The sequence below is a fragment of the Diceros bicornis genome, chromosome 19, assembly GCF_020826845.1.
Source record: "Diceros bicornis minor isolate mBicDic1 chromosome 19, mDicBic1.mat.cur, whole genome shotgun sequence".
Lineage (NCBI taxonomy): Eukaryota > Metazoa > Chordata > Mammalia > Perissodactyla > Rhinocerotidae > Diceros > Diceros bicornis.
Genome location: NC_080758.1, coordinates 20,609,572 through 20,681,660, shown reverse-complemented (window position 1 = coordinate 20,681,660; position 72,089 = coordinate 20,609,572). Strand labels below are relative to the sequence as shown.

The 72,089-nt window shown below is 41.8% G+C and overlaps 1 long non-coding RNA gene across 2 annotated transcripts; it reads right to left on the bottom strand.

Moving 5' to 3' along the window:
• Nucleotides 1-17,231: 17,231 nt before the first annotated feature.
• On the bottom strand, nt 17,232-69,916 carry LOC131418443 (uncharacterized). Of its 2 annotated transcripts, XR_009222902.1 has the most exons (4): nt 69,673-69,916; nt 30,828-31,005; nt 19,239-19,335; nt 17,232-17,945 (listed from the first exon to the last, which is right to left on the bottom strand). It is a non-coding gene; the product is annotated as an uncharacterized LOC131418443 (long non-coding RNA). The 2 variants fall into 2 exon arrangements; XR_009222901.1 differs by lacking the exons at nt 17,232-17,945; nt 19,239-19,335 and adding an exon at nt 28,528-29,057.
• Nucleotides 69,917-72,089: the final 2,173 nt, after the last annotated feature.

Here is a 72,089-nt window from a genome sequence, read left to right as displayed (position 1 = left end):
AGTGCTTCAGTGGACTTCCAGCTCCAGGGAGGTAGAAACTGCCTTAGGGGGTGTACCAGTCCCTTAGCTTTGAAGAACTTCAGAATTAAACATCATTAAATCATTAAACAGGACGAAGAGGGGAGTTAATATGCGGAGAAGCAAAGCTAATTTGGGCTCTCAGGTGACTAACTCAGAATTGCCCATTTAAACTCTGACCCTTTAATTCATATAAATACTTCTGGATTCCAGAGAAGACTTTTTTCCCCCTTCAAAGTCTGGTGCTCTCTGATGGCCAGGGTAAAGTGTTGGTGTAGCCTCTGCAAAGTGGATCTCGCCACCCAGGAATGATCCAGTAATAATATGCAGAGCAGACGGCACTTTTGGTGAGAGTACAAATTATCAGCTACCTCTGGGAACTCCTCACTAGCCTCTGATTTTAATGGATTTCAAAGACAGCTCTCTCTTGCCAGGACATCCTGGAATAAGATTAGGTTAGTGATTCTCAACACGGGGGTGGCGGGGGGGTTGGGGGGGTCGGGGGTGTGGGGGGGGTGGAGTTTCTCCCCTACACTGCCCAAGGGGACATTTGGAAAAGTTTAGAGATAGTTTCAAGTTGGGGAGTATGTTGTCTCAACTTGAGGGGCTACTGGCACCTAGTGGGTAAAGGTCAGCCCCCCAACAGAGAACTATTCAGCCCCAAACGTCAATAGTGCTAAGATTGAGAAACCCTGGATTAGATTGACAGAAGGTGACCTCTCATCAATCCACTCTTCTTGAATGCAGAGGGACACTGAATGTCCCCCCTCCCTGTGCTTCCAATCTCTGCCCCTGACAAAATGTGGAAAAATGGTATCTGGGTTCTGGAGTCAGGATGCCTTGCCTTGAAACTCTGCTCTGTAACTCAGTAGTTACAGGACTCTGGGGAGTCACATCACATTTTTAAGCCTCAGTTTTCTCATCTGTAAAATGGGGATAACAATAGTCATCATGGGGATGCTGTGTGGAATGTAATCCTTATGTGGTGATAAGCACTCAGTAAAAGTCTGCTGTTATGTCTGTCCCAGGATTGAAGTATCCTTATTTTGAAAAAGTTTGGGTTTAGTTTATACAGTCAACCTGAACTGACTTCCCAAGTTGACGCAGACATTTTGTAATGTCATGGACTTTCAAACCCCAGGCTCCTTACTCTGTCACAGATCCCGCTGCCCTTCCTCAGGCTTCATTTTCTTCCACCACGAGCGTTACAATAGACTAGATCTCCAGCCTTCCTGTTTTAATCAGAATCTCTGCCAGAGTGAGGTATTGGAAGTGACAATTTGAACAGATTACTCTCATGCTGAATCTTGCCACAGGGCCCCAGTGCCTGCCTATAGAATAAAATTCATATTTCTTATCTTGCCCTCAAGGCCTTGCATTCTAAATTCTTGCTATTTGCTTTGCCCCACCTTGAGCTATACTCCCTTTATACTATTTGCCTAATACATTGGTCCATGTCTTCCCTCTAAGCTTTTATGACATTTCTTCTGCCTGGAGTCTCTGATCCTTTCTTTAATTATCTCATCAAATGTTTATTTCCCAAAATTCAGGCCAGGGGTCACTCAGCTAGGGATCCATGCCCAAAGCCCAAGGTGGTCCAGGCTTCTTCCCTTGCACGCCCATGGCACCCAGGGTGTGCTGTTAGTTCACCAAATTTCCTTATTGTGTTGGATTTGGGGGAAAATATCTGTTTCATCCACTGATCTTTTCAGGAAAAAACATTCTCCTAGAAGGAAACTATTGAAACCAGACTCTTTTATCCCTCTAATCTTATCAAGGACTTATTACAGCTACAAGACTTCCCAAATCTCTAGCCTTATTGTCCTGGGGTTAAGAAACCAAGCCTGGCTCTGCTCATTTCCAGCTTTGTGACCCTAAATGAATTACTTAACCTCTCTGAGCTTTGGTTTCTTTTTCTGTAGAAGTAGAGTGATAATATCAGCTCCTTGGGTTTCTTTGTGCAGATTAAATGAGACAGTTTACATAAGGAACTCAGCGTGGTTCTAGTGCTCATTGGTAGCTATTGCTGATGTTACTATTCTCAGCCTTGAAGGGAGCAGGCGTAACCATAGTGTTCACACACTCACCTGGGTGGCAAGGTGAACCAGTAGATCTGGAGGTGAGATCTTAAAAAATAATTTTACGAGGGTTGAGCCATGCCAGGCTGGAGCACCTGGGCCCAGGAGTACGTGTGTGTGTGTGTATGTATGTATGTGCATGTGTGCATGCACATATGTGTGTATATGTACATGTGTGCATGTGTGTGTATGGTGGGTGATGAGGAGTCAGTATTGGGTAACACAGTTCAGATTCAGAACCAGGATTCAGGCGTTAGCTTCCACTCTGACAAGTGAGTAAAGCTATGAAAAGCCAGGACAGGGGTCTCTAAGTAAGGAGTGACAGTGGGGTGCAGTTCCCCCTCTGAGACTGGGTCATGCAGCGAGGCAGCACAGGAAGACCCTGGAAGGCCTGTAAGTAACTGAGTAGCATTAAAGCCCTTTTAGGACAAACCTCAGGAAGCAAAGGAAAAACTTCACCCCGGAGCCATGGAAATTTGCCTCAGTGGAGGGTTGGGGTGAAGGAAGGTTTTCTGTGTCAAGCTCTCCCCTAAAGACTTATCCTGACCTACAAGCTCAGTCCTTCTGGACCTAAAGTACACTAAGGCAGGGGATGGGGTAGCCATTCGGCTCTGCGCTGAGCTCAGCCACTGCTCAGCCTGTGTCCCTGGGGAGGCTTCCATTCCCCTCTCTGGTCTCAGTGTCTCCATCTCCACAGTGAGGCCCTGGCTCTGTCCATCTGTGGATCTAATTCCGGATGTTTCCATGTCTGCCGCTTGGGGTCTGGGGCAGGACTTGCATCACCTTAGCTATGTGGCCATGGAAGGGCCTCTCTTCTCTGGGCCTGTGGCTCTGCCCCAGCTTCCTGTACCCCCTGTCCTTTGAGGGACTCACACAAGGCCCGGTGACATCCAGCATCTGCCGCCACAATCTGCTTTCCTCCTGTGAACATGCTCCTGGTTTGCTTCAGGAACGCATCAATTTAATGTAGTCGTTAGATGTACAAGGATTGGGGTCAGGCGTGCAGAGTTCCTAGCGGAGTGTCCTTGGGCAAAGAATTTAACTTCTGGGCAAAGAATTTAACTTCTGTAAAGTTGAGTACCTTTAGCCTCGGGTGGAGGTGACAACAACCTTTCCTTCGTAAGTTAGATGCAACAATGAAAGGTGAGAACGCAGGCAGAGCGCTTAACTCAGTACCTGGCCCGCGTAGCTGCTCAGGAACAGGCTGTTTAAATGACTGTGTCTAGGGTTAGCCCTTTTCAGAATGCCATCACTATGCACTTGAAAGCCAGTTCAATTTCTTTCTTCTCCACTAGCCTGTAAGATCTTTGGGGAATACGCTAGTGTCTTATTCCTACGTCTCAGTGCTTGACACATAATAGCTGCTCCAGGCTTAGCAATGTCCCTCTTCCTTTCACACAGTGACATGAACCTTTACCAGTGGTCCCTGGGGCTATGGACTAAGATGCAAGTAGTCCTGGAGGGCAGGAAGGCCATGGTGGGGTCCTTTCAACTCCATGGAGCAGGGTCTTCCACATCCTCTCCACATCCATCTGTGGGGGACCTATCTGGTCATTCCACCAGCTTCCAGAGCACATTCATGTGAATCCCCTCGAAGTCCCAGGGGGCGTGTCATGTGGCAGGACATGGAGACTGTGACTGAGGACCTGGGGCAAACCCAGTTCCCAACCTCATGGCAGTGTCCATATCCCAGTGAGTCTATTGGGGATGCCTGGCACAGCAAGTGGGGAGGAGGGGAGTAATGGGAGCACCAAACACTCATGGCGCTAGAATGGGAGGAGGGATGCTCCCACACCTAGGCTTAGGGAGCACAGTGGCCTGTAAGTCTCAGAGAATCAAGTAACAGGTAGACCAGGATGGAGACACAGTCGTCAAGAATGCTAATACCTCTGGGCCAAATTGGATGCTTGGAGAAACAGACACCACCAGGGGACTAGACATGTAAGAGATTTGTTAGGGGAACGTGTGTGCACGGTAAAGGGGAGGAAGTAAAATTAGGCAGAGAGGGTCTTCATACCGTGATGCAGGCCTGACACCTAAGGAAGGAGAAAGAGAGGAAAGGATCGGGCAGACGGAGCCTCAGACTACAGCACAATTCTGACAGACTTCCAGCCAGGCCAATGGGGAGTGTCAGCGCTGAAGTCACCCATGAGAGGTGTCCTGGGTAGGGTTGGACTGGCCCCTGATACTCCCTGCTGTGTGTCATTGGCTGGTAGCAGCCTGGGAAGCTTGGCCTGACATCAACGACCTGATGGACTCAAAGGTGTGGCAGCTGAAGCCTGTCAATCACCCATGGTCCCTGCAGCAGGTCCCCATGAAGGGAGATCCGAGCAGGGCAACACCACAGCTGCCACAACACCTGAGATGATTTCTTCCCAGAAGCCTCAGTCATGGAAGTGTCTGTGACAAAGCCAGTGGTCTCACTTTCCAACAGACACAGACACACACACACACACACACACACATTTATTCACTATGTATAAGCATAAACAATGCACATACAAATTCATATCATATACAGTCGTGAACCGCATGACAAAGTTTTGGTCAATGACGGACCGCATATACGACTGCGGTCCCATAAGATTAGTACCAATTAGCCTAGGTGTGTAGTAGGCTATGCCATCTAGATTTGTGTAAGTACACTCTGTGATGTTCGCACAACCCGGAAATCGCAAAACAACGCATTTCTCAGACCACATCCTCAGGTTTAAGCGACACATGACTGGAGTGTATCATGGAATAAGCACTAAACTAGATTCCGAAGTCTGCTATGGACGAGATACATGACCTGGAAAAATATTCCCTCTCCATGAACTTAATTCTTTTCAACTGTAAAATTTGAGGCACGGCTCAGATCTGTTTTGATGCTAACGTTTTATAGTTTATTAACCGCCTCTACGACCAAGAGCAGGAGAGACAGACAACATCAGTGAATAGTCCCAGTAAGGAGGACCATGGGCACGCTCATTCATTCAGCTCACATTTATTGAGTATCCAGAGACTGCTGGTGCACTGGTAGGTTGGTGGACAAACGATATGGTTCTCGCCCTTGAGCAATATTCAAGTGGAGATACAGGGGGAAAAAGGAGTAAGGAAATAAACGATGGCAGACACTTGTAGGGGGTAAACAAGATTCAGTGTCAGAGAACAGTTTAGAATGCGGATTGCTGAGAGATTCCACACACTGTTCATTTGTCTGAAGTGAAGTGTAATTTATCCATTGCACACATATTTATAGGTCATTTGCCGTGTGCCAAGCATGGTGCTATGCTATCTGTTAGGTTAAGTGAGTTCTTAGTCAACACCATGGACAAAGGCCTTCCTTCTGGACGTTTTCCCAGAGCTGCTTGACTCTTTGTTAAAACACGCTCGTCACAAACTGGTTGGTGTGTCTCTTGTTAGCTAAGGCATTCCACAGCCCAAGTTCTTTGTGTTTTATTTTTTTCTGTGAGAAGAGGCATTGTGACGTGGTCAAATGAAGAGTCTTCAGCAGAGAATCAGGGGACCATTGCTTTCTTCCAGCTCTGCTGTGAACTAGCTCTGCCTCCTTGGGCAATTCAGTCCATCTATCTGGTTCACTTCTGTGAGGTGGGGATGGAATGACGGCTGAGATCTCTTCCAGCTCCCAGGTAACTGCACAGAAATGTTAACTTGTCTGTGGAATTCAAACAAGTCTGTTGGTTTTATTAATTCATGAGTTTATATTTTACTAAAAATTTGATATTTTCTTTAATGCAGCAACAACAACAATTATACTGAGCCCCAACCTATTCTGCCCAAGAAGTTCTTGTTTTCAAATCTTTTTCTTTTTTTTTTGCAGGGCAAGATTCATCCTAAGCTAACATCCGTTGCCAGTCTTCCTCCATCTTTCTTCCTTTTCCCCCCTAAAGCCCCCAGTACATAGTTGTGTGTAGTTGTAAATTCTTCTGTTTCTTCTATGTGGGCTGCCGCCACGGCATGGCCACTGACAGACAAGTGGTGTGGTTCCACGACTGGGAACCGAACCCCAGGCCGCTGAAGTGGGGCACACGGAACTCTAACCACTAGGTCATCAGGGCTGGCTCACATGAAGTTATTTTTAAACAAAATTTACATTTGATTCCTTACTCTACCACATTTCAGCTATGTGGCCTTGGCCTCTTCACCTATTTCTGAGTCTCGGTTTTCTCATTGGGAAAATAGATCCCAGGCATTTCCTTCCTTCTCTGCTTTATCTCCTAGAAGGTGTTTGGTCTTGTTTTGGAAAACCAAGGAGATGCTCTGACAAGAGCCAGCAAGCCCAGCCGTTTTGGGGTTCTGATAGAATGGGGTTGCCTCGCTGGGCATCTTTCTCTTGCTTTGGCACTTTAAGACCCCGAGGTTGCAGGAAAATAGGGTGACTTTTGTTAAACAGCTGCAACTCAGCAGTTGTATTGGAGGCCACGGTGCTCCGTCAGAGGCGGCGGTAATGCATTTATTTATCACTGCCGCTGGTCCACGCTCCGCCTTCCCTCCAGTTTGTTCTGCCCAAGGCCATTGGGGTCCGACAGAGATCAACAGTGTTTCTACAGAGATGAAGCAGCTCGTCAAAACCTGAATTAGATGTTAAATCTTTTTGAAGTGGGGAGGAGGTAAGGGGAGGGAGGAATCATATTGTGCTAAGAATTTATCCTGTGTTGTTTCCTGTGAGATAATGTCCCCAGCAAGATTTGTTACCGGGCAAGTTGCAAACTGCTGTTTCAGGCTGATAGGTGTTGCCAATTCATTTTGATGAATTCTGCCAGTCAGAAAAGTATTTTTCCCTCCTTTCATTTGCTGGGGCTGGTTGAAAATGGACGAGGGTTTAAGAGCTGGGATGGCAGACACTGGCCTGTCCGGGATATGTGCAATCAAGGATGCTTTAACATGTACTTGGTGCTGCAAAGAAAAGCCAGCCAAAGAAGATCAGGCCAGAAATGGTCTGCCCTCAGCCCCCAGCCCCCAGCCTCTAGCCCATGTTCTCAGCTGCCACTTTTCCCAGTTCTTACTCTTCCTCCATTGACCCCCATTCAGATTCCACTCCTCTCCCCTGCTCAGCTTCCGAACAGACTTCATGTCCCATCCCTGCTAGGCTGGAAGGAAGCACAACAAACCAGACTCCAGTGTCAGATAGATCTGGGCACACATTCTTGTTCCATCCCTAACAGGCTGACCTGGACAAATTACATTATCCCTGTGACCTCCATCTGTAAAATGGAGCGAAACATAGTACAGGTCTACCTCGCTATGTGTACTCTCGCTATCCAAACTCTTGCTATCCAAATATGGGGACTGAACAGATTCAGATACATTTTTGAGCAAATTCCTTGCTATCTGAGCTCTCAATGCTCATTCCCTGAAAGTCAGGAACAAGATAGGAATGTTCCTCATTATCCTCACTCACTATCTGCACACAGGATCCAAATACATTTGGATTTTGAAGTGTACTTGTATTTCTTTCTTAAGTTTAGTGTGAAAGAGTATCATTAAAGTAGTTAGTACAATTTTATACTCACAGTGAGTTCTCCTTAAATGCTCACGAGGATGGTGAGGACAATGAGATGACCTTGAAGCAGAGACCAATGCTGCTTTGTCAGTCGCCTTGTTCCTGAATTCATTGGAACTATAGCCCCTAGGCAACCTGATCACCACCTTACTCACTGATTCCTTCAGCTCAGCCCCTGCCCAGGTCCCTGCTCATTTCTGAGGCCTTTTGTGGATCCAGTGCCCTCTCTTCCCCTTGCCAGTCACCAGACAAGTTGCAACCACCACCCACCCACACACCCTTGGGGCTATAACATGGACCCACACTGACCATTCCCAGGCCTGCAATGCATCTTTGGCTTCATCCTCTTGCTTCTAGAAGGGCCTCATCTTTCACCTGTTGCAGCTGGGACATGTCCTCCCACCTCTGGCCCAGGACCTGCCCAGCTCATTCTTCCTATTGTGAATCAAGTCCCACAAGTCCAAATATGATTGTTGAATCCAAGCTGGGCATTTCAGGGTTAGCCACAGCCACTGTGGGTTTTATTATACTCCTTTTGTTTCTTACTCTCAGCCAAATATCTCCTCCTTGTCTTGTCTTTGCCTCAGCTTTTCCCTGTTACCCATAGAAGTCTTTTTATCTCTCTGAGGTTGGCATCCTTGATACCTCCCGCTAACCAAACCCAAGGCCTTGGATCCTGTAGAAAGCTGGAAAGCTGGAGCTGCCTTCATTGGTTCAGGGAGTCAATCCTGGTCAGACTTACCATCTGCTTCAACCCTGCTTCCCTTCTGGACACCTCCATGTCTCTCTTGCTGGTACCCAGCTTTCTCCTCTCAACCCTGCAGCTTTGGATCAACAACTTCTGGCGTTTGCTCCATTTCTCCCCAAGGAAGCCTCTCTCAGATTGCCTCCCTTGGCTATACCACAAGGTGCTGGCCTTTGACCCAAGCTGGCCTTTGGTCACCACCAGCAGATACTACTGCAGTCTGGTCCTGCTGTGTGCGGTGTGTGGCCTAGCTTTTTGTTCTCCGGTTTATGACGCTCTTGAGGAAATATTCAGAGGGATACATCCTTCTTTCTCCTGCTGCCTCCACCTATCTCCATCACAATCTGGGGTACCTTCCATTTGTGGAACCCATGGACTCTTGAAAATGTCCTCTAGATAGAAGGACACGTGGAAAGAGCTCTGGGATCTTTCCTGACTTTGGCTGCAAGTTTCAAGCAAGTTTCTCTCTTATATCCAAGGAGGGTGAGGCATCCTCAAGTTATCTTTGCATTTTTCCAGGGTCTCTGTCATCTTCTGGGATTCCTTTTTGGGGATCTCTTCTGGAGAAGGTGGGAAAGGATGAGAGGAAGACTGTAGACAGGGCCTCCTGCTTTAGTAGGTTATGGGGTGAATGAGGGACTCCAGATGCCTCTACCCTCATCAGGCAATGCCGCCCCTAATCCACTCCCTTGGTCTTCTGTACTCAGCAAAGGCTGAGGCAGGATGGCCCAAGCACCCATACCACCATCTGGGTTCCCAGTCTTCTCTCCTCCCCAAACCACGCCACTCTCAGAAGCCACCTTCTGAGGAGATGCTTAAGCCAAGCTGGAAAGATTCACTGAACAAACTGTCAGTGAGGCACTGACCGGTAATAAACATCTTCAGAAGCCACTCTGGGGAACCCCAAGGGGAATACAGACAGAGATCTTTGCTTGTACAGCCCCAGGGTCCAGAGAGCTGAGCAGAAATATGGACCTGGAGTCCAGTGGTGTGTGAATGTGACACCCAACGATGCTGCTCATCACCTGGGCAGGGCAGGCACCTCCTTGGGGCTCTTGTGAACATCCCTACATAGTTAGGAATTCTCCAGGGATCCTGCCCCCCTAAGACTAAGCCACATCTATGTCAACTGTAGGACACTCACTGGAACAAATGAATATTCTTTGTGGACAGACACTTATCTGGGATTAAAGTATCTGTCCCCATCTTCAGGGTTCTGCTTGCTTATAGAGTAGCTTAGGGACGGGGCTTAAGGCTTAGGTGCATGGCATTAACCACGTAGTTTATATTTAGTGAGGAGAAAGAGAAAGAAGGGGGGATATTTGAGGGAGACTTACTCAAAATGTGTTACTTGGAGCATTCACATCAGAATCACCTGCCCCAATTCTGATTCAGTCTCTCTGGAAGAGTCCCAGGGATATGAATTTTAATAAGCTACCTGAGCAATTCTTAATACAGAGTGAAAGTCAAAAATCAAAGGTATAGATGACTTTAGTATTTGGCATACTTGTAATTCATGAGCAGCTCCTATGAAGGCGAGACAACATAGCTTAATGGTCAAGTTCATGGACTCTTGTGTTTGAATCCCAGGTCTGCCTCTTGCCCACGTGTGACCTTGGGCAAACCGGTTTATGCCCCCACTTCTCCCCATGCTTGACTCTCCATCAGTAAAATGGGGATATTGGTATCAGTGCCCAACTCATGGGATTGTTGAGGATTAAATAGTTTATATGTATACAACACTTAGGAGACTGCCACATCTTAAGTGTTTCTAAAAGAAACTATGAACAGATCTAGCACAGCAATAGGAACTTTGCCAGTAGCTTGTTGGAGTGATGGACAGAGGGGTCCCTAGTGGGTGGTGTGAGGGCTGTAGGTGGGCTTCTTGGGCTGGGAAGTGAATGAAAACTACTGTCTACCTCAGTGGGTTCTACCTCAGTGGGTCTGCAACACCAGGGAGATGAGGATGGGGCTGTGCCAGCAGGAAGGACCCCTGTGTATCCCTCTGACTAGACCTTACTGATAGACTCTCAGCTACTTTTCACCTCCTGGACTATGCAGAAACATCTGGAATTCTGTCACACAACAAGAGAGCTAAGGTGGTCTGGAGTACCAACAGAAGCTCTCTCTGTGCTCATCCATGCTTTTCTGTTATATTACTTCTGAATCAGCCACCTTCCTGTAGTCATGGGGGCAGCCTGTGAGGTCCTCTCCTGCAAGTGTCCCACATGGGGAGCAGTGTCAAAGCTCCTCCTCAGCTTCCCAACTTCCCCACGTGGACCGTGATGCAGAGAGGAAAAGGAAGCATCCCCATCTCCCGCTGCCCACTAACCTTCTTCCTTCCTCAATCCTCCGAGGTCTAAGGAGCAGCTCTCCTCCTTCTTTCTCTCTGATTCCTAAGAGGAGAAAGAGCTGGCTTCCCCTTCCTTTCTATTCTAGAGGAAGACTTTCCTCCCTCTTCCTAAGGAGACGTCCTTTACCCTTTTTCCTGGAGCCCTGGAGCTACAGCAGTAGACAGAGAGAGAGAGAAACCAGATCATTTACAAGGTAGCACACACTCAAGTATTTCAGAAATATCATACTTATGCACACGTACGTGATAAATCTTTGCTGAATTGCACAGTATGGTTGAAAGGGCATGGACTCGGAATTCAAGCTGGTCTGTTTCCAGTCTTGGCTTTGTCACTTACTAACAAGTCAACTGGCATCATGGCCAGGGGCAGAAAAGAAATCGCTCATGCCACATCAGTGCAGGGATTTGAGCAGAGCCTGCTCACTGTGCTCTATATAGGCACGAACTTAGGATTTTGTTTTACAAGCTGGTGATTATATTGGCTGTCAACGGAGCTTAAATCCTGGCATCTAGGAACCCAGTTAAATACTTGTTCAAAGAATATCTGAGTCAGAAATACTCCCCTCTTCCTTCTTGAAATGTTAAAATTCAATAGGATAGTGACCTGTTCAAAGATGAACTCTATTTTATAAAGATGTTTTCAGTGGGCCCTGGGTAAAAAATATTTCATAAACCAGAGGAAGCCACTAAATCAAGGAAGGGAGAATGAAATAGACTTGCTAAAGCAGTACCATTTTGGTGCAGGGAGGTGATATATTCAACATTTTTTGCTATATTTGGCTGCAAACTCCAGATAGTTTTGCCTTGATCTATGACTGAGATTCCGTGGCAGGGCACCATTTGAACTAACCCCGCTCAGGGCTTCTTGCTGCACCAGGAAGCCATAAATGATGATGATTGGGTGAATATTTTGAAAAGGAGAGAAAGAGACAGTTTCAACTGGAAAGTTCTGGTGGATTCATGAAGCTACTGGATATGCTGATTGGGCTCAGGGAAGTCTGCAGGTGGAACATGGACTGTCTGTCACTGGTAGTGGACACGGCTGTGCGTAAAGTAGCTTCAGACAGGGGGTGTCTCTGTTGTCTGTTGGGCTCTGGGGATGCAGACTGAGACAGAGTTTAGCGAGCAGGATGTTTACTAGCAACACTCTTGGGACCCACACCTGTGGACAGGAGGGGAGGGAAGCGGATGTGGGAGAGGGAAAAGCCTAGCTGCGTTGCAATTCCAAGAACAATCTTAGTTGACCACATGGGGAAATCTGGAGCCAGAGTGGCCTTTCAGAATTGTCCCCTAAGGGACTGGGCTTTTACATTATAGCATCCATGAGTCATTGCATTCAGGGTGACCTTGGGTGAGATAGGTCAACTGGGAAACTGAAGAACTGTTGAAGGGGCTGACAGGTGAAGGGCATGAGCAATGGCACCCCCCGTCGCTGGGGCAACAAGGCCTTCATTGAAACACGATTTGGGTGGCGCATCATGGTATCCATTGCAATCCTGTGGGGGGACAGGGAATGCCAGGTCTGTGCACGGTTGGTTGGAGGTTTAACTGGGGTTTATCTGGTAGGTGTCTCTAAATAAGATTCAGTTGCTAATTGATTTATAGCTCCTTGCTGTGCCAGAGATTTGGGTCAGAAAGCACACAGCAGTCCCTCTCAGCCATCCAGATTGCTATGGAATCTTTCCCCTTCCCGCAAGTGTGAGGAGTCTGTATAGAGCAGTGTCATTGTGGTTGATGCGGGCTCTGAAGCTGGACTAACTGACTTTCGAGCCTAGCTAAGCCACTTCCCAGCTGGCCAACCTTAGAATAACGGTTTGACCACTCTGAACCTCAATTTTCTCCTCTGTAAAATGGGAATAATTATTTTACATACTCATGTGTTGTTATAAAGTTCTTTCCTGGAGCATGTAGCAGTCAATCAAAGTTAGCAATTATTGTTGTTGTTTGTATTATCAGTAGCATGTCAGAAAAGGGAGAGGATCCACCCATTTACCTTTGCCAATCCTGATGATTAGCATGATGATAGTAGAAGTCTTAGCCTGGGCTCTATGGACAGAGGGCCCATTACGGTCACATGTGCACCTCAGCAGAGTCTGTGGGGTCAGCTCCTTTCAAAATCCTAGAGATGACTAAAGCCACAAAATTAACTTCCAGGTTGTCTTGGCATTGGGTGTTCTACTTGATCGAAACTGAATGGACCACCCCATTGTCAGGAATTGTCAGTGGCAGGCCCTGGAGTTTCAACTGTGCATGTACACAGAGATGCATATGGAATCATACATGTGTGTTTGAATATGAAAGACCAGTGGTTCTCAAAGTGGGTCCCTGAACCAGCAAAGGCAACATAACTTGGGAATTTGTTAGAAATACAAATTTCTGGGCCTCACCCTAGATCTGCAGAAGCTCTGGGGGTGGAGCCCAGCTATCTGTATTTTAATAAGACCTCCAGGTGATTCTGATGCATGTTCATGTTTAAGAACCAGTAGTATAGACAAAGGGTCAACAAAGCTTTCTGTAAATGGCCAGATAGTAAATATTTTAGGCTTTGCAGTCCATGCATTCAGTCTCTGTCACAGTACTCAAGTCTGCTATTGGAGTGCAAAAGCAGCCATAGACAATATGTAAGTGAATGGGCGTGGCTGTGTTCCAATAAAGCTTTACTTTATAACAATGGGCATGCTATAGTTTGTCAGTCTCTGGTATGACACATGAAGGATCACAATTTCTTCCCTTAAGTAAGTGTCCCCTCTACCAGAAGATGTTCATTCACTTATTCATTCATTTTACTTTATTTTTCCATTGTATTGAAAGACCTCTGCCTGCCAGGCACTCTGCTAAAAACAGGGGATGCAGCTGTAAATGAAAGAGACACCATCCCTCCATCATGGAACTTAAAGTTTAATGGGGGACATAAAAAATCAATTCACAAATAACTACTACGATAAATGCATGACACAAAGGACAGGGAACTGGAGGAATTATAGAGTGACCTAATCTAGTCTGGGAAGGGTGGTAAAACCTTTCTGAGGAGCTGTCCTTTAAGATGGAATTCTGAAGATGGGAACTAGGTACTTTTGTAAGGACTTTCTGCTCATAACTCATTTCACCCTCAAATAACCCAGTGAAGTAGGCACCATTTTTATTTCTGGCCCACTGAGGAAGAGATTGAGGCCCAAGAAGGATGACTAGTGAGCCCAGGAGGTTTGGGTCTGGAGGCTGTGTTCTCAACCACAGCTCTATATGGTAATACAGGTAATAGGAAAGAGATGAACATTCTAGACAAAGACAGTAGTTTACAGTCTAGCGGGATCAACAGTCCCTAATTTAATAATTTTATTTCAGGAAGTCTCTTATAATCTGGACATCATGTTAGGCATCAAGGATGCAGCTGGAAAGAAGTCAGAAAGACTTTCTGTTTTCATGGAACTTCCAGACGAGTGCAGCAGACAGACATTACTGAACGCTAGGAGAGAGAGGGGAGAGAGAAGGGGGTGTATCCTTTGCTACACGGGAGTTTAGGGATAGTCTGAGGCTTCATTCAATATTGAAAGCAAGATAGAGAGATTAAGATCAAATCTCTTCTCTTGACTTTCCTGTCCAGTAATGTCTCTAGGCCTCTTTCTTGTTGATTAAATCCAATTTCTGGTCACCAGCAGCTAAAGAAGGGCTCTCCAATAAGGCATTTTTACCTATAGGCAGTCTCAAATGTAGAACTATTTTGTATATATGCAATGTTTCATCATGTAGGGAAGAGAAAGATAAATCCTAATTGGTATGGGGTTACTGGGTTAGTAATTTGTTAATAAAACAAAGTACACGCTCACTTAACACTCTATCCCAACATACTACATTCTAGACTAATTAAATAATTATGTTTTACAACAAAACTCTATCCTAGAATAAATAACATAAGCATTTTAACATATTTAAGTTTAAAAGCCCTCAAAAAATGTTGTTCTGTTGGAATATATATTCAGAGGATAAAAAGCAAAATAAAAATAACACAACACATCAGAGACATATTTGCATTAATTATGGCAGGAAGAGAATGACTATCTATGCTATAAAAGGAATTCATGCAAATAGAAAAGGAAAAAAGTCCATCATTCCAAAAGTTACATATGAATATAATTTCAAAAAACATGGACGGGACATAGAACTCAAGAGGTAGAAACCAAAAATGTCTAAAAAATGTAGACAATATTTAATCTCAGTGGTAATCAAAGAAATTTGAATACAAAATCAGTGTGATAGAGTTTGTCAGATAAATTAGCAAAGTTTATAAAAGCAACAATGTTCTGGAGAGATTATGATGAGACAAACACTCTCACTCACAGTTAATGGAGTTAGAAATTTGCATAAAATTGGGAAACTTTTGCAAGCTGACAAAATAAAAATATATCAAGAACGTTAAAATATTTATACCCTTTGACCAAATATTTGCACTTCTGGGAATTTTTCTGAGGACACTGTATAAGTTTCCTAGAGTTGCTGTAACAATGTACCACAAACTGGTGGCTTAAACAACCAAAATGAATTGTCTCACAGTTCTGGAGGCTAGAAGTCTGAGAACAAGGTATGGGCAAGGTTGGTTCCTTCTAAGGGCTGTGAGGCAGAATCTGTTACATGATTCTCCCCTAGCTCCTGGTGGTTTGTTGGCAATCTCTGGCATTCTTTGGCTTGTGAATGCACCATCTGGAATTCTACCTCCATCTTTATGTGGTGTTCCACCTGTGTGGGTGCCTAATCTCTACATCCAAACTTCCCCTTTTTACAAGGACACAGACATGTTGGATTAGGGCCCACTCTAATGACTTCGTGTTAACTTGATCATCTGCAAAGACCCTATTTCCAAGTAGGTCACGTTCACAGATACTGAGGATTAGGACTCCAACATCTTTGTGGGAGATACAATTCAGCCCATGACATACACAATCCAAAATTTAAACAAAATAACTTTTTTTAGCATAAAGACATTCATCACAATGCTATTGTTATTGTAAGATACTAGAAATAATATAAACATGTAACAGTGTGAAATAAATTAATTATACTCTACTAAATGCAGTGAAGTTTTTTGATATTATGCAGAATTTTAAGAATAACAGGGTAATATGGGCAGAGTTTATGCTATAATTTAAGTAAGAAAATATACAAAATCACGTAAGTACTATGATCTCAACAATATAAAATGCATAAGAAAAAAAGATTTTATGGACAAAGGAAATGCATTAAATTGCTCACTATGAGAGTGCTAGAGGTAGGGAAAATTACTAATTTTTATTTTAATTTTTTATGTTTTTCTGTCTCCACATTGAGCTTATATTTCTTTAATAGAAAAAAATTAATTCTAAAAATGCCCATAGTACATTTAAAGATAAAAGGACTGGGCATTCCTCCACTCATTAGGGCTCATTAGCACACTGCCATGAGATTTTATATTTAATGGGCTAGTTTTCAGGATGGAGAAAATTGTTTAGGACCCCAGGACCTCGTATGTCTTAGAGGAGTTCTGTATTAACAGTCAGAAGACCTGGGTTTTATAAATATGCACACAGAGTTTCCTGAAGACCTTATTTCAAGTCTAGCTAGTGGCTTAGTAAGCCACTTCACCTCTCTGAACTTCATTCTATCCATATGTGTAATGAGAGAACAGTGTATAGTGTCAACTCTGGAGAACATTCTGTGTCTCAAGCTGAGTCTTCATCTTCCCTTGGGAGCCTCTTCTACACGTACCTCGTGACTCATGGATGTTCTAACCGCAGCCACTGCTAAGCTGATCTCCCCTGCTTATTCTTCTACCAACAGCAACCTCCTCCTAGAATATAGAATCCAGTTCTAGTCCCTCCTAATTCTTTCTTCTTTTTTAGTGGGATTCTCACTATTCCATTTCAAGTTTTCTTACTTGTTTCAGTTCCTTGGCTTTCAAGATATTATTTTTCCTGGAAAGTTTGTAAGTGTTGGTTAATTTTATTATGGAATTGTGGAATTAGAGAACTTAGTTCTGGAATGATTTCCAAAAAGGTAATTTATCTAGATAAGGATTACCTCATTCTTCCTTTTAATAATATTATTCTTTTAACAATTAATAATATTATCTATAATAGTACATATAGTATAATAATATATTATTTTAATAATGTGTACATATGTAATTGGGGCCAGACTTTTGCACCTGTTGTTAGCACTCCCTCAGACTTTTTCCCTCAGATTCTTAGTTGTCCTAATAGAAAACTATGTTCATTTCCCACTACATTTTCCATTTGCATCAGGAAAAAAAATTGCCTTTTGACATCACCATTGTCTTCTAAGAAAGGAAGCCTCTGTTAAACGAGAAGCTACTTCATGAGCTGATTGTCTTGATTCATTTAGCAATTCAGATCTAGAAGTAGGAGTTGGACGTTGCAGAACTGCTCATCACAGTATAGGATGAGTAATTTGAAATCTTCTGGAAAATCAAAGAGGCAGAAGTTGAGGGAGACAGAGTGAGAGCGGGGGGGGGTGGTGGTGAGAAGAAGAGAGGAGGCAGCAGGCATTGGGCAGCGAGGACCAGGGAGGAGATCCAGGCAGACAAAAAAAACTTATTATTTTTAATAAGCTTATTTCATGATCTCTTGGTGAAACTCAAGCTTGGTATGAAGTCTACTGCATTTAAAAATGCTGTGTGTAGTGATTTCTGTTCTATATTTTACTCGTTAACATGTAGATGTGTTTTAATGGATGAAAAGCTTGACATTCGTCCCATATCGAGGCAATGAGGAACCGCAGAGGTAGAGGAGATCATGCGATTGTAAGGATTATAAGCACCCTGGAATTTGGAGAAATTTGTTGAGTCCACAAGCCAGATAATTGGGGATTCAAGAAAATTGTGCCTGAGTCTCAAGGGTTATGAAGGCTCCAGCAGACCTCTGGATTACGGAAGAGCACAACCAGCTTCTCCCTCCGACAGAAGCGGGACCCTGGAATGTCTCTCCGCCCCATTCTCCCTCCCCCTTGGGCTGCAGCTGCCCTGCCAGCTGTCCCTAGGGCCTCTTTTAAGAGGGAGGAAGCAAAGCCTCCAACCTACACATTTTAAAGGCTTTTTTTCCTTTTTAATTGAGGAAAGTTTGCACAATGCAGATGAACAATGGGTCTCATTTCCAGCCTTCCCCAGAAAGGGGCTGCTCCTTGATTGGCACAGGAAGGAAATCGAGGCTAGGCTTTTCAGAAACCAGCGCTCGAATGAGGAGACCAGCTTGAGACGTGCTGCGGGAGAGGAAAGCCAAAATTGTTTTCTAATCACTGATCCAAAGCTTTCTTTTCAAGACCTTATGAGATTTAGCATTTTAGGGGATGAACAAAGCAGTCTTAGGTTACCCAGAGAAACACGAACCATTTGAGCATTGTAGTCACTGGACTTATCTTTGGATGAAGAGAGGGAATAAACATTTTCTGAGCACTTGCTGTGTGGCAGTCTCTGTGATAGGCAGTTCACAAGCGTTTTCTCACTTAATACCATTTAACAATGTCCCTCCAAAACATGTATAATTACCCCACTCTACGGATGACGGATTTGAAGCTTGGTAAAGTGACGTGTGCCAAAGGCTGCTGCGGTGGCTTGCAAGTGATTGCTTTGGGGAGATGATCTGGCTGGTAGCGATTGTATTGGACAACGCAGATATAGAACAGTTTTATCATTGCAGAAAGTTCTGTTGGGCAGTGCTGTCCTAGAGAGATTAGAACAGATTGGAACAGTCCCAGGGAACAGAAGCGAGTATTAGTAAAAGTAAGAGACTGGTAGGAGTGAAGCAGAGCATCATCAGGACTCCAGGAACGCTCTAGGTGGAGTGCTCTAATTTAGGATCCTAAAGAGATAAGGAGGGTTCAAACCTGGCAGAGAGATGACCTCTCTCCACGAGTCAAGGGCAGACAGGTTGGAGGACATCAGGTGGATAATGCAGCTCAGTGGGCAGGGCTACAAACAGACTTTAGACCATGTTTGCATCTTGACAGTGGTCATAGGGGACATTACATATAGTCAGCTTTGTCCCCGACTGGATAAGGGACTGGTATGGTTGAGCTAGCACTGACGTAATAGGGTAGAGCTGTGGCAGGTAGAGCCTGACAACAAAAACCCTCAGCATGTTTTACGTTCACACGCAAAATGCACACAAAGGTGTGCATATGCGTGTGTGTGTCTGTGTGTGTGTGTATTGGGAGGACAGTTAAACACGCTTTAATCCTTGACTGAGCAGCATGTTATCTTGCATATCCTGGATTCCAGTTTGAAGCCTGCTGTGAGTACACCAGATTGGAAACGGAATCTTAGAGATGTTTCAGCATTCAAACAACCCTCTCCCTCTTCTTCCTCTGTGAGGATCTCTTTTAAACTCGTGTCCACTTTGAGAGTCCTCCTCCTGGGATTAGGAGATGAGTTGGCTAGGACTGTACAACAGCTTTCTCTTCAAACACATGTTGGGAATGTCTGTCTAGCTCAGTTGTAATTATGCACACTAGTCTGGACTAAACAGAAAAACCTAAGTGATGTAGAGGACTTACATTCCAGCAATGTCTGTATTCGCGCAGCAATAATTGCAGCAGAAACATCTCCATTGGCTCTGTCTCGTTGTCATCAGAAGCAGCTCCTGAGATATCTCTAAGAAGCAGTTAACCCCTGTTAATGTTAGCATTCCCCCAATATACTTGTATATAGAATACTGGCACAAGATGATTCTTGTGAGAGGAGGGACGTCTCTGTTAAAGTCTTGCATACTCTGTGCTCATGTTGGAGATTTGCAATACATTAATCAAAGGCTCTGGCAATTCCTGGAGTAAAGCAACCTTTTTAATTTTGTTTAAGAGAGAATTTCCCAAGCTAGTTTAGAGAGTCTTCCTTCCTCCTTTTTTCCCTCCTTCCCTCCTTCCTTCCTTCTTTCCTTCCTTCCTTCCTTCCTTCGTTCGTTCGTTTGTTCGTTTGTTCGTTCCTTCTTCTCTCCTTCTCTCTTTCTCCCCCTCCCTCTTTCTTTTTCCATGAAGTATCTATAGAATAAAGCTCTATAGAACATATTTGGGGAAACACTAGCATAAATACGACTGAATCATGACATGAGGCAGAGGAGATGTGTGTGTGTGTGTGTATGTGTGTGCGCTGAACTGTACTTTCAGGGAATCTGAAACAATGATGGGTATTTGGGGGAAGTTGTGATTTCTGTGGGCCTGTCCTGCAATTCTGGGATAACCTTCATAACTTTGTGTTCCTTCCTTTAAGCCATTGCCCAAATTTTATTTGTTGAGTATGAGTTCTATATAACCTTTTATTTGTTAGTTCAGTTGCAAATGCTACCAACTTCATGATCACTGAAGGCAAAAAGTTACCTTCTTTTGTAACCTTCAGAGATATTTTATCTAATACTTTGATGAAGCTTATGGTGAACTGACACGGTTTGCCACTATGTTGGTTCCTTACTGTCTCTTACTTGGTATCTTATCATGGGCTCCTAATTTACCTCCCTTTCTCACAATATCACCTTAGCTCTCCCCCTTGAATCCCTCTATCTCACAATAACAAAGATGACAATTGAAAAAGATTCCCCTACTTGAACCACATCATACTCCCCACTGCCAATAAGATAAACCCCAACTAATTTCTCTGAAATCACTTGAGCTTGTGACCCCGGCTATGCCCTTGCTGTTCCTTCCTCTTGTGCCCTTTTTCTCACTCACCTACCAAACACCTGGTCACCCTTGAAGACCCATTCCAATTGCCGTGACTCATGAGGAGTATTCCTTGGCATTTGCAGGAAAAGTTATTTATTCCCTCTTCTGTATTCCCATTGCTTTTTGTATTTGTCCATGCTTTTGGCTTTTTGCTTTTAGGGTAAAACGGAAATTATGGGAAAGAAGCTTATGTCAAAGAGAATTTTGAAAAAACTACATTGAACTCAATCTTCCCTATCTTCTAGCTTTCTTTGATAAACTTACTCCATTGTCATTATCTACAACTACCATATACATTATGCTATAAGCATTGGGCAATGCATATTACGTACATTTTCTCTTCAATCCTTAAGACAAAATTGAATATTTTATCCTCACTCTACAGATGGCCTTATCCAATGTTGTCTGCCTTCAAAATCTGTGCTTCTTTCACTACATAACATTGCCTCTCAGGTGCATGACTAGCCATATCATGTGCCTCTCAGCACACTCCATGTTTATAATAATTACTTTTAATTCCCAAAAAACCTTTCAAGGCCATATTAGTATCCACATTTCTAACCAAGGAAGGTGAGTCTTATTTGCGCAAGGTCGTGTAACAGGTTGATGATAGATTAAAACCCTGTAGTCTTTCCAATGTGTCACACAGCCTCAGGTTTCCATCACTTAGGAGACAGAAGCCTGGAATTTAGAATGGAGACCAGGAAGCTTTATTAGATCCTTAGACATGAAAGTATATTCAGGAATCACAATCAAGGGTGGAATGATTAACTATTAAGGACATACAGGGGAAAGAGGAACGTGTTAAACAGCACCACAGGAGTGCAAACAACAAAATCCAGACAAATGACCCTGTTCTTTAATATTGAAAATAAAAGAGAGAAAGAAAGAAAGAAATGGGAAGGGGAAAGAGAGAAAGAAAGGAGCAGGGTAGGGAGAGAAAGGTTGTAGATTAAAAGAGAATTAAGTATATTAACAATTGCAATGTATGTATCTTATTTGAATCTTGATTTTTATTAAAAAGCTATAAAATGAATTAAAAGGAAATCAGGGAACATCTGAATACTGATTGGGGATTTGATAAAATTAATAAATTATTGTTAATTTTTAGAGGTAATAATGAAATTATGTTTAAAAAGGAAGTCCTAGTTTTATAGCGATAAATCTTAAAATATTTACTGATACAATGATAAATATCTTGGATATGGTTTGAAATAATCTGGGAGAGGGGCCAATGAGTAGGAGTATAGATCTATATAGATTGTTGAAGCTAGATAATAGGCATTTGGGAGTTCCCTTTATTACTCTGTCTAAATTCAAAATTTTTAACTATAAAATATTACAAATAATGGGCATTTGGGAGTTCCCTTTATTACTCTGTCTAAATTCAAAATTTTTAATTATAGAAACGTTAAAAATAAGTGATTAGCCAAATATGCCCATTCCATGGGCAGAAGTGTTGATAGACATTTTGAATGTGTTGTTATCAATAAATTAAGATATCAAAGCAGAATCATGCTTTCGAGCCAAATTCTTGTTCCAGTAGCCAGATTCTTGTGTTCCCACTTAAAAGCAGTTTGCTAGGACTGCATGTTGAGAAATAAATTGCCAAGGAGGGAAAAATCACAGCATTTCTCCTTGTGCTCCTGTAACTTGTTGTCATGGCAGCCTACATTTTGAAAATGGATTTCAGTTTACCTCCTGATTTACTAAAATATGTGAATTTTTGGCTTAGGAACAATTTTGCTGTTTTACACCATGTGATCAGGGCGAAAGATTCCAGGAGATAACCCATGTTTGCCAAAGACCCATTGGTGTGATAAAATTAAAATTTCCCACAGTAACTCTTTCTACTCCAATGCTGGTTGTCTTAGATAAGGGCGTGCTGAGACTTCTCAACAGGAAAGAGGGAGTAAGATGGAAACAGCATGGGAGGGACTAACTAGACTTGCCTCAGAAAGAGGGAAGTCACTTAAATCACCAACCTCAGTAGTAAAGCAAAGTCAAGTTCCTTCCGGGTCAGGGTAGATATGTAAAGAGTCTTATTGCAGGGGTGAGGAATAGTGGCAGAGGGGTTTGGGTCTTAACAGAGTTCTCTTCATTCTATCAATGTCAGGCTTACTCAACGAAGCCTATTCAGGATGTGGTAGGGTTGCTTAAACAGGTGCAAGGCCTTTTGGAAGGAGGATTTGGGCTGGGAGTCCATGATTCTTTCCTGGGCTACATTACCCAAACCATTAAGAGTGAAAAATAAGCACCGGAGACCAGTCAGTCAATCAGGCCTTAGACAATATATAGGAGTTTGGGATGAAAGGACCCATACGGACATCTCGGTATGTGTTCCCTCTCACTCCCACATGCGTTGACTGCCACATGCAGAATCGTAGCTATTTCTGAAGCTCACTTTCCTGGAGGGCAGGGAAGTGCTGTCATCTTAAACTGGGTCTCTGCTGCCCTAAGATTGGACAGGGCTGAAGATGCTGGTGGCTGTAGTCAGTGCCCACATCTGTGCTGGGAAGGGCAGGGGCAAGTATAATGAGCAATTTTTCCATCTGCTTCTTCTCTGGCTCATGAGAAAATGCAAGGCAGCATCGACTAGAAGATAAAGTATAGCCTCTTTGCCAGCCCAGTTTTGAGCTAAGCCTGAAGCTAATGCTCTGGGCCAACAGCCGTTGACCTTCATGGCAAAGGGCTTCCCTGAGTGAGGGAGCCTCAAATTCTGCAATCTACACCCCACACTCTTATCTGATAGAGCTGTTCCCTAGGAAAGTCGTGTTATTGCTGTAATGCAAAGTGACAGAGAAAATAAAAACACCCAGCTGAGAAAAAGCCAGAATGTTAACGTGAAACACAAACTTTCTGCTCATCTGAATCTTAATTTATTTTAAAACAGAACCATAATGGCTCAGATCTTGAAGCCTGGGAGGGGCTGTTGCCACAGCTGCCTGGCTCTCAGATCGTTCCCTGACTTGCCTTCTGGTCTTAATCCTTTGCACTTTTCCCAGGAGTCAAGGTGGTATGATGTGGGTTTTCCCTCCCTGAATAGAATTCAAAGACCAAGGGAAGAGTAAATTCTTGAATTTACAGTAAATGAGCCTGAAAGTAATGTCACCATGTTCTGCGTGCTAACCCTGAGGTCCTCTGCCTGAATAAAAGCTTGGCCCAAGTTTCCCAGGAGCTTTGTTCTGGATGAATCTGGCTTTTGTGTTCCATCTGAATGAAGTTTGGGGCCTAATCCCAAACTCTTACAGCTGGCATTGAGCAACATCTGGTTGGCATCTTCTCTACCCTGTTTCCTGGTGTTTGCTTGCATTTTTTGGAATTAGCTCAGTTTTCTTAATTTTTTTCTGAGTGTTTTCTGAACAGTGTTATCCATATAAGCAATTTTAGCTGTATAAAAGCCCTGGGGAGAATCCTGCTATGTAGGCTGCTTCCTGTCCTCACTCCACCCCTAAACTGGAAAAACAGGAGCCCATGGTGGAAAATGAAGAGAAGCAGTCCAAGTTTAGAAGAAAAGCAGGAAATTATCCCAGAGGAGAGGATTTCATCAAGCAGGGGAGGCGAACTCTGCAAACTACACCTCTCTAAGAAGAGGGTTCAGAAAAGTGGCCACTAGGTTAAGAACTGGTGTCCTTAACTAAGTAGGATAGTCATGGTCAAAACGAGAACACAATAATCAAGAAGTGCATCGGAACAAAGACAGAGGAAATAATGCCGTTTCAAGAGGTTTGCCCTTGAGCATCAGTTCTCAACTTGGGGTGCGCATTAGAATCTCCAGGAGAGCATTTAAAAAATATTGATGCCTGGACTCCTTCCCAGATTTTGGTTTAACTGTTTTGTTTTTTGGAGGGGACTTGTTTTGTTTGTTTTATTTTTAGGATGAAGACCGCTTGAATTGTTTGTAGCCCAAGTGTAAGTAGCCAGTAGAGAGGAAGAGATTAAAAATACAAGGCAGTGTTAGAGTAATGATATAAAGAGATTGCCAAAGAGGCAGCAGCTGGGATCCAGAGTCCAGAAGGTTGACCTTAGACCTGAATGGTTGACCTTAGACCTGGACCTTAGACCTAAGACCAAGAGTATAAGGTGGCTGCCTTTGCCAATGAGTTTTCTCATCTGATGGTTTCTAGCCCATGGCACTGGAGGCTAGGTTACCTCCTGAGAATCTCTTTTGACCAAAAGCAGAGTGTCTAACAAGGTTTTGGCTTGGCTTACCAACACTATCTTCCCTAAGAGTCTAAAAATTATATGGAGAAACTCTTTCCCTGAACGTGTGTGATTATAAATATATTTGTGATGATGGTAGAAATGACAGAAACTGGTAGACAATAAAAACTTCTAAGTACATTATAACTTGGTAAGGCAAGGGTGAGTCTAATCAGACACATACCTGAGCCCCTCTTTAAGGACTTCTAAAACATCAGTGACAATTTATTCCAAAGCCATTTGGCTTCCTCTCAAAGTATTTCATCCAAGGAAGGCCAAGTTCAAGTTAGCGGTCCGTCAACTAGAGTCAGTCTTAACGTGTTGTGCTAGAAGGGAAGAGATAAGCCTAGACTAGCACAAACCAGTGAGCCAGGGAAACTGAGGCACAGGCAAATGGTGATACCCCAGGTGGAAAGGCATGAAGGCATTGCAGAAAGTCAAGCAGACAAGGTCAGGAGAGAGAACAAGGCTGGCAGTGAGGATGAGGGTCCAGGCGATGGAGGTGGGTGGGTCCTAGACAATGCTCATTGGTGCTGGGTCTTTGCAGTGGCTCTGTCATTCCCTCCACAAGGGAGTGTAGCCTGGGTCTTAGAGGGGCAGAGAGGAAAACCTATCACCAGGTTTTATAATTATTGGTTATTATTATTATTTATATAATAATTATTATTATTTATATAATTATATAATTATTGGTTATTAACTATTGGATCACATCTACCACACTCGGTAGAATATGCATTTTTAAAGAAATTAGTTTGGTTTTGTATAAAGATCAGATATTCAAAACAAAAAATCAAGTGATATAAGAAGTATAAAATAAAAAGGAAGAGGATCCCTCCGTCTTTCCTGTACTGTGAATCTTGCTCCCCAGAGGCAACCGCCGTTGATATTTTCTGGGTAGGAATTCTTAAATGAGCACTTTTATAATATCAATTTTTAAGGGTAAAAACTAGATAACTGCATAATACTGTAATAAATAAAAAGAAGACAGTGCTGTGAATCTCCAACACAGCTGCACAGGGAACTCTCTGACAAGCTCAATTTCGAATGATGTCTACAAATGGTGGGGAAAACAGGCTAAATTTATATGAGTGATTTTTGGAGAATAGTGAATAACAAAGAAGGACTGTAAGCAGATAAAGATAGTCACATTCTGTAAAGGTGAATAAAAAGGGATGATCAAATGCTTCAGCAGTGATTTCACTTGCTCTGAGGCACCATTTGAGAACGGATTGCTAAAGAGATAATTGGTGAGCATTTAGACAAGAACGTTAGCTCAGTAGGAGCCAGCATGCACTTGCTAAAATAAATCAGGAATTGGATTAAACCACCATTCTTTCTTTTAAAAATAAGGTGTTTAAGTTGATAGTTCAAGGAGAAGAAATGAAAATAGTGTGCCTGAAGTTAATCAGGGACTTAACATGTGATATCATGATATCATATGATGATATTCTTGTGAATGGGATGAAGGTATATAATCTGGACAAGGTTGAAGTTGGAAGATTTTTTAGCTAACAGTAGCCAAAGGATGCTATAAACTAATCAACCTCAGCTGAAGGTAGGAGGTGCTCTATCCTAAATCCTGTCTTATTTTATGTTTTATTTTCACTGCTCTCTGTGAAAACGTATGTACAGTGTCTGGGACATAGTAGATGTTTAATAAACATGTGCCAAGTGATGAAATGTAAGAATGAATGCATAAACAAATGAGTAAATAATGACACGAATCTAGGTGGGACAAATAGCTAATAGTATGGGTGACACAATTAGGAAACAAAAAAAACCTCTCAAGCAGTGGACCAGAGAAATCATCGACCTGTTATATTGTAGGTGGGAACGCAAGAACCTCTGTTCTTTCGTGCAAATCTCAGCTTCTAAAGCACAGAGAGGAGGGTAGGTGGCTGCAAGTAACTTCGTCTATTTCCTGAGCCTCTTGGTTCCCTGGCTTTAGGCTGTTGTAAATTTCAATGGATTTGGGGGAAACTTGCAGAGTCCCAGCAAATTCGTCTTTCTGCTCTAGTGTCCCCAAAGAGAGCCCATAGTTAGCTATTAAGACTTTATCAATTTCCTATCTAATGGTCTCTCCACTGTGGGAACTCTTAAGTTTCTTGTGGACCCAATGTGATGCCTGTAAGAAGGAGCCCCCAGCCCCTTGGCCTGTGGGTGCATTCCTAGCAAGTCGTTCAGTCTCTCACTTTGCCCTCCCTTTAATTTATTGCCAAGGCATGCAAATGATATTCCCTTAACTATTTTTAGGAGGTCTTAACATTGAAGCCTGAGCTTTAATAGTTTGTTCAGCCTGTGCTTAAAAGTAACATCAGAATTGTGAACACACTGGTCTGGCCTGGGATCACCATCTAAACCTTCATTTCTGGGGGCAAAGAGAGAATCTCCCCTCCCTTCCCTTTTCCCAGTCCTACACCTGTTCTCTCACATGTTTCTCCACTTCAGTTAAGAATAGGTGCTTTGATAAAAAACGTTTGAGCTACTCTCTTATCAACTTTAAAATATACAATACAGTATTATTATTGAGAATCACCATGCTGTACATTACATCCCCAGGAATTATTTATTTTATACCTGGATCTTTGTACATTTTGACCACTTTCATCCATTTTGCTCACCGTCCACCCCCTGCCTCTGGCAACCACCAATCTGTCAATTATATCTCAATTGAAAAAAAAAGAATAGTCACTTTGTGATGAAGCAGCCCTGGTGGACACTAAGAGGAACTCCTTGTCAGGGAAGCAAAGTAGGGACCAGCGCTAGACTGTCGTCTTGTTGTGGAAAGCATAGTCTCTGCCTGATTCATCCTCCATCCTTTATATTCTTGTTACTTAAAGCATGGTCCACATCGCCTGGGAGCTGGTTGCAAATGCAGAATCTCAGGCTCAGCCCTACCTGCTGAATCAGACTCTGCAAGTTAACAAGATCGCCTGGTGATTCACGGCACATTAATGTTTAGAAGCACAAGTCTGTATTCCCCAAGACAGGACCGTGAAGGAGGAAGCAGTCAGCTCACATTTGTTGTGTGAGTAGGCAGGGAGAGAGGGGAAGGGAGGGAAGGGAAGGGAATAGAAAATAATCAAGTTTAAATTAGAGGAATCAATATGAGGTGAAAGCAGTCTGAATTTGTGACAAGTATGACATAAAATTGTACCTAAGTGCACATGGTAACACAAAGCAATTGCTTCAAGTGTTTCCCACTTGAATAAAAAATAAATATCATGCACCTTAGGAGGAATTACTTGCATATTCACATTTTACCTCCTGTCTTAGAAGAGTATTTTTAAACAGGTTAAATATGTCTCATGCTTCCTTGAGTGAATATTTTAGCAAACTCTTTGTAAAAGGGGAAAAAAGTGAATTCTTTCCTAGTTCAGGACACTTTATCAAAAAAACCCAAGTTTGGGAGACCAATGGTTCCATTTATGCAGTAGCATGTTTTGAATGATGCACAGTTGCTCTTACGTTGCTCACGGTCTAGCACGGGGAGACGAACCTATAAACACCCCCACACAAGCAACATATCATGCGTATTCAATCAGGGGCTATTAAAGCTAAATGCTTAGAGCAGCCCAGGAGCTCGTGGAAAAAAACTTGTCTTTGCTGAGAGTGGAGAAGGAGTCAGAGAGGATACTCCAGAGGGTCCAATGCTTGAGGTGGGCCTTGAAGCCTAGACTGGAGTTTGCCAGATATTCTAGAACAAGATGGCAGTGCATACTAATATGGCAAAGAGGAAGGCGTGTCTGGGGACTGAGGACGTGTGGTATGGCTGAAACTTGGGATGTGGAGAAGTGGGAGGAGAGGAGGGACATGAGGCTGGTAAGATGGATGGGGCCAGATCAGAAGGGCCTTGAATGCCAGTCTGCACAAGGGAAGATTTGAATCAATATTTTCGTTTTAGAAAGATAATTTTAAAGGCAGTGTGGATGATGGATAGATAAGGTGGGGATGGGAGGATGGGGGTGAGGGCAATGATGCAGGCAGAAAGATTACTGGAGTGAGGGAGACCAGTGAATGGAGCTGTTGCATCATTAAAACGAGACTAGACAGTCCTGAGAGATCAACTTCAGGCAGTGACCAACCATGGAGGCAGAAGGAACCAGGAACATTTCAAAGAAATGCAGGAAAGATTCAGGCTTTGCTGTCTGGTGACTGCTTTATTTATTGACAAATGATCCCCAACAATCACGAACTTCAGTGCTGAGATTTCAAGTGCTGGCTGTAGGGAGAACAAGAACATCTGTAAACCCAGAAGCTGTTTTCTCTCGTCTTCATGTTTAGTTTTGCTTTTCAAGTAACTCTTGCCATTCTGGGAAGCTCTACAGAAAACCCCAAGTGCCTTTCACCACCAGGACAGAATTTTCCCCACAGCCCAAGTTAGTAACCTACAATTGTGAAGACATCCATGAGTGAGTTTCCATTCAGCGTTTTCATTGTGAATTCATGTAGCTCCTTGAAAGGCACATCAGGATGGTGCAGCATATGGAGAAAGAAATATGGGTTGAAAAGTGAGAAGGGAGATTTGTCAAAAATTTTAAAGAGTTGACAGGAGCTCAAAAGTCTGTTCTGCTACACCTAAACATTTGAACTCAGAAGCAAATGTCACCTGACTTCCTGGGAGGCGTGTGCCCTGTGGGGTGGGGACTGTTGTAAACTCCTCCATTTGATTTCCTCCCAGCTTTTCACCTCCCAAACTGCTTGCATCCAGGATGGCAACTTGGCCCCTCTTCAATCTCCCCATTCTCCAAGGTTTCTTAAGTGGGGCTCTGTGCTTCTCTGCAGTCTTAGAAGATTCCACAATTGAATGCAGACTTTATGTGTATGCATGCAGCTTTTTGACATTTTCCTGACAGAGAATCCATAGCATTACATGAGATTCTCAAAAAATCCATGACCTAGAAAAGGGGAAGAATCATAGCTTTTCACATCATCGCCCCTCCCCAGCCTTGAGCAGGTATATCATCTCCATCTCCATCAACATGAATCCCTAAAACACTCTCTCCAGCTAACACCACTGTTCTGAGCTTCCAGCCATTCTCTATTGCTTGCCTGGCTGCTTTTGAGACACACAGCAATGAGCACACCCCAAACCTGTGCTCATTACCTTCTTCTCAAACTTGTGCTCCCTCCTTTGTATGTGATAAAATGCTTCATACTCCTTTCTTACCATCTGTAGCCAACCTGTTACTAACTCTTGATAATACCACCTCTGTTTTCGAAAATTTCCTTCCTTCTGTGATTTTCTGTTACTTAGAGAACAGAATCCAAACTCGTAAAGAGAATGTAGGACCCCTTGAATGAGTGATCCCAGCCTTATCTCCATCATCATGCCGTCATCCTCCACCTACACTGTGCACATGCTCACACCTCTCTGTCTTTGTGCAAGCTGGCCCCTCTACCTGGAAGACTCTCTCCCTAACTGGATGCCTGACAACCATATATGCAAGACTTAACTCAACTAGGTCTTTTCTTCACTGTCTTCCTGACTACCAAGCTACTTCTTTCTTCCATGTGTATACAGTGTCTTTGGCATAGCACTTAATTCAGTAAGTTTCTTTCTTTGTTTCTGTGCCCATCTCTCCAGCTGGGCCTTGTGTTTCTTGAAGGCAGAGACTGTGGTTTATCTATTGTTGAATCCATATTGTTGAGTCCTAGTGCAGGAAGACTTGGCACTCTGTGGGTGTCAAATAAGCATGTGCTTTGAATTCTGTAAATATCAATACCATTCTCCACAATCATCCTTTGGTGGTCTTGTGGTTAAGATTTGGTGGTCTCACCACTGTGGCCCAGATTCATTTCCTGGTCAGGGAACCACACCACCCATCTGTCATACTGTGGTGGCTGCATGTTGCTGTGATACTGAAAGCTATGCCACTGGCATTTCAAATACCAACAGGGTCACCCATGGTGGACAGGTTTAAGTGGAGTGTCCAGACTAAGACAGACTAGGAAGAAAGACCTGGATACCTACTTCTAAAAAAATTGGCCATGAATACTCTGTGAATAGTAGCAGAGTATTCTCTGATATAGTGCGGGAAGGTGAGAGGATGGAGCCAAAAGGCCAGGCAGGGTTCCACTCTGCTGTACATAGGGTCACTAGGAGTTGGAATCAACTCCATGGCAATAACAACAAAATCATCCTTTACATTATACTGACTAATAAAAGATAAGGCCCCTGAGCCAAAGACCTGACAGGATTTTAGTTTGGAAAGTAGTGTTTACCTGAGTAGAATGTTGAATAGAATATTTTTCAACAAAAGTTCCTCCTAGATCTACACCAATAGCGAGGGATCATCCTGAATTTACTTGCTGATTGTTTCTTCTCAGAAACCAGTAGTTCTTCGGCACATCCACCAAAATTTGTGAAGCTCCTGCTCGGTGCTGGCATCCATGCTGTATGCTGTGGGTACAGTGATAAACAGAACAGTCCTGTGCCCTGCTTTATGAGCTTACATTCTAGTTGTGGCTCTCTTGTCTTTATTTTACCATTTGCTTCCAGGTATTAATCATGTGATCACTTCTGCCTGAACAAAAATATTTGGCCTGGAATTCCTCTCTCTTTTTTTTTTTCTTTTGGTAGGAGTAAGGCATCTACTCTCAGGTGTCCTATTACAGTTAAAATCAGGGTGGTCTTAAATTATAATTATAGGAACTATTATGATTATTGTTAAGAGTTACAATAGATCACATTGATTGTACACTTAACTGTTTTGGACTGAATATGTTCCCATAAAATTCATATGTTAAATCCCTAGTGTGATAGTATTTAGAGGTGGGGCCCTTGGGAAGTAATTAGGCTTACATGGGATCTTGAGGGTGGAGCCCCCATGATGAGATTAGTGCCCTTATAAGAAGAGAAAGTAGCACCAAATCTCTCTTTCTGCCATATGAGGATACAGCAAGGAGATGGCCATTTACAAGCCAGGAAGAGAGTCTTTACCAGGAACCCAATCTGATGGCACCTTGATCTTGGACTCCCTAACCTCCAGAATGTGAGAATTAAAAGTCCATTGTTTAAGTTGCCGGGTCTGTGGTATTTTGTTACAACAGCCTGAGCTGACTAAGACATTTACTTTATATCCATCACTGTGCTAGACACTTATCCGAATATTCTCTATAATCTTAACATGTGTGGCAATAGGTACAATTATCATTATCATTATGCATATTTTACAGATGAAGAAACTGAGGAACAAAGAGGTAAAGCTACTCGTTTAAAATCTAAGGTCAGAGCCAGCCCTGACAGACTGGTAGTTAAAGCTCGGCACTCGCACTGCTTCAGTGGCCTGGGTTCATTTCTTGGTTGTGGAACCACACCACCCATCTGTCAGTTGCCATGCTGTGGCAGCGGCTCTTGTAGAAGAACTAGAAGGACCTACACCTAGGATATACAACCATGCACTGGGGCTTTGGGTAGGAAAAAGAAAAAAAATTAAGGTCAATGTAATTCCAGAACCAGTATCCTTAATCTTTTCTCTTTGACTGGGAACCCAGAAATGGAGAACTCATTTAGAATAACCAAACCACACTAGCCACACTAGTGTTCAGATCTATTCTCAATTAAAATATACAAGAAGAATATTTAGAGGCATTCCATCATACAGAAGTTATGCTGACTTTAATTCTAATCTCAATTCCTCCCAGAGAAGTCTCAGAGGATAAGAACCACATCTTCAATTTCTTGTGTTCTCCCACAATATCTAAAAAACATATAAGAAGTGTTCATGGAAATGAATTCATTTGTTTACATGGGTTTTCCCAAGCACAGCTGTGGGAGGAGAAGGAATGCGTGATTCAGTGGACAACTCTACACTTTCTCTCTCTGGAAAAGAGAAGTTGAAGTCATGGAGGATGAGATAGGATCCACCAGAGTGTGGATTTACCACAAAGCCCATGATTATGTTTCATACATCACCCCAGTTCTTGGTGCAATAAGTTCTCAATGAATATATCCTCAGTTGAAGAATCCAAATATAAATTATAATCATAATTATATCAACAGGTTAATGTTTATTAAACATCTGCAATCACAGGGTGCTAAGTGCTTTAGATATTTTCTCATTAAATTCTTCTAGCAACCCCTTGCAAAAAATACAGTATTAGCCCCTTTTATGCATGAGGGACATGAGACTCAGAATAAGGTATTCACTCAAGGTAACACAGAGCTGTGACTTGAACTCAGGAAGTCTATATCCAGGCTCTTTATCACAGTGCTCAACCATCTCCCTCATCCATGGGAGGGATGCAACACCTGATGGGCTGTGGTCACCAGGGTGGAGGTACCCTGTGGGAGGCAGGAGAGTAGAGTGCGGAAGGAAGCAGGTCCTGGAATAAGCCTGCCAGGTGAGTATGAGCTGTTCAGCAGGAAATGTCCTACCCTTTCTAAGGCTCAGTCTTATTCCAAAGAGTTGCAAGGATTAAATGAGAAAATACACGTGAGCCCTCAGTGGAACATGGTAACCAATTAATAATTGCTTATTATTAATATTATCAGTATTATTATTAGATATTTGAATGTAGTTCCTTCTATTCTGAACCAAGCTGAACTCAAGAATAACACTGAATGACACAAAACCCAGAGTTGCTTAGGGTCATGGGCAACAGATGTCCAGTCCAAAACCCAGCCTATTAAAATGGCTGTACCCTCCATAGCTTCCCCTATGCCTTCTATCTCTTTGCTATGTTAATGAGTTTTAATAACCCTTTAAAAGAAAACCTTTTAACATATTTTCTGTTTATCTCAAATATTTCCTTCCTTTGTCCTCAAGGTTGGGAGGTAATTAGAAAAAAAATTTTCTTTTCCTTTCTTTCTCAGATCCTGCTCAAGTTGAGCAGGGCCTGGCTCCTTGCCCACCCACCTTTATTCCAGATGTTACCCTGGCGAACCTCTCAGGCTGTAACCAGGCAACCATTGGGAAGAGGGCCCTCCTGGCTCAGGGCCGAGAAACAGAAGAAAAACAAATAGGAGGATGTCTTGAGCCTTCTACTTACTTTGGTTTTCCAATCTCATTTCCCTCGAACTTTTATTATTTTTGTAATGGAAACTGGGGGTTGGTATCTGGGCTGTCTGTTCACACACCAAATGTCCGGTCTGTTCTGGAGCAGGGCTAGATCTGGGCTCTGTTTGGATTTGATCCTATTGATCCTGATTCGGAACTATGACAGCCAAGGAAAACATTCCTACGCCCCCTTTCACCATACTGGAAAGGAAAGCATTGCCCATGTGGCTTTGTAGTGATGAAGATCGGGGCCCAGCAGAGAAAGGGCTCTCAGGCAACTGAATAGCTTTGTGCAGATAAGCTAGGCATCCAAAATGGACTTTCTCTGCCCTGTTTTAAATCTTAAAACATCTCTTTGATGCACATCCCTCTTGCCCTCTTGCCTCTTGCCTGGACTATGGGCTAGTCTTCTCTGTGGTCTCCCTTTATGTGCACAGCTTAGAACTCAAGTCCTCCCATCCTGATTCTGCTGGGAGATCATTCTGGATACATAAGTAGTGATATCATGATCTCATTTAAACCTCTTCAGTGGCTCTCGATAGACTACAGCCTTGTTTATCAAAGTCTGGAACCCTGTCTTTGAGAAGCATCCTTCATCCATTCAACACTTATTTCCTGAGTATCTATCTTATGCCAGGCATTGCTAATCTTCCAGATCCTTTGGATATATCTTGTAAACAAAATAGAGAGGAACCCTTGCCCTCGTGGAACTTGCATTCTTGTGGTGGAGGGAGATAATAAATTAGCAAGTAAAAAATATGATATGTCAGATGGTGTTGAGTGCAATGAAATCAATAAAGCAGGGACAGCCACCAGGGGGTGCAAGCCTGGGAGCAGTCTGTGAAGGGCTCATTGAGAGAGTGACAGTTGGGAGGAGATCAGTAATTGGTGACAAATCCAGCCAGCCAAGAAGAGGATATCTGAAAGGAGAATGTTTCAGGCAGAAGGAAGAGCAAGTGCAAAGGCCCTGAGGTGGGACCACGCCTAATGTATTTGAGTTGTAACAAGGTGGTCAGTGTGGCTGGAGTGGAACAAGGTAGGGAGAGAGCAACAAGAGATGAGTTCAGAGACATAGCATGGGGATATATTTTATAGACTTTTTAGAACATTCTATAGACTTTGCTTTTCACATGAGGTGAGAAGAGAATTCATGGGATGGTTTTGAGCAGAGTAGTGACATGATCTAATTTGCTCTTAAAAGGATCATCATTCAGGCTCCTGTAAAAATTTTTTTGCTGTAAGACAGGGGCCAAAGCAGGGAGACTTGTTAGGAGACTATTGCAATAGTCTGGTGAGAAATAATGAGAGATTGGGCCACAGCAGTAGTGGTTTTTGCCAAGGCCTCTTGTTTGATGATTCTCTCCAAATAAACATCCTCTTTCTGGTTGAATTCCTCTAGCCACAGGGAACTCCCTCCCTACAAGATGATCTGGACTGTTTTGAGGATGCTTAGAATTTCAGTTATTCTTTTTAATGAGCTGGAGTCTGTCTTCTGTAGGTTTCTTTTCTTCATTATTTTGGTTTTATCCCTTGAGTTCATTAAAACCAAACCTTGCTCCTCTCCTTTGAGACCATGTCCTCTTGGGCTTCCTCTTCTCTAAAATCAACATCTCCAGCTCCTGACTCCTTCATCATATGGCATTGTCCTAGTTGTGCCCCTCTATCCTGGGCTCCCTCCTGTGAATGTCTTTAGCTGGGAGAGTTGTATCTTGACCATCTTGGCAGGTGGGGTCTGCAAGGTAGCAAAGGCTGTGATCTGAATCTCCACCCTTCTGTAACATTTAGTCATTGACCTCTCCGTGCCTCATTTTATTATTTTTTTTAAAGTGTAGACTAATTTATTTCCATCATCTTTCTTTTGGGGGCATGGTAAGAGTTAACTTCTAAACAAACTCACACCACTTTGTAGATGACAGCAAACACCCAGTGTAATATTATCCTTATAAAACATATCTTTCCATAATGCGGTCCAAAGCATAGAGAATATTTTTACTGTAGCATTTCCTGCCATTAACATTTTCCTTTTGCAATCTTCAGATAGTGTTATGAGAGAGTTTGTGTTATAAAAAGCTACATAAACACTCTCACCTTGTAATCCACTGTAATAACGTTAGTTAGACAGCAATAGGTCGTTCTGTCTTCTTTTCCTTGCCTCCTAAGTGTAACAACACTAAAGTGTTATACCTTTCAGAGCTGGATGAGATAATGTGTCTTAAGAACGAGCTGTGAGAGGTAGAGAGCATTATATTGAGGTGGTACTGGCACTCTGAGAGCAAATAAGTGTATGAAGCTTGGCAAAATTCCCATCCCAATTGGTAGCCACCAAGCCATCACACATGCATTTCTGTTGAAATTACTTTATTAAAATAAAATTGTACCCCAAATGATGGTAGAACAGATGGATTTGAGAGTAGCAAAGATGGAAATGATTTCTTTTCTATAAGTTGGAACTAGGGGCTGCAGCACATGCTGGACAAAGAGGGACATATGGGGCAGGCGCCATGGCTTAGCGGTTAAGTGTGTGCACTCCGCTGCTGGCGGCCCGGGTTCGGACCCCGGGCGCACACCAACTCACCACTTCTCTGGCCATGCTGAGGCCGCGCCCCACATACAGCAACTAGAACGATGTGCAGCTATGACGTACAACTATCTACTGGGGCTTTGGGGGAAAAAATACAACAAATAAATAAAATAAAAAAAAAAAAGAGGGACATATGTATTTTAGATCTACAATTACTTATCAATTATCAAACACCTACCAGAACCATGGACTAGCCCCTGTACTTTGTTATAAGGCTAAAAATATGAGTCATATAAGCCCTTGCCCTTGGTGGACTTGAAATGGGCAAGAAATATTCACAGATATTCACAATGCTAGAAGAAAATGCAAAGTGAAGATGTAGTAAAAGGAGGCAATGATTAACACCTTGAAAATTATTTAGCAGTTCTCCAAGGATATCAGTATAAAACACACCAGCGAGCTCTAGTGACACAGAAATATCATCAGTTTAGTGTAAAACAGGCCTAATTCTGGAATCTGCAATATGCCCCTCAGCAGAAACTTCTATGTCCCACTCAATATCCATTATTCTCTTCTTCTTTAGGAAAAAACAAACAAAAAAAATCCCAATTTTATTTATTCAACTAACGGTGCCCAACTGGAAGTTGACATTTTCCAAACTCCCTTACATCTTGGTATGGTCATGTGACTAATTACTCTCTAAAGAGATAGAAGCCAACGGGTGATGTGGAGGCCTCTTAAAGAGCTGGCAGAGCTGGGAAGTGCCTCCCTGCTGCTTCTCTCCTGCTGTCTAGAATGAAGATGGTAATAGCTGGAGCCTCAGCAGCTCTTTTTGAGACTAGAGGCTGCATGCTAAGGATGGTGAAGGCTAAAGATAGATGAAGTCTAGGATCTCTGATGAATTTGTGGTGTAGTTATACCAGTCCTGGATTGCCTACCTATGAAGCCCTTTACCTGAAAGAGAAATGATCCTCAATCTCGTATATGTTGCTTTTACTTCTAGTCTTTGTCACTAGCAGTGAACGCAAATCCTAACTGACATATTTTACTTGCTGTTAAATGGAACATGGAAACTAGCACATAGAAGGCACCCAATAAGCATACTTTCTCTTTCATCCACCCACCATCTCTCCTTATAGGAAAACTCTTATTTTGAAACCAAAGAAAACTTAGGAGGAGTGATTACAGAGACAAAAACATTGTAAGGTAGTAGAGAGGGCATTCAAACAGGAGCTCTCAGGAAGGCAATTACCTTTTTTTGTGAAACATTTGTTACAAGTGAGAAGTGAAGAATGAAGTCTTGAGAAGTTTAGAGAAGATGTGAAACACTCCATATTGCTCCTTCCTTATCAAGTCACTTGTGGTGCCACTGAGGTCACGTGGAAAAGTTTTGTGAGGGTCCTATTCTGTCCATTTTTAAGACTTTATCCAATCTTGAGCAATGGATAGTAGAGGGGGCCTGGTTTGGGGTCCAGACATAGGAAACTGGACAGAAGGTCAATGAATGACAGAGTTGTTCAGATGTCAACCATTAGATTTAGGCTGATTATAGGGGTCAATTGGACCAGAGGGGTCTGATATCCTGGAAGGGTAATATGGCATTGCAACACTGGAAGTCAGGTAGAGACAACAGTAGGCTCCATAAGAGAGTGGCCAAAGAATGGGCTATGGGTTCTGGTATTGGGAAGTAACACAATTAAGAATCATGTCTATTTCCAAAAAATGAGCTTGCATTCAGGTAGCTGAACTTGTATCAAAGAAGAACCTTAGGTAGAGCAGGCTTGAAGATAGCCAAGGCTTAAATGGAGTGCGTGTAAAAAACTATTTGAGAAAGATCAGCAGGTACCAGCTCCTTGTTCAGCTAGTTCTAGTCAGAAGTAATGGAGGCTGAGAATGGGTTATTTCTAGCTGTCCCATTAACTTATTTAAAAATTTTATCAGTGACACACGTTCAGCCATTGCGAAAGACACAATGCGGAGGCACCAAGGCTGAGAATCTGAGAGGGGGCTGTGCTGCCAATGGGTTCACAAGGATGCTCAAGCAGACAGCCCAATCCGGAAGGAAGGCATCAAATCATCTTCAAAGGTGAGGATCTCTAGGTCCAAAAAAAAAATATTTGTATAACAATTTTCATAATAGATCATTCATAATAGCCCAAAAAGTAATAGCTGGGGAGTCCATCAGTAGAAGACTTGATAAGCAATCTGTGGTATATTCATACAATGGAGTACTCCTCAGCAAGAAAAAGGATAGAAGTAGTGGCACGTGCACCAACAAGGTATGAATCTCAAAAACTGTGCTCAGTGAAAGAAGCTTTGTTCCTTCTCAGTCAGCCCCCACCTCTACACCACCAGAGGCAACCACCACTCTGACTTTTTTCCCACCATTCATTAGTTTTGCCTGTTCTAGAACTATATATAAAAATATGGACTGCTTCTGTAAGGCGTCTTTCACTCAGCTTAATGTTTTTGAGATTCAGCTATGCTAACACTATGTGCATCAGTAGTTCATTTTTTTATTATTATCCTTGAGTAGTACACCATTGTGTGAATAATCCATCTATTGTTTATTCGTTCTTGTATTGATGGACACCTGGGCTCTTTCCAGTTTTTTTTTTTTTTTTTTTTTTTACCGTTATGAATGTCTGCAATGAACATTGTTATATAAGACTTTTTGTGGACTCATACAACTCCTACATGGGAAGGTGATATTTAATTTTCTAAGAAATCACTAGACCTTCTCCAGTAGTTGTTCCTTTTCATACTCTCACTCTCAATGTATGAGAGTTCTGATTACTCCACATACTTGACATACTCCACATATTCCATAACATTTGGCGCTGTCAATCTTTTTAATTTTTGCCATTTTGGTGTATATGTAGTGGTATCTCATTGTGGAGAATACTGCTCTTAAATCTATGAAATAAAATGCACAGATTTATAAGGAAAAATATTTATCTTGAAAAATATCAAAATATATAAAATATTTGAAATACATTATTGTGTGTGCTTCTTTATTAACATTAAATAACAAGATCTAGCATGAGACCAAAGAACTCTACAATTTTGAGGCCATTGAAGCATACACAAAATTTCAAGACAGCAGTGATAACTGCATTGATATGAAACTATCTGTGGTATCTATTAGTTACCAAGTTTGAGGTATTGCTAGTATAACTGTAATTGTTCCTTATAGTCATAATAGAAGGAAATGCTAAATTTCACATAGGAGTTAGTAAAAATGAAGATGTAATTTTTTTCACTGAAGTTTATAGACCCCGGGTTACGAAACTCTGATGCAGAGGCTATAAAAACATTCCGTGGAAAGGATGGTAAGATTGGGGAATCTCTTGGGTACTATCTAATTCTGAGATTCTAGGCTGTTATGATGCAACCAGCTATAAGGTTAAGGCATGAAGCGAATTAGATTACAAATGAGGGCTTGGGAGCTATTATCAAGGAAGAAGGTTGGTGCCAGAGCAGGAGGTGGACGGCAAGGCAAGAAGAGGCCGGGCAAAGGAAAGGAGGCTGAAGCAAATGTGGAGACTGCACTAAAGGAGACAAGTCTCATGCTCTAACTCAGTGGTTCACCACCATATCTGTTCTTTAGAATCATCTATGGTGGTCTGAAAAATAAAAATAAAGTATCTTGGTTCTATCCCTGGAGATTTTGATTCAGTAGTGTTGGGTGGGGGCTGAAATCAGTATTTTAAAAAATATATCCATTGGTGGGTTAAATGAACATTGATCGTTGAGAACCATTGTTCTAAATAGGATGTTTGTGGCATGAAGTAACTGACATGTTTGGGTACATGAAGGAACGGGACGAATGGGACAGCAGGCCTGTGAGGTCAAGGCTGGGAGGAAGCCAGGGAAGCAGATGGGTGATAGGAGTGGAGTGGGCAAGAGGCTGGGATATAGGCTAGAAGGATGGGGGAAGGTTATGAGGTTGTTAGGAAGTATTCTTTATAGTCTTGGACAGGCATTCAACCTGGCTATGCATTCAAAGTAGGGATGAGTATCACTGTGTGTTAGTTACGTGAAAGTGGGTATGAGCTTGTATTAGTCAGGGTTCTCCAGAGAAACAGAACCAAAAGATACATAGAGAGATATATAAGAGGAGAGTTGTTATAGGAATTGGCTCACTTGGTAATGGAGACCAAGAAGGCCTATGATCTGCTCTCTGCAAGCTGGAGAACCAGGAAAGCCGATAGCAAGTAATTCAGTCCGCGTCTGATGGCCTGAAAATCAAGGAACTGATGGTGTAAGTCCCGATCTGAGTCTGAAAGCCTGAGAACCAGGTGTGCTGATGTCCAAGGGCAGGAGAGGATGGATGATGTTTCAGCTCAAGCAGAGAGAAAGTGAATTCACCCTTCTTCTGCCTTTTTGTCCTATTCGGGCCCTCAAGGGATTGGATGATGCTCACCCTCATTGGAGAGAGCCATCAGCTTTACTCAGCTCACAAATTCAAATGCTAATCTCTTCCTGAAACACCCTCGCAGACACACCCATAAATAATGTTTTACCAGTGATCTTGATATCCCTTAGCTCAGTTAAGTCAACACAGAAAATTAACCATCACAGAGCTTTACAGCTGAGAGAGATTTGAATATAGACAGAGTTTTCATTCCCTGCTTATCTCACTTTTGCTCAATGTCAGGTGCTAAGAAAGTCCAGTCTTTAGAAGCAATCAATTATGAATAATGGTATCTAGATTTTTGTCTTTGCGTTCTGAGTCTCATGTTTTTTTTTTTTTTCCTTGAATGTTTGGGTAGAAATCAAAGGCGTCTGTGAGAACTGAACTCAATGGAAACATAGACCAACGATGCCAGATTGGCCTGTGAAGGTTGAAGTAGATTAGACTAAACATTTCACCACACCCTCTTAAACAGTTTAAGGTCCATGGCACATGTATAGGTCCAGTTGGCCCTATCTTCTATGATTTTAAACGTATTTCAATAAAAGTTGGTTTGTATAGAGAAGCTTTAGAGATAGATGAAGAGAATATAAAATAATGATAAAGTTGTTTGTAATAAATGATAGAAATTATCTATAAATGAGAACATTATCCTCAAAACAATTACCTTGAGAGATTAATCACATAAGACTTTCATTGTTCAACAAATTCCTGGGGCTCCTTTCTAGGAACTAGCTCCAGAGCCATCTGTAAGATCACAAATTGTGATCAGTAGGCATGTGGGACCTGCTATACACGCTTTCTTAGATTCCCTTGGCCACACCTGCCTGCTGAGCTCTATGCCACTTGCTGGATGGGAAGCTTTCCCTGCCATTATTATTCTGGTGCTGTCATTGGCCTTGGTCTCCCTTTGATTGAGGGCTGGCCTCTGACATGGCTTCCACTGAGCCTTCCTCAGTGAGAGCCCAGGACTGACACGGCCAGCACCACAGAGGCTTTGACTCCTCCCTGCTCTTCCAAGCTGAGGCGCAGTTCTCTATGATTGAGCATAGGAGTTCACCTTCTCCATGTCCACAGGGGCTGTGTCACACAACTCTGAAGTGTGGAGGTGTTAGTGCCCCACAAGGAAAACTTGACTAACGAGAAGTAGGAGACAGGAGGGAACGACAGATAAATGCTGTTCCCTTCTTTCCCTGATGGGCTATTCCAAGGTGTGGCAGTTCTTTACGGCCTATTCAGGGGCGTCCTGTATGAACCAGCAACCAGATGTGTTTTCTCATAATGCTGTGCACGGTGTATTAAAGCACCGCCTTGTATTTGCTCTCCTTCTCCGCCTCCCTTCCCTTTCTCCGTCACCGTCACTGTCCTGGGACTGCATCTCTTAGAAAATATTAGTACATAAGCTTTACATCAAGCTGTTTTCTAGGGAGCCTGGTCTAACACCATAGACTACTCAGTTGTCTTTTTCATAAGATTCATTCAAACTCAAGGAGCAAACTCTCCCTGGGATTCGGGATGGTAAGAAGAATATTCCAGATATGCTGGAAGAAAATTCCGTAGTATAGTTTCACAATGAAAACGGTAGCGAAAGCAAGGTTTGGCCACCCCATAGGTTGAGAATAGGACCATATATCTTTGGAATTACATGCCCTGATATGTTTGTTGAAAACAAAGACACAAACAATCTGAAAATTTTTATCTAAAACAATTTTCCATTCTCTCATTCTGTTTATTCTATTTTCCTTCATAGCTTTTATGAATCTCTGAAATTATATTATTTTCTCTCTTTTTCTCTCTCATTAGCTTCCTAAAATGAAAACTTCATATAGACAGGAGTCTTATCTGTCACGTTTATGGCTAAATTCCTAGCAGCTTGAATAGAGGAGCTAGAATCCTTGTATCGCGCGGTCAGAAGAGATTTAAGATACTGATCTTAAACACCCATTTACCATTGATTTATTGATTCATAGATTTAACAGACATTTATACAAACAGACCTGTTTCTTCAAATTCTCTCCATAGCAACACTTTAAAAGTGTCTAGATTTTTTCTTTGTGAATATTTCTTGTGACTGAGAGCCCACTAGCCCTAGAAGAACCATGTATTAGGTCCAAGCAGAACTGATATTCAGCTGATATGCACTTATATAAATGAACCAGTTGGTAAAATCATGAAATACTTCCATTTCAGTTAATAAGTAGTGTAATAGTAACTGTGAAAAACTATATGATTACTTTATAATATTATTTCTAATATACACTTATTAGCTCAAGTTAATTATCATAGGGTGTCCCAATGATCATAGTTAAATAGATTTCTCGACATAGAATGATTTAATTGATTATAAAGATATTGAATAAAGGAATATCTCAGACACTATTATTAGGATTAGAAAACTTTTAATGTAATTATTAGTTCAGCGGAAGCCGGAAAAGGCTTCCACACCATGAATAACATCATTCTGGTAAAAAGAAAATTTCTATTTAATGATTCTAAAAGTATCTAATGATGCCAGGACAGTAGTGGCCATGAAATCAGGTCCTAAGAGCAGTGTGGGCATGGATTCTGGCAACCCCATTTGGCTGCTGAGTGGACCAATGTGACAGCAGCATAGGGGGGTATGATCCCAGTCCGTTGCTCCAGATTGACCCAGACTGGCAGCGGCACTGCAAGGAGGGGTCAAAGAGCAGGCATTCCAGGTCTGGGCCACATGGAAAGTGCCAACACCCAGGGGTGGGCCTAGGTGTGCCACGAGGTCCGCACTCACTCAGGTGCCCTCAGGATGCAATGAAGTGCTGGACATCAATAACCTAATGACTCACTTACCTGGCGGAGTCAGCGGACACATTTTATACCATTTCTTATGTCAAATCACGGCTTAGACAAAAATGTCGTTAGCTAGAGACCCTTATCCAACAGAAGACCACACCAGAAATTTCCCAAAATCAACATATGGTTTTGAAATTATTACAAGGCTTTAATGACTGTTTTGCACTATGACGTCTATGAAGGATTATGATGCCTAGTTAGTAGAGTATTTAAAATTCTACCTATGTTTTGGTTGTTGCTGTTGTAATTGTAGCAGTAGCATTATACATTTTCTCACTGTGAAAATCATTTTTAAAGTAGTTTAAGATTCATAAGAAGCTGCAAAAATAGTGCAGCATTCCTGTGTACCCTTCACCCAGTTTCCCCCAATAATGATATCACACATAACCATAGTACAATCCAAATCAGGAAATTAACATGATATAGTGCTATTAACTTGAGTTCAGAACCTATTCAGATTTCACTAGGTTTTTACATTCACTCTTTAATTTGTGTATCTGTGGGGGTTACCTCTATTTTTAAGGACTCTTTCCTTAGGATCTCTGTGCCAAGGCCATGGAATTTTAGCCATTGCTAGGGAGAGGCAGAGCTATACACGTGTGCACCTCCACGTACTCACATTCCTTTCAGTTAAGAATATTCATCCCATATGGAGAAATAGACCGCGTTTATTAACCACTCCAGAAAGTATGTAATTTCATTAGATCGAGCTCTGTCTCTGGGCATTGAGTCATAGGAGGGAATGGCTCCCCAGCGACCCAGAGTTGCTATGACACGCTCTGTGGAGACCATACTTTGGGGCCAGCTGGTCGAAGGCACTGCTGGAATCCCAGGCAGAAATGTGTAATGGCACGCCAAGGGCTGCCGAGCTGTCATAGCCCAAGTAGGGTTATTTGTGGCTTCCAAAGAGGGGCTGTAACCTTTTATGTTATCCACAAATCTCAGCCTTCACGAGTCAGGGAGGAAATGCAGCCATGCTGTTTGACCTAGCTAGCTCTTTCCCCACCTTGCCTCCCTCCCCCTCCTACCGCCATTCCACTCCCAGCCTTCAGAAGCCTGCATAGCTCTTCCAGAGAAAAAGACATGACACCAGATACTACCTTCACTGGTGCATCAGGCCCAGTCGAGATGGCCAAGCATCCCTTCTGGTTAGATGGGGGAAGGTCCAAGAAAGTTGTTGACAAAGTGGAAACTCTCTAATTTGAGGCCCTGAACATTCTGTATTCTTTACAAGCAAGACAGAAAATTCTTGCTTCTTGACTGGAGCATTTTGAATGGCAGCTGTAAGCCTGGGACAGTCACGTCTACATCTGACTCTCTTGTCATCCATCAGGCCAGTTAGAATGCCAGAGCTCACGAGTATCTTTGCTATGCTTTGTAGGGCATGTGGAGAAGGGTTTTCTGTTGTCACTTGACAAAAAAGTGGGGATCCAATTACTTTTTCTCTAGCAACTTTTTTGATCTCCTTGTATATTTATTCACTTATTTTATACACCAAGGGAGTCAAATTAGTGAAATTATTGCAAGTGTGGGCTCTGGAATCAGACAGTCTTTGGTCTCAATCCTGCCTCTAACACTTACTGGCTGTGTGACCTTGAGATTAAACTAATATTATGGGTTGAATTGTGTTGCCCCAAAATTCATATGTTGAAGTCCTAACCTATCTTCAAATACAGCCACATTCTTAGGGTCTTTGCAGAGGTAATCAAGTGCATGTGAGATCATTAGGGTGGGCCCAATCCAATATGACTGGTGTCTTTATATAAAGGGGAAGTGTGGACACAGACATGCACAGAGGGAGAACGCCATGTGAACATCAAGGCAGAGATTGGGACTATGCTTCGACAAGCTAAGGAATGCCAAAGATTGCCCAAAACCCACCAGAAGCTAGGGGAGAAGCCTAGCACAGATTCTTTCCTCACAGCTCTCACAAGGACTAGCCATGCTCACACCTTAATCTTGAACCACTAGTCTCCAGAACTGTGAGACAATAGATTTCTGTTGTTTAAACCACTCAATTTATGATACTTTGTTACAGCTGTCCTAGAAAACCAATACAGCTAGCTACGCAACTCTGAGATTTAATTTTCTTATCCCTAAAATGTAAATGTTGACTTGAGCCATGGTTCTCAGTGGGGTCCCTGGACCAGCAACATCAGCATCACCTGGTAAGTTATTAGAAATGTAAATTCTCAGAGCCCCACCCCAGGTTTACTGAATCAGAAATCCCAGGGAGTGGGACTCAGAAATCTGCGTTTTAACAAGCCCTTCATGTGATTCTGAGGTATGCTTAAGTGTGAGAACTTACAGTATTGTAGAAAAGATTATATCAGAATAGTATATTTAAAGTTCTTAGCATAGTGCCTTACATATAGTAAATACCTAATATATAATAAGCCACAGTAGGATCTTCTCAAATATTTATAGAACACTTAAGGTGTTCCAGTTACTAGAGGTGTGAAGATATATAAAATATATCTATATATAAAATAACCATATAAAATATGGTTGTTCAATAAACTGGTGGAATTCACAACCATGAGAAAGACTTATAGGCAGTGATTAACAATAATGCTGTTAGGTGTTATAACATTATTGTTTAAAGTATTCTTTGGGAACACAGTAGATGCACTGGAGCAATGGTAAGCCAAGGCAGATGTTTTAAATAGATAGATGATGAAAGGAAGGAAGGAAGGAGGGAAGGAAGGAAGGAAGGAAGGAAGGAAGGAAGGAAGGAAGGAAGGAAGGAAGGAAGGAAGGAAAAGAAGAGAGAGAAAGGAAGGAAGGAAGGAAGGAAGGAAGGAAGGAAGGAAGGAAAGAGAAAGAAAGAAAGAAAGAAAGAAAGAAAGAAAGAAAGAAAGAAAGAAAGAAAGAAAGAAAGAAAGAAAGAAAGAAAGAAAGAAAGAAAGAAAGAAAGAAAGAAAGAAAGAGAAAGAGAGAGAGAGAGAGAAAGAAAGAAGTTAGGTAGATGATAGATGATAGATAGATAGATAGATAGATAGATGTAATCAAGAGTTGTATAAGAGGCAACTCTAAAGTGTGATTTATTATTATGAAAATAATGTTTGTTTGGCAATTCATTTTGTCTTTTAACTTGCATTATATAAATCAATTCTCACAACAGATCTGTGGTGTAAGACGATATCCAGGGAATAATAGTACCTAACTATTAAGGGCATAATGTTAACACCTAACCTATTACTATTGGGAAGATTAAATGATATCATGCATTCAATGTGCTCAGAGCAGGGATAGGTATTTAGGTAGCTCTCACTAAATCTTGTTGCTATTATTATTATTATTTTCCTACATTGTTTTCATTGTCCAAATATAGAACTGAGATTCAGAAAGGAAATTTACTTGCTATAAGGGACATAACTGGTCAATCAAAGAGCCTCGTGTCAAGCTCTCAACAGATGGTCCCCATCCTTGTCTATTTCCTCTGTGTGGTGCAGTCTCTCCTATGAGACGTGTAAGTTTCTCTTGGCCCTTGCTGTGATTCCTATGACTGCTCCACCAGAACATCTGCTCCTGTAACTTGTGGCTCTCATTCAAATGACTATAATAGGACAGTTCATCTCTGTGTTCAGTGGCTGCAGGATCTGATGTTTCCAAGAGAACAAAAAGTCGAGCCCTGGGATAATGATTTTTGGAAGGATAGTCAGAATGGTGGACATTCAGAGTGAAGGAGACTGTATCAGTCTATAAGACTGTCCAGGGACTCAAGAAACCATTTTGCTGTTTCCCTTTGAGTTTGGGGCTGATCTTCAAGACAAATTTGCATGCTCAATAAATAAGGGGCACTTATTAATGTCCCACCCTTCCTGCAGCATCTGTCCTATGGCAGGGCTTGGAGATACATTGGAAGCATTCTAGTAGGGGAGTGAAGGAGTGAAAGGTGGGGTCCCTGTGTGCTTTAAGAGTGAATGCCAACAGTCTTCCAGCCACAGGAAACTCAGACCCAACCACTAGGAGCCAATTCTTCCCAAACATATGCATACATCCACATATGCACACAAACATTTCACTCAACATGTACTTATTGAGCACCTATACTGTTGCTGCACTCGGTCAGGTCCTTGTGCATGTGACCAATAATGAACAAAACACATCTAGCTCCTATCTTATTGATGTTGAGCTTGAAGAATGCCGTCCTAGGACCTGAAATCCCTTCAGAATCTTAAAATTAACCCTTTTTGTTAAGTTAGAACTCCCTTCCTCTGCTGATATGCCCATCTCTTCTGATGGGCAGTTCTTCTTCTGGTTTTCCTTTGAAATAACAGAGTTGTAGGAAGTAAAATGGCAAGATTGCAGGAATCAGAAGACTTGAGTAGGAATCCAGGCTCCTCCCAAACCAATTAGGTAACTTTGGCCAAGTGAGACGTTTTATCTATGGGATAAATGTCCAGATCAAGGGATTGAGCTCTTTGGGGAACCTGGTTGTGGTTGTATGGCACATACTGGGCTCTGAAGCAGTAAAGAAGCTAACCATTCATTCTTACCTCTTTTGGGTCTTTGACCCTATAGTTACAGTAATGTTGGTCACTGTTACTGATAACCACTCAGTGGTTTATCACGATACATGTGCATTTCCCAACCACACCAAGTTCAAATGGTGAAGGGGTCTTCAGCCAGTTACTCAGCATTCCAGCCTGCCATGGGTTATGTGATCTTTATGATTGGATTCCAAGGGTACCCTGTTAGGGACATTCACCCACCAGAAGAGGGAAGAGAGATGATGGAAGAATTCATAGAAGTGTTATAGGCTAGGCTGAAAGAGGTGTGCATCACTTGCCCGAATTCCATTGACTAGAACTCAATCTCACGGTTGCACCTAACTGCAAGGAAGGCTAGGGATATAATCTATCTGTGTGCCTAAGAAGAAAGGGAAATAGATTTGCTGAGTGCTTAGCAGCCTCTGCCATCGACCTCCTCAAGAAAGTAAAGAAAAAGTTAGACCTTGTATCCAAAAACATACACAAGCACCCAAACACATGAAAAAATGGTGATTATTTTTAGAGTTTAACACAATCCCTGAAGCCACAGTCCCTAGGATAAAAACCACTGATACCCTAGCTCCTTAGAGAAAAGGATCAGATAAGAAGTGATGGGTACTTGTCAACATCATTTGGTAGCCTCCTTAGTAATAAACAGACCTTGATTGAAGCCTTTGAGAATTCACCTTTTGGAAAGTGAAAGAGGGCATTGCTATTGGTGTCACTCACATATGGCTGTTACCTGCTCAACTTCTCCAGATCTGGCCCAGGGGATGTAATTTTCCGGGAACATTTGACACATTTCCTTTACAAATCAATCAATAGAACAACCTATAATGTAGAAGAAGGAAATCTAAATGGAAAAGAGCATGAGAAAAAGTATTTTACTTCCTCTATCCCATTTTATGTCTCCCTATCCCAGTGCTGAGGCAACAAGTAGAGGGGTCACCATAGGGTCTGGGATTCATATAGGAATCCCAGAGCATATACTCTCAAGGTTCCAACTCTAATGGCTCAGCAAGCGTCTATCTCTCATCTCCATCTACCTACTGGGTGAAGAGAAGTTGAGCGTAAGTCTGACCAAGTGAAAAGTCGGGAATATGGGATTTTGTCAGGGCCCTGCTGGTAAATGATCATGTGCAATGAACTCTTGAAACGGGACCTGAAGTCTTATTACAAAAGAAGAACATGGTGTAATATACAAATCATGATCTTGGGAGCAACAGGAATTAAACATGATTTCTAACTCTGTGACTGTAACTTTCAGAGTCTCTGTTTAGCTTCCGTCAAAATGGGAGACATGACATTTACTCTTCAGAGTTGCTGTGAAGATTAAATCCAATAACTTCCCTAAAGCACACAACACCATGCCTGATCCACAGTGAGCACATGGTAAGTGCTAAAGGTAAAGAGCTGTCTTCAGAGAGAAAAAAAAAACACAAAGCAATTTCTGCAGTGCGTACATGTGCGAAACCATATAAACTGAAGGGCAATTACTAGTAACTGATAGAAATCTGTGGGCAATATTATAATTATATTTTTGGAATCCACTGTCATGAACAGGGTGAGTTTGAATTCAGTCTGAGATAGTCTATATTTATATACATCTTTAAATTATCAGAAAACACAGGATCGAGCTAGGGTTAGGGCCTCATCACTCTTCCTCACCCTCCAAACATAGAGTGAGAAAGCTGAGGTTGAGCACTGTTGAATCCATAAACCTCTCACCCACCCAGTATGAGTTCTGGGAACTCCTCAGGGTTTGGGGAGGAAGACAAGTTCCTTTTGGAGGAAAAACTATCAGGACAGGAACTGAAGCCCAGTACTACTCTGTCCAGAATTCTTGATTCTCCAGATTAAGTGGAACACGTAGGATATTTCACAAGCCTCCTAGCTGATATTTTTTGGAGACATTAACTTGTACCTTCTTAATCCAGTCCCTGCATTCCAGGAGCAGAGAGAGAGTAGGGGGCTTTAATCTTAGGTTCTTCATTTCCATCTGTCATTCAGTGCACAACACATATACTCACACAGATTTTCTAGGGTGATCCTTGCTAAGGAAAAAAAAAACAACTAACATTCTCTTTAGGATGGTACAATTTGTAGGTATTCTGTTTCCATTTTACTAAGGGAGAGAGAGTCATCTACATGCAATGATAAAGAGATTTATAGAAGCATATTTAATTGGGGGATAAGAGAAAAGAGAGAGCTCCTGAAGTTAAAAGAAGTTGCTGTATTATCTATTTATCAGCTAACTGCCTGCTCCTTATTGCCATTCGGTGAGCTTGGCTTAGCTTGGTTCTTAGTCATGGGAATTTGGGGACCTCACCAACCAGTCTCATAGAGAATTATCAGGTATTTTGGAATGGACCTCCTGAATACCACACAATAGAGAGTGGCATCTGGATTTCCACGGGAAAGATAAGCAGACCAAGGAAGAAAAATTATGTCTCTGCAGACAACCAGAGGAGCCCCAAAGAACAGGGTAGGAGGCAGATGCATGTCTTAATTTAGGTTCCTTCAAGATCCTGAGGCAGAAGCTTAGATGCAGATAGTTTATTTGGAAGATGATTCTAGAATGCACAGGTGTGGACATAGACATTGCAAGGCAGGGAAGATAGAAAAGTCAATAAATAATCTCCTGTTGAAGACCTTCTGAAAAACTGCATAGAATGTATTTCAGAATTATCCCACTGGATGACTGCCTCCATCTCCCATGAGTTGAGGGTTGCTCCGGGGTGTTCATTCTCCCACCCCACCACACACTTCTGCATTGATCCTGAGTGTGGCAGAGCAAGCTCCTGCGGCCTGCAGAAAGACTTCAAACAGGGAAGTTGTGAAAGATGTAGGCACTTGATGTGTAAAGCTGGGAGCTCTCTCAGGGAGTATGGGAGCTTGCCATTAGCAGCATCTATTACAGCAGAATTAAAATGCAAAGAATTTACCTTCACCAAATCTTCGCAGCTAGTAAGAAGCAGAACTATCATTGGAACATAGGTCCCTTGGGCTCCAAATTATAAGGAGTTCAGAAGAAACTATAGCTGACATAAAATTTAAATTCAACACATGACACTCTGGATTATAAAAATGTGCCACGACTCATTCCCTAAGATAGAAATTGAGATATCATTTCTATTAAGCAAGAAGAGATTGAGGGAAAACAGAGGGGAAGAGAACTAAAATTATATGAAACAATTAAAATAATCACTGGAAGCATTAACAAGTAGAATTGACAGTGTGGAAAATTGAATTGGCTAAGCAGAAGCTAAACTCAAGAAATAAATCAAAAACACTGAGATTAATAATAACAGAGAAATGAAGGGAACGTTAGAAAATTTGACATTGAACGTGGAGTGTCAATATGCATATAATAGAACCTCTTATAGATGATATGGGGAAGTAGATGATCAATGCTATAGCAATAGAAAGACATGATCAGATCTTCAAATATAATAACCATGTTCATAAATAAAAACATATATCATCAACTCACTAGCAGCTAAATTACTAAAGGCCTGTTTGAGGGATTTTGAAGCAGAAAAGAGCTATAAGGAAGACTGAAACCCAAATTTGATATCAGTAAATAAGAACACTAATGATGAACTACTAATATAGTTATAAAGTGTTTTTTTGTTTAATGCACAACTGTACTCATAAAAAGATATGCCTACTTCTGTTTTGCATACCATCTACTACAGATGTTATTGTTGGTGTTCTGGTTAAGTTAGAAACTTGTAGAATTTTAGATATTTAACTTTCCTTATAATCAAATCCATTATGAAACCATTCCCCCCATATGCATGTTAATTCCTCCTGTTCCTTTCAATGATTTATATCTGAGAACTGCCCTTGTTGAGAATAAGGGACAAGTTTCTGGAAGGCCATTCTCAGTCAACATACTTCCCACGTTTATCACCTCCACCACTCACATACTGCAACTCTCCACCGCTCTAAATGTCTAACACTTTTCCAACACTATAATTCACATACATCTTTGCATTTGTTTTTCAAAGTATTTTTAATTGAGATATAATTTACGTGCAGTAAGATTCATCTTTTATAGTGCAAACAATTTTCTAACCACCAGCAGCATCAAGATATAGAACAATTCCATCAAGCTGAAAAGCTTCCTCATGCTCTCAACCCTTTCCCCCACCTTATGCCCATGACAACTATGAATCTGTTTTCCGTCCCTTTAGTTTTGAAATTTCCAGACTTTTTTGTAGTTTTTGAATATGGCTTCTTTTAGTTAGTATGACACATTTGAGGTGTATTTGTGTTGTTGCTTATATCAGTAATTGATTCATTTTATTGCTGAGTAGTATTCCATTTAATCCATGTACTATAGCTTGTTTATCCATTCATCCATTGAGGGATATTTGGATTGTTTGTAGTTATGAATGATTATAAATAAAGCCACTATAAACATTTTACATACAGGTTTTTGTGCAAACTTAAGCTTTCACTTCACTTATGTAGTTAGGATGGAAATTTCTGAGTTGTAAGGTAAGCATAGCGTTGAATTAAAAAAAAAAATGTCCAACTGTTTTCCAAAGTGGGTGTAGCATTTTGAATTCCTATCACCAATAAGTTCTAGTAACAGTGTTACTAGAATTTGGTATTGTCTTTTTTTTCCCATTGTAATAGGCATGTAATGGTATCACATGTGGTTTTAATTTCCATTTCCCTAATAACTAAGGATTTCGAGCATCACTGCATGTCCTTATTTCCCATTTGTACATCATCTTTTGTAAAATATCTGTTCAAATCTTTGCCCATTTTTAAAATCAGGTTGTTGGTTATCTTATCACTGAGTTTTGAGAGTTTTTTACCTATTCTAGATAAAAGTACTTTATTAGATAAGTGTTTTAGCAAATATTTTCTCCTAGTTTGTGGCTTGTGTTTTCACCATCTTAACAAAGTCTTTTGCCCTTCCCCCAATGGCTTAAGTCTTTTGATTCATGAGGTGTGTTGGGGGCTGAATTATGTTCTCCTCAAAATTCATAGGTTGAAGTCCTAACCCCTGGTACCTCAGAATGTGATCTTATTTTGAGATAGAGTTTTTATAGAGGCGATCAAGTTAAAGCGAGGCCATTAGGGTTGGCGTTAATCCAATCCAAGTGGTGTCCTTATAAGAAGAGGAAATCTGGATGCAGACATACACAGAGGGAAGAGGATGTGAAGACAGAAGGAGAAGATGACCGTCTGCCAGCTAAGGATAGAGGCCTGAACATAGCCTTCCGTCATCGCTCTTAGATGGACCCAACCCTGTCAACACCTTGGTCTTGACTTCTAGCCTCCAGAACTGTGAGAAAAAAATTTCTGTTGTTAAACCACCCAGTCTGCATTACTTTGTTATGGCAGCCTTAGGAAAGAAATAAAAGGTGGAAAATCTGGGTGGGGTTTCTTTTCTTTCCAACAGCAGTGGCTCCTTCCTTTCCCAGGCCTGTAATATGAAGGATGCTTTCTTCAGATTCTTCCTTGCCCCTATTCTTTCTCATTAACTCTGTGGAAAGGATCCCACAAGTGAATACAAATGGCCTTCATGTACACTGATCGTGTACACCAGGTTTCTACAATCTTATGCTAGTTCTCCCTCAGCCTTGAGCAGTTTATAAAGAGTTCAGCTTCTTACCCCCTTGTGCAACAGCCCTGTTTTCCTCCCATGCTCTGCCCCAGGCAAACCAGTACATGTGTTTTGCTTTTCCTTAGAGGCACCTGTCTTTACTGAAATTTCAGACTAGTCGATTTCTCTGTGACCCCAGATCTTTGATGGATTCAAGAAAAATGATGAGTTTGTAGAGTATCCAGCTTTTTCTAGTTTGTAAAGTGGGAGCAATCCTCTTTTCGGTTTCTGACATCCTAAGCAAAAGGCAAAAATCTCTTTGCACTTCAAAATCCTATATACATTTTGTTCTTTCAAGAATGCCTTTCTCCTGATCTGTTTCTTGGGAAACTCCAACTCATTTAACAAAACTCATAAATCTTGTCACTTCCTCCATGAAGGCTTCCCTGACTCCTGTGAATAGAGTCAGTAGATAAAGTCTATATTCTCACAACACACTGTGTACACCTCTATTATTATACTTGTGTTTCAAGTATTTCTTAATATGCTTGTTCCTCCCACAAGACTATGAAGTCTTTGGAGGTAGACCCTACATCTTTCTGGTTTATCTTACCTCAGCCCTTAGCATAATTTGTGCCATGCAGTGAGGACTCAGAAAATGTCTGAGACCATGACTCAGAACATGACCTTTCAATTAAAAGTCTCTTGAGGAAAAGTGTTGAAAGGCTGGTCCTTCATTCTAACAGGCCGAAGTGACACTGCAGAATTCCACATGGAGGGGAGACTTCCTGGCCTCTTGCTTTTGAGATAATCCAGTTGTTTCTTTCTTACAATATGTACCTGCCAGGCACATCCATGGCCCAGAAGAGATATGCATTGGCAGTCAGACATATGGCTAAGAGCATAGGCTCTGATGTCAGGCTGCCTTAGCATCTGAATCTTAGCCGCTATATTCACCAGCTGAAAGATTTTCTGCAACTAAATATTACAAAGCTGTTTCCTTACCTGCATAACAGCATCTACCTCAGAGAGATTGTTGTGAAGGTTAAATGTGAAACATGTAAAGTACTTGGCACATAGTAGATGCTTCATGAACACTTCACGATATTAGCATTCTTGTTTGTTTACTACTCCATATCATCTTCCCTAAGTGCCTGGGGCTAGGCCATGAATTCCATTGGTAGAGTCATTAATCTCCAGATCAGTGACATCTTTTCCAGAAATCTGTATCACAATCTTTAAAAGTTACAACCACGAAGTTCACTCAAGCGAGTTCTTTGGAAGTGCGATGATTTAATTTTTTTTTTTTAAAGATTTTATTTATTTATTTTTCCCCCCAGAGCCCCAGTAGATAGTTGTATGTCATAGCTGCACATCCTTCTAGCTGATGCGTGTGGGACGCGGCCTCAGCATGGCCGGAGAAGCAGTGCATCGGTGCGCTCCCAGGATCCAAACCCGGGCCACCAGCAGCGGAGCGCACGCACTTAACTGCTAAGCCACGGGGCCGGCCCAGCAATGATTTAATTTTATGTGTCAATTTGCCTGAGCTAAGGGATACCCAGACAGCTGGTAAAACATTATTTCTGGTTGTGTCTGTGAGAGTGTGTCTGGAAGAGATTAGCCTTTACATTGGTAGATGGAGTAAAGAAGATCGCCCTCACCACTGTGGGTGGGCCTCAATCAATTGGTTGAGGGCTTGAATAGAATGAAAAGGCAGAGGAAAGCGAATTTACTCTCTACTTGACCTGGGACGTCCATCTTTTCCTGCCCTTGGACATTGGCACTGCTGGTTCTAGGGCCTTAGGACCCAGACAAGAACTTACACAATTGGCTCCTCTGGTTCTCAGGCCTCTGGGTTTGGACTGGACCTACACCATCAGCTCTCCCGGGCCTCCAGCTAGCAGACAGCAGATTATCCGACTTCTCAGCCTTTATAACTGTGTGAGCCAATCCCTCATAGTAAGTCTCTTTCTATATATCTATGTACACATCTTCCTCAACTTACGATGGAGTTACGTTGCAATAAACCCATCATAAATTGAAAATATTGTAAGTCAAAAATGCATTTAATATACCTAACCTACCAAACATCCTAGCTTAAGGTAGCCTACCTTAAACACTTAAAAAAAGTGCTCAGAACACTTACACTAGCCTACAGATGGGCAAAATCGTCTAACACAAAGCCTATTTTATAATAAAGTGTTGAATATCTCATGTAATGTATCGAATACTGTCCTGAAAGTGAAAAACAGAATGGTTGGATGGGTACAGAATGGTTCTAAGCGTATCGGTTGCTTTCCCTCTTGATCACAGGGCTGACTGGGGGCTGTGGCTCGCTGCTTCTGCCTAGCATCACGGGAGAGTATCCTACCGCATATCACTAGCCCTGGAAAAGATCAACATTCAAAATTTGAAGTATGGTTTCTACTGAATGCATATTGCTTTCACACCATCATAAAGGTGAAAAATTATAAGTCGAACCATTGTTAAGTTGGGGACTGTCTGGATATCCTATTGGTCCTGTTTTTCTGGAGAACTCTGACTAATTTAAGAATCTTGACGTATTCACTGGTCACATTTTAAGAGGGAACAAACACACTAAGAATTACGGTGGTATTTGCCAAGTGCCCAGACCCGCTAGGTCTGGTATAGTGTGACGATTTGGAGCACAGACTACAATGTTGGACACACTTGATTAGTTTTGAGCCCTAGCTCTGCCACTTACGAATTAATGTGACCTCAGACAAATCACATTGCCCCTGTAGGCTTTGTTTCTTCATTTAAAAAATTGTGCTGATTGTGACAATATAGAACCCCTAGGCCAGGTTCATGCTACGCAATCCAGAACTGTCAGCTATGTATTTAGTCAAGTCTATCCTAAAGGGTTGGCACTTTGCTGCCCAGCTGGCATTTCCTCCAGCGTGTGGAGCTGCCAGACCTCCGGCTTTGCCCTTTCTCCTTTTCCCATGCCGGATGGAGCTGGTTTTCCTTTCTGGCACACACTCCACGGAGGGACTTGGGAAAGGAACAAAGACTGAAGAACAAACCAGTCAATTTTTCCACTTTTTAAGAGTAGCTCTGTCAAAAGGTTAAGCGGGGGAGGAGTTTGCAGCCATTGGCTAAAGTGGGGCTCTCTTTCCTGTCTGTAGACACCCATTAATCCTACCCTCCATGACAGCTCTCTGGCCTTGCGGGCCTGGGATGTCACCCTCTCCCTCCCTGGTCTGTCCCTGGTGTCAGGAACTGCATTCCTCCTTCCATGCCCCACCTTCTTCTAGAGAAGAGATGTGAGGCTGGCACAGGGCGAAGTCAGTAGGTAGTTTGGCACACTGAGGGGTGTCCTGCATTTGCAGCTGCTGAGTGAGGTCTTGGGCCTGACAGGACAGATGAAGCCCTTTGTTCCTGCAAATGGGCCTTTGCTGGCAGTGATGGAGCTAGCCTGCCGTCCAGCCCCGTTCCTCCTCTGCAGCTGCTGCCATTATCCTAAAGTGGTTCTATTGATCTGCTGACTCTCTGTCTCAGGCCTGCTCTCCCTCTCCTCCTCCCTCCCTACTAGGTACCCCATGGTTGAGCTCCTAAACGCTCTGTAGCTAGCCTCACACAGGCAAGGCTTTTTCTCCTGGGGTGAATGACGATTTTGAAGTCAGATTAGACAACTGCCCTTGTCTCGTGTGAAAGTGGATATTCCTTTAGGGAGAGCATGTTCAGCCTGGCAAAGGATACATCTCCATTTACCAACCATCCCTTCCCCTGGATTTTAGTTTTTTGTTGCTTCAAGTTTTTGTACAATCTAGGAAGTATGGACAGTACAAAAGTTTGATTTCAAAGTTTGCATTTTGGCAAGCTAGAATACATTTTGCAACGTCATGCTAATACTTCATTTTAAATGATTAGCAATCATATTAATATTAATACAGTTTACATGTAATCAAAGTAATTAAAAATTATTCAGCATTTTTGCACAAGACATGGTTATATGTTCCTTAAATGTACGTATTCTTATGAGACATTCTCACCAGTCTTGTGCCACAACTCTTATTATCCCCATTTACAGGGGAGGAGAAAGAAATGACTTGTAATTCATGAGTCTAGCAAGTCCATAGACAGGATGCAAAGCTAGGCCATCTGACACAATACCTTATTTCTCTCCATGTGAAATGCTGCTGATGATACTAAGAATTTAGGCATACATCTGATTAAGCCGTGCTCTACTGCAGGTGTGTTATATGTGCTATTACATATGAAATTCAAGTAGTCTTCTTCAGAGGGGAGTGACCTAGGTGTTCATCACCTGAGTGCTGGCCACCATGAAGAATTTTAACTGAAATGTCCTCGTTTAGTTCCATTGTGGCTCTTACAATTATGTTAAATGTTTTGAGAAAATTTGGAACGGTCATCCTTCAATGGAAACATGAAACCTCAGGATGGTGATTTAAGCCTCTACCCAAAGCCCATGAATAAAGCCTGTTGAGAATCTTTTTTCCTGGCGAGATATGAAACCAGAACACAGACCTGGAAACCTGTGTGCACTGATCCCTGGATGCACCAGGCATCCAGTTTCAGGGCAGGTCGCCAGGAACAATAAGGAATTAAGAGGATCAGAGGCCAGGATGCTGTCGTGACCTTTGATTAAACTTATGATCATCTTATGTGCCTGTGCGGAAGGCACATTTAGGAGAGATGTATGTACCTTCCCTGGGCCTAGAATGAATTACTGCCTTGTTAGAATAAGAGTGAAGGGAGGTTTCTGGAAGAACCAGATTCTGATTATTAGTGAAGGCAGGAGAACGGAGCATCAGTGAGACAGTCCTTGTACATAATTATTATTTATTACTATTGAACAATACTATCTGCGGTGCACCAATCCGGTTCACTGCCATATATAACATTGACATCCTCTCAGCCCTGCCAAATCAATACCTTCTATTGCAGGCTATAGAGATGACTTTTGTCCTTTATGTGCCCCCACTCCCCATTTTTAAAATGGGAGATGTTTACTGTGGGATATCATTTTTAGTTTTTTTTTTTCATTTTAAGATTAGTGTCTACAGATGTTCTTTGCTTTACAGCAAAATTTGGCTGTATTTTTTTAATTTGATTCACATTATAAAATTAGCGATGTGTTTTTACTAGGAAAAAATAGCAGCCAGATTTAATAGAAAATTTTTGGAAAGGAAAGATGAGTGAGGAGGAATGGAAAAGACATAGGACTGAGAATCAGGACGTCTGGGATCCAGTGCTAAGCCTGTCACTATATCACTGGGAGACTGGGCTCTTGTCATGATCTTGGTCCTATGAGAGTTGGGACAAGTTATTCAGCAATCTTTGAGCCTTGGCTTCCACATCTGTACAATGCCAGCTTTGGACTAAATCAGAGGTGTCAAATATGCAGCATGCATACTATCACTTATGATTTCTATGTCTAGAGCAGATATTGCTAATCAGTAACAGTTCTCTTTCTGATGAAGCCAAAATACAGTCTCAGCACACCTATAATAAATGAGGACTATGTCCTGATCAGAGTTAAAACCTAAAATGCTTGAATTATTTGCTTGCTCAGGTTTCTTCCAGTACGGACATCCCAGGATCCTGAAACAGTAGCTAGCTTCCTGTAGTTTTATGCCGTGAGCCTTCCATATATTAAATGTATCCTTTACATAACTCTCTCAATTCCTTTCAAAGAGAGAAAACAAGAGAAAAATTCAATAAGAAAGAAGACTATTAATGTAATACAAAAATATTCTTATTAAAATGTTGTATTGTTTACTCTACGGCAGATTTGAGCCCAAACCATACTTGTTCTAGATCTATCATAGCTTGGTCTCCCTTCTTCCTGCTTGCCTTGAACAGCTCTCATATGTTCTTTCTCCCTGTAATTTTTTGAATTGATTCTTAACAAAAATTCATAATTGTGGCACCAGTTATGTCCTTATCACTTTTGGGGCTGATTTTTTGTAGGCATGGTATGAATAATTTCCATCATTTGTTGCTTCAGAAGAAAAGACCTTATACATGCATAGTCACAGAAATGCAGAGTGGAAAAAAGACGCACTCTATAGGTGATGCCTAATATTAATTCCGCTGCTGTATTGTTCTGAAAGTGGATACTGAGTGGCTGAGTGTCTCCAATGAATGTTTTAACATGAGTTTACTTCCTTTTGTTATTGTGAAAAAAAAATTTAGTTAAGTATACGTGAACAAATAATTCTTTTATGATGCCATATGGAAAGAACATGCATTTTAAAAGAAATTGGCCTGTTATTTCCAATGTGATCATATATACCGCAGACTGAAAGTTGTATCAGTGTGCCCTTAATTTTAAGGAGTATCTTTATTTCACCTTACACCTCTTCAGTTAACTAAAAAGTGAAATGCTGATATTCTCATCAAAGGCTGAGTTTTGAGTAAAAATTGGGTAGAAACTTGAACTGAAAGCATGAAGTTTTCATTTTATAATATATACGTACCACCCCCCACAAGACACAAGTTTGCTCTTACAGTTAAAGTTATTTCAAATCAGGTTAACCCAACCTAAACATGTCACATAAAAGACCCATTGCCTTACAGGGAGGGTGGGGCCTCTGAAGGAGAAATATTCATTCTAAATGGAAAGATGAATGAATGAATGAATGAATGAACTCCTTGATCATGAATGAGGGCAGCATGAAATAACATAAGGAGTCCAAGATTTGAGCTAATACAGGCTTGTATCACAATTCCAACTCTGTCATTTCCTTGTGACCTTGAATAACTTTTCAGACTCTCAGATTGCTTAAACTCTCTAAAAATGTTCTCGAAAACCATATGGATGAATAATGTCTGTGCAGGATCAATCTTGCTAAGAATGCCATGAAAGGTTGAAAACATAAAAGAAAACAGATAGATCTGATTATACATTAAACAATTAAACATATTTGCATGCTAAAACAATCATTAATAAAATTAAAATATGCAAATACTTGTGTCTTATGATAGCTGTATCACATAAAGAACATTTATACAGCAGTAAGAAAATGATATACCCCTTCATAGGAAAGGATCTGAACTGTTTCTTTTAACAAATATTCTTGCAGTGTTTGGAGAGGGCAAGGAGGATTTTCATCCTCCTTTCCTGGCATCACTACCTCTAAGGATAACAGAGAGGGAACATTTCTTTTCCTGTTGCTACACCTCTAGCCATACCCTCCTTACAAGCTCTACTGTAAGTATTGAGGAGACAAGAATTCGATTTATGGGACTACGTTTCATGAATAGGGAAGGTGACTGTTAGCTATAGGTCAGGACCCTCAAAACCTTTTATTTTTTAACATTGTGGCTTCCGTGTCATAAGCAAAGCCATGGCATGTGCACTGATCTTGCATCTCTCTCGTTTCCAGCTCTTTCCTTCCCTCAATTCTTCTACATAATGATAAGGCAGGTATTGCCCCTTGGGGGCTGATTGGCTAAGGTAACTTTTAGATTTGGAGCAAAGATGAAGAAAGCCTTATTTGGACCTTCAGGACAAGCAGCATTCTACAACCCAGATTCTACTGCGAGCCTTGTATTTTGTGTGCCTGCAAGGGTAGAGTGGTGATTGCATGCTTGCCTGGGTATTAATAAAGCAGAACCTCTAGCCTTTGTCGGGGTCTGACTCCAGTGAGTAGGTGTTACTCCTCAGATACTATTCTGCTGTCCTAAGTCGAGTGAGAGTAACCCGCCTTCCAAGGGGGATGTGAAGTCGTGAAGCCACGACAACTTCTGAGCCTGGGCAAAGACCTCTAAGGGATGCGCTTTAACTTTCTAACCCCATTCCTATGTCTCCAGCAGCATCCAGCTAAATTTGGGAACATTTATGGGGCTCTCAGAATTTCTTGCACTTATTTTCTGAAATGCACTGCCAGGTTTTTGAGTAAGGGATTGTTTGAAAGCCACCAAATCTCTCTTTCAATTTTGCCAAAATGTGCTGTATTTGGCAGATAATAACTGGACTTCGCAGTGTAAATTTTGGACTTTACCTTTGTGCAGGTTTTTATAAATGTGCACTTAAGCCACCATATACCCAAGATGTCTTTTTTTTTTTGACTTAAAATGTTGTTGAGAATGAACACATCAGTTCTCAAAATCACATCATCTCCTATTGTTCTTTTCATCCTTGAGTTTTAAACACATCCTGCAATTCATATGGGGAGCTGGATAAGTTATTCCTAGTCCTTGATTAGCTTTGTTCACCCATAGCAACGCTTCCCAATGCTGTTAGGGGGAGTTAATAGCATTGATAACGAGTTACATACATTGACATGGGAAGGCGACCAGAAGACAAACCTTCACCTAACGTCAGTTTGCATAGACTCTTCTCTATTAATCACCATTAATAAGAAACAACAAGAGACAAAGGTTGGGAAGTAAGAAGAAAACTCCTCATGTAAGAAAAAGAATAGACTGAAGGTAATCAGCGTTCTAAGCCTTTGCCACCAAAGTCACAGTGAACCTGAGGGATTTGAGGTCAGCAAAGTCTTATCTAGCTCATGCTTCTTTCTTCCCCATCGAGTTGGCGTGACTTGCAAGAACCTGAATGTTCAATCACCAGCCTATGCATTTATGATGGTGGCCTTTGAGCAGCCATGACTGAAGAGAAGAGGGCTGAGAGGCAATGCAGACACCAACCAATGGAAAGACTCACATTTTTATAAACATTGTCCTTCATATACTCAAAACTAAAACGTATAACTTCTCATGACAAGTCTCAAGAACCATTTAATTACATTAACCACTGGATATGATGCTTTCTCCACGCGAATTTAGAAGCCAGAGTTTCCAAGAGGGCCTTCCTAGAATCAAGGTTGATGCCCCTCTGCCCTCTCCTCAGGCTCAGTTTTGGTTTCCACGGGACCTTTCACTCTTCAACCTGGTAAAACTGAGAGAAACTCTGGGGTGCCTTTGACTGTTTCTCTGAGGCTAAGGACTTCACCAGGCTCCCTTAAGCAGGCTTTTTGATAACAGAATTTGAAATGTCCCTGTGACAGGAAATTCTCACTGTTATATTTGTGCTTTCCTGTTGGACCCAGTGGATTTTGTTTTTTGTTATTATTTAATTTACAGACAGGAAAATCATTTGGATCTGGAGTCCTCTTGATAACACCATTAATGCAATTGCCAGGACTTCCCTGAGGGCACTGTCCAAGTCCCGAGACACTGAATGGCTGTCCTTTCAAAGTTCCAGGTGTTGGTTTCAAGGGTGATCACGTGACATCCCATAATCACATTTATGAAAGGACTAATTAAAAATACAGATGTCTTTAGCTCACAATACCCAGACAGCTGAAATACTTATTAGTTTTTTTAATGTTAAAACTCTATATCCTCACTTCTCTCCAACAAAAAAACTAATAATAGACAACAAAGCCCAGACAGGAGGGCCTACAGTCTTTTTTCTCTCGATAAATGGCATGCTTTGTTTATAGAGAAAACACCTAGTACTTCTACAAATTGGTGTGTTACAAAAATACCTCTTTAGATTACTTTGTTTTCCCTTTCAGAATGGCTCAGACATGGTACTGTTTATCTAGGGCAAGACGGTTTTGAAAGGTTTGTAGCCCAGCTCTTCCAACACAGAGCTGATGGCCATACAAACATCATTTGTGTCCAAGAACAGAGAACCATTAAGAACCATTCGGCCTTAAGAAGAGAGTTCCTTGTACTGCAAAGGTCAAGTTGTTTCTAACTCCTGGGAGGCAGGAAAAACAGAACTTATTACCATATTCCAAAATGTCCTAGCAATGTGTGGCCCTAAAAACTTTGCCGTGATGAATGAAAAACCCTTTATAGACATGTTGGGTCTGCATATGTGAACCAGGACATATATATTTCCCCTGTTCTGGGAGATAAATACTTTAGATTTAAATGTATAGTTAAAATAATGTCAAAAACGCTAAATTTATGTTCTACTAAAATAATGCCCTGTTAAGGTACAAAGATGTCTTGGAAATGCTGATATGACCTTTTGTTAATTTCCTTTCTTCATTCACTCATTCATTTATTTATTCATTCATTCATTCACTCATTCATTCATTCAAATATACACGACCACTATTTTTGGAGAGCTTGCTAGATAAAAGGCACTGTCCGGGGTACTGGTCATGGGTACACAGAGATGAACAAAACTTGCCCTAGAGGAAGTCATATGCCACCAAGAATTACGATCTGTGGTCAGTTTGAAGAACGGACTGGAAAGAGTAAAACTAGAGATTGGAAGGTGGGAGAAATAATCCAGATTTTTGTATAACCCTTTTCTGCAGCCCCAGGGGAGATGATGAAACCTCTTTGGGTAGGAAAGCTGTCAATGTTTTCATTCTCTCACGCCCTCAGAATGAGAATGAAGACTAGGCAGAGCTGGAGAGAGGCGGTACTAACCCCTCCCCTCACATGAGATTGTCCTTCTTGGTTTTGCTTCTCTGTACTCAGCTCTCAGGGAAATCGTGCATGCTTTTTCTGTCTACCCTCCTCTTCCATTTTATTCATTCCAGAAATATGTTTTTGAGCATCCACTAAGGTACAGGCACTTTCCTAAGCACTGTGGGATTCATCAATGGGTAAAAGAGATTCAGCATCCATCTCATAACGCTTACAAATCCTAAGAAACCAAGTAGTCCTACCCTAGAGTTCTAATGCCAATGGCATTTATTGGCTTTGGGAGAAGAGAGAGGAATTTCTAATAATAGTGCTACTTCTCAGTCTTTATTTTCTCTAAAACTTTTATTCTATTATTTTTCAAGCGTTAAAATATCACTAGTCTTTCTAGTAGAATCCACTGTGGTGAAATGGCTCCCTTTTAACTCTTTTTATTTTTTTGTCATTTGAACTGTTTCATGTCCACCACGAGCTTATGTGTGAATAATGTTAAATCAGATGCTCTCATAAACTGAATAATTGCAACTCAACTATAATTTCTGGCTCAACATCCCTTTACAAATTTCAGTGTTTGCCCCATGTCCCCAAATTTTTGTGTTGTACTTTGGATGTCACTAGATCCATGCGTTCTAATATGGTGTCCACATGTGGCTACTGAACACTTGAAATGTGGCCAGTCCAAACTAAAAGGTGCTATAAAGATAAAATACATACTAGATTTCAAGAATTTAATATAAAGAAGAATACAAAGATTATATTAATATCTTCTTGTTGATTACATGTCGGCATGAAAATATGTTGGATATATTGTGTTGTGTAAACTATATTATTAAAATTAATTCCACCCATTTCTTTTTACTCTTTTAAATGGAGCTACCAGAAAATTTTCAATTACGTAGAGGCTCTCATTACGTTTCTGTAGGACAGCACTGCCTTTCTTCCTTGCCATTCCCTATGTTTAAAACATATGAGGTGCCATTGTCAACTCTTTTGGCTGACAATTCACTCCCTTCTTTCCCCCTGGCAAAAAAACAGCACATATGACTGGATATTTATGAGGTCCTGTGCATTGTGATGGATGCTGTGAACAAAATAGTGAAGCAGAAAGAAAAAAATGTCTTCTGCCCTCATGTGGCTTCTGTTTTATAGGAAGCCCCCAATGGCAGTAGGGTGATCACCTCTGCCCACCACTTAGTTTCAGCAGTGGTTAGACTGAAGTATTTGAGGAAAAGTGCAACCTATTCAAATATGAGCCACACTATTAAAGGTCCACAGTTAATCACACGTCTTGTGATCTTAGTGTCTACAGCATCATCAACACAATGCTTTTCAAAATTTTGCATAAAATATTTGGACTATTGCTTTGGAAATTAATAGTTGTTTTGAAAAGAAACAAACAAAAAACACATCTGTGCTTAAGGATATTTGGGGAAGTCTGAATTAAAAGAAACACATGTCTCTTTACCGCAGTACTTATCAAAGGGCTTGGTCTTCTAAAGCATCTTTATGAATTCCCAACAGTGGGATACCATGAAGATTTCCTAAACATCTTTGACCAAGGATTCTGTTTCTCATGGATTTTTTTTTCTTGGGAATAAAATTGTGCACAATAAACTTTTGGAGATGGTGTTCAGTTGATTTCTTCAGCATCTTTAATTTTGATATATTTCCCTAGTTATTAAGCTACTACCTCTCAAGTGTTCAAACCCACATTTGTATTCTTTGTGCATTTTGCTGCTGGAGCTGGAACTGTATAACACATTTCTGCTTACCACCTGGCTCCATGCTAGGCTCTGCCAGTAGGGGGAGCTAGAGAGAGAAAGAGAGAGCGAGAGAGAGCGAGAGAGAGCGAGAGAGAGAGAGAGAGAGAGACTAGAAGACTGGAAGAAGAAAGGGTGGGTGACTTCCTCTTTCTTTTTGCTTCCTGTTTCTCTCAGCTGTGTCCTAAGCAATGCTTCTTCACCGGATAGCAGTAATTCTTTCCCATCTCAGTGGCTGAATCCAGTCGGCAGCCTTTTTTTCATGCATTTTGTAGAATTAGTGTCATAGCCCCTGTTATGGACTAAATATTTGTGCCCCCCTCACCCCAAATTCATATTTTGAAACCCCAACTCCCAATGTGATTGTATTTGGAGATAGGGCTTATGAGGAGGTGATAAAGGTTAAACGAGGTCACCAAGGTGGAGCCCTAGTCCAACAGGGCTGGTATCCTTATATGAAGAGATAGCAACACCAGAGCGTTCTCTCTGCTATGTGAGGAAACAGTGAGAAGGCAGCTGTCTGCAAGCCAGGAAGAAGTCTCTCACCAGGAACCAAACCTTGCTGGAACTTTGATCTCAGACTTTCCAGCCTCCAGAATTGTGAGAAAATAAATGAAATAAATTTCTGTTGTTTAAGCAACCCCATCCATGGTCTTTTGATATGGCAGCTCAAGCGACTAAGACACCCTCCCTCCCCAATCTGCATCTGCTGGCTGGAACCCCTCCTCAGATGTCTTGAGTTTCAGCTCCAGGGTTTCCCTCCTCTAAGTTTCAAAGTTTTCATCCTTCAAATCTCTTTCCTTTGTTCCTGCAGCCCTAGAGGTGGGAGCTATTTCCTACAGTTGCTACTTTGGGATATCACAGAGTGTTCTCTTTGTTTCTCAGTTCCTCTATACATCATACATTACATTAAATTTTCTATTAAAACAACCTGTGTGGTTTCTGACTCCTGACTGGACCTGTTCGATATACCTTCTTCCTCTGCCCGAGTCTCTAGGCCAACAACCTATGGGGTGAGCTGGAAAGTTATTTGAAGGAGATCACACCAAATTGTCCCAACATCAGCCCAGCCGGTGCCTCTGGGCTGAGCTGATCCATCTCTGTTCTCAGCCGTCAGGGTGAGCTCTTCTCACTCTCCAGGAAGTTAGAGCCTTAGAAGAAGAGCTTCCATGGAAACAATCTCCCACCAGCCTACCCCTGCTGGCCTTTCCTGTGTGCTTAGCCATGATCAAATAGATTTGAATCTGCCACATTTGGTCTTCTCACTTGGACTCCTGATCTATTAGTTTGACAAAATTATGGAGAGAGGCCTTGACCACACTTCTATTCTCTGATTGGCCTCATGGAAATACAGAGTACTGACTGTTCCTGGCTGGCTACTAGAGTAGCTAAACCTATCTGAAGAGTTGAAGTCTACTAGCTTAACAAGTGTTTGGTTCTCAGAACCTGATTGTGGCTTTTAATTCACGTTTGCCCCTGTTGGCATTTTTGCACATGTGTGCACGTTCGTGTGTTGTGGGTCCATCTGTGTCTATAGATGCACATTTGAATATGCATGAGCACGTGTTGTTGTGTAGGTGTATGAATGTGTATGTGGATGTGCTTAAGCTACATGGGACTGGGCTTACTATTTTTACCACTGCATCTCCAATACTTAGCACAGAGTCTGTGCTAATGGATGTTCAAACATATTTGTTGAATAATCAAATGGAGGCATGAAAGAATGTACTAACACAAAAGAGAATGAAACTTGTCCCTTGCTTTGTTTAAGGTAGATCCATCTAGATCAGCTCTGTTTGATAGAAATGTAGTGTGAACCACGTGCACAATTTTAAATTTTGTAGTAGCCACATTGAATAGAATAAAAAGGAACAGGAGAAATTAATTTAAACAATATTTTAAAATTAACCAATATATCTAAAATATCAGTATTTCAATGTAAAATAAATATAAAATAATTATTAATATAATGAATAGAAAATAATTATTACTGAGATATTTACATTCTCTTTCTAAGTCTTTGAAATCCAGCATATAATTTATACTCACAGCACATATCACTTAAGAGTAGCCATATTTCAAGGGCTTAATAGCCCCTTGTGACTCATAGCTTCAGTGTTAGCCAGAGCAGCTCTTGGTAATATCCTGTGAGTGATGGAGAATAGTATGAGACACTTTCTGTTTCCCATTCTGAAAAGTTTGGAGATCAAGAGTCTTAGGAAATGGGGGCCACTTCTTGGATTTGGGGAATATTGTTTGGGAATATGTAACTCTGACAACTCCTCAAGTTGCTGCAAAAGTTACACAGTTCAGATCACATCCCCTTCTCTATGCTCCCACACCAGCACTGTGGGGTGAAACACAAACTAGGGCTTTATTCTGAAGCCCCTTGCCCTTTCCCTAAAACCTGATCCTCTTTGATAGAAACCTGTCTTCCACTCTGGAACTTGATCCCTTGTTCTGGAAATCTATGTATATTTTGCCCTGGAACAAGCTCCAACCAATCTCTTTCCTAAGCAAGCTTCAAGTTCAGTCATGTAGAAATAAAAAATAGAAACACATCCACACAGAGAACAGGAAAACTTGTATGTCTCTCTCTTCCTCTATCGTATCTTGCATCTTTCCTTATCACATCTAATACCAGCCATTTTGCATAGGAGTCTGAATTTCCTCCCCACCTTTTTCTTGAGCCAGAGATCCCCTAGGTTCACAATCACCCACCCCTCTCAATACTACATTTTATGGTTGTGACCTTGATGGAAATCCAAATGGCATTGGTGGAAAACCCTATGTCTTCTCTTCCCCCTGTCTCATTGTCTCTGTGATTAGATAAGACAGAATCTCAGAGATGGTTCCATTGGTCTCAGACCATCAGCCCATTACATTCTACTCAGTGTCTTTTTAAATTCTCTAAACTGGAGTCATTCATAACAAGCAGGGGGAAAAAAACTTTACATATTTTTCATTAACATATACTGTTAACGATGCCAGTAAATTATGGATAATTTAATTTAATTTAGACTTAATGGCAACATTTTTCCTCACTAATGAAATGGTTATTTGTTATTAGGAAAATATTTATTGAAGTGGAATTGCGTGATCTCTCACATCACTATTAAACCTTGTTAAACCATTTTTAATTTCAATTTGCGTTTAATTAAGATTCATTAAGCATTTTATTAAATCTAAATTAAATTCTAATGGAAACAGAGTTTGCCAAGGAAAGACGGTTGTGCCCTTCCTTCACTCTCAGTTCTTTCAAAGTGACACAGTGACAGAAAGACTTGGGCTGAAGTGGGACTCCATTATTATTAGTAGACTGGAAAGAATGTGGGCTTTGTAACAAATTGATCATGGTTCAAATTACAGAACTGTGGCTGACTCACCATAAGACCTTGGATAAGTCATATCATTTTTGTAATAATCAGCTTCCTCACTTATAAGATGAAGATTTCAATATTAGAATAGTTGTGGAGATGGAAGGGCAAGGATTAGATACCAAATGAATATTTATATCTCCTTTTCCTGTCTGAAGCATCTGTAACTCCTTAGAAAATGAAATTTAAAAATAAACTCTTTGGACATTCAGAAGTCAAGATGGCGGCGTAAGCAGACTCTGAATTCACCTCCTCCCGTGGACACAGCCAATTTACAACTACTCGTGGAAAAATTACCCCTGAGACAGAACTGAAAACTGGATAAGAGGAACTCCTGCAACAACGGACAATCCTAACTGAGGTAGAAGAGGCAGAAACTCCCTCTGGAGAGGAAAAACGCCGCCTTCACAAGCCGCCAGCTCCACGGCCACCGGGAGCAGCTCACAGGTAGGCAGCCCTCCCAGGAGGAGTGGGGCCCTGAGCCAGGGAGCGCCCCCACTGCGGGCATTTTGTGGACCCAGCACAATCGAGACCAGCGGCATAATATCTGACTGTGCCTGCTACTAAAACATTGGGGAGTACCCCCAGAAAACCCGGTTCACAAAGAAACTAAAACCGGCTCTTAAAGGACCCATGCACAAACTCACCCATTTTAGAAAGCAACCTAAAATCCCCAGAAAGAAAGGTGCACAGTGCTGTGGTGAAAAGAGACTCACCTAAAAGGCCCTGAGTGCATCTCGGTGAGGGGTGAGACCTCTCCAGGGACTGGTACATTGGCGGCGGCCATTGTTGTGGCCTGGTGTTGGCGAGCTGACACAGACGCCATTGGAGTTCTCCCTGAGGCCTGCTAGCCCAGGGTCTGCCCCACCCGCTACAGCACCGATTTAATCCAGCTCAGCCAGGGCAGGCGGCCCACCCTAGAGACTGGCCCCACCCAACAACAAGCCCTCAGGCAACTTGTGGGCCTGCATAGATTGGTGACTGGATTCTCTGCAGCCTGGCAACTGAGCCGACTTTAGCGGGGCAGGGTGTCCACAAGGAACGTGTGGAGAGTGTGGGGCAGTGGTGGAGTGTGTGAGGCTCCCGCCGTGGAGAGACTGGGTCCGCTTGGGGAGGTCGGGGAGCGCACATGGGGCAGGACTGTGTTGACTGTGTGTGTGGACCTGTGGGCGGCAGGGCTTGTCAGCTGCATAAGACTTGTGCTTCTCAAAGACCCACACAGGGGGTTTGCCCCACCTTCCAAAGCCTGAAACAATTGGGTGCTCCTGTGCCTGAGGCCAGCCCCACCCAGCTGCAATCCTCAGAGAGCTGACAAGAGACCTAAAGGCTGGAGGCTTATAGCAATTGTAAGCCCCTGAGCCTAACAACCTTCCATGCTGGGGGCCTACTCACTTAAAAGAAATACTACAACACAAATGTCATATTAGAACTTGCAGCCAACTGTGCTGGGGCTCCCCACACCTCATAAAGGGACTGAAGGACCCACAACAACTACAAGCAGCTGAGCATTACAACAACTGGCCAGGAGCATAACTCGGCCTCCCTGGGTGCCTACAGGGAGAGCAAACAGGCCACAACAGAAAGACACATGTAGCCCACATAGGGGTCACCCCTGGAACATTGAGAACTGAGGGAAGCACACTGAAGGTCTCCTAAGGCATCACTTACATAAGGTCACCTATCCAAGAGCAGGAGACGTAGCTGACCTACCTAATACATAGACACAAGCACAGGGAAAGAGGCAAAATGAGGTGGCAAAAGAATACACTCCAAGTAAGGGAACAGGACAAAACCCAGAAAAGGAACTAAGTGAAACAGAAATGAGCAACCTACCAGACAGAGAGTTCAAACTAAGAGTGTTAAGGATGCTCACTGATCTGGGGAGAAGAATAGATGAACTCAGTGAGAATGTCAACAAAGAAATGGAAGATATAAAAAAGAACCAATCAGAAATGAAGAATACAATACTGGAAATGAAAAATTCACTAGAGGGACTCAAAAGCAGAGTAGAGGATACAGAAGAACGGACCTGTGAACTGGACGAAAGACTAGAAGAAATTACCCAAGCTGAACAGGTAAAAGAGAAAAGAATTAAAAAGAGTGAGGACAGTCTAAGGGACATCTGGGACAACATCAAGTGCACTAACATCCATGTTATAGGTGTCCCGGAAGGAGTAGAGTGAGACAAGGGGGCAGAGAATCTATTTCAAGAAATAATAGATGAAAACTTCCCTAACCTAAGGAAGGAAACGGACATCCAGGTACAGGAAGCACAGAGAGCCCCAAACAAGATAAACCCAAAGAGGTCCACACCAAGACACATCATAATCAAAATGTCCAGAATTAAAGATAAAGAGAGAATCCTAAAAGCCGCAAGAGAATGTCAAGTTACATACAAAGGAAACCCCATAAGGCTATCAGCTGACTTCTCAGCAGAAACCTTACAGGCTAGAAGAGAATGGCACGATATATTTAAAGTGCTAAAAGGAAAAAACTTACAGCCAAGAATACTCTACCCAGCAAGGTTTCATTCAAAATGGAAGGAGAGATCAAAAATTTCCCAGACAAGCAAAAATTAAAGGAGTTTGTCACCAAGAAACCAGTGCTACAAGAAATGTTAAAGGGACTGATTTAAGGGGAAAAGAGAAGACCACAAATAGGAAAAATTATCTATTTCCATGATAAGAGGGTAATGGATACAAAAGCACAAAAAAGAGGTTAGATATGATATCAAAAACATAAAAGGAAGGAGGAGGGGAGTTAGAGTACAGCTTTCAGACAGAGGTCAAACTAAACTGACCATCAATTCTGTATAGAAGAAGAAAGGAACAGAGAAGGACTACTAAAACACTGAGAAAAAAAAAAAGTTAAAAAATGGCAGTAAGTACATACTTATCAATTGCTACTTTAAACGTCAATGGACTAAATGCTCCAATTAAAAGGCATAGGGCGGCTGACTGGATAAAAAAACAAGACCCATATATATGTTGCATACAAGAGACACACTTCAGACCTAAAGACACTCACAAACTGAAAGTGAAGGGATGGAAAAAGATACTCCACTCAAATGGCAATGAAAAGAAAGCTGGGGTAGCAGTACTCATATCAGACAAAATAGACTTTAAAACAAAAA